Source organism: Diceros bicornis, chromosome 28, assembly GCF_020826845.1.
Source record: "Diceros bicornis minor isolate mBicDic1 chromosome 28, mDicBic1.mat.cur, whole genome shotgun sequence".
Taxonomy (NCBI): Eukaryota; Metazoa; Chordata; class Mammalia; order Perissodactyla; family Rhinocerotidae; genus Diceros; species Diceros bicornis.
The window spans coordinates 43,102,197-43,171,365 of NC_080767.1; the positions used below are offsets into that span (position 1 = coordinate 43,102,197).

At 53.5% G+C, this 69,169-nt stretch overlaps 4 protein-coding genes across 4 annotated transcripts; 1 reads left to right on the forward strand and 3 right to left on the reverse strand.

Annotated features, from left to right (window-relative positions):
- The first annotated feature begins 11,377 nt into the window (after positions 1-11,377).
- On the forward strand, positions 11,378-25,007 carry GLT6D1 (glycosyltransferase 6 domain containing 1). The gene is made up of 4 exons (XM_058524692.1): positions 11,378-11,454; positions 16,490-16,534; positions 23,759-23,896; positions 24,338-25,007. Exons 1-4 carry the CDS (start codon positions 11,378-11,380, stop codon positions 25,005-25,007), a joined length of 930 nt encoding a protein of 309 aa, XP_058380675.1.
- Positions 25,008-27,813: 2,806 nt separating this feature from the next.
- On the reverse strand, positions 27,814-32,505 carry LOC131393630 (uncharacterized). Its single transcript, XM_058524693.1, has 9 exons — positions 32,395-32,505; positions 31,387-31,520; positions 30,619-30,761; positions 30,431-30,506; positions 30,356-30,368; positions 30,218-30,314; positions 29,354-29,539; positions 28,515-28,571; positions 27,814-27,908 (listed from the first exon to the last, which is right to left on the reverse strand). Exons 1-9 carry the CDS (start codon positions 32,503-32,505, stop codon positions 27,814-27,816), a joined length of 912 nt encoding a protein of 303 aa, XP_058380676.1.
- A 1,688-nt stretch (positions 32,506-34,193) lies between these two features.
- Positions 34,194-44,670, reverse strand: PAEP (progestagen associated endometrial protein). The gene is made up of 6 exons (XM_058524694.1): positions 44,575-44,670; positions 43,623-43,762; positions 42,922-42,995; positions 41,666-41,779; positions 40,842-40,946; positions 34,194-34,375 (listed from the first exon to the last, which is right to left on the reverse strand). Exons 1-6 carry the CDS (start codon positions 44,668-44,670, stop codon positions 34,194-34,196), a joined length of 711 nt encoding a protein of 236 aa, XP_058380677.1.
- An 8,983-nt stretch (positions 44,671-53,653) lies between these two features.
- Positions 53,654-59,766, reverse strand: LOC131393632 (beta-lactoglobulin-2-like). Its single transcript, XM_058524696.1, is given in 10 exon segments — positions 53,654-53,793; positions 55,229-55,347; positions 55,476-55,520; positions 55,642-55,705; positions 55,790-55,894; positions 56,699-56,812; positions 58,387-58,459; positions 59,119-59,216; positions 59,219-59,261; positions 59,671-59,766. Coding segments are annotated over 10 exon segments (897 nt in total).
- Between the last annotated feature and the right edge of the window lie 9,403 nt (positions 59,767-69,169).

The following is a 69,169-nucleotide window of genomic DNA, read 5'->3' on the forward strand; positions in this document are numbered from 1 at the left end:
GTCATACATTGTAGCCTTTTGAGGTTGGCCGGTGCGCTCGACGTAGTTCTCTTGAGATCCATCCAGCTGGTTCCTCTTCACGCTGAGTTGTGCCCCGGGGCGTGTGTGACCAGCTTGTTCTTCTGTCTGGGGACATTGGGCTGTTTCCAGTTGGGCGATTGTGAATAGAGCTGCTATACACATTTGTGTGGAGGTTTTTGTGTGGACACGTCCTATCTCGGACGAATGCCCAAGGGGCCATCGCTTTCAATGCACGGAGTAACCATGGATTGGCTGGGCCCCTCATGCATTCACCAAAACTTGGGGAGGTCACTTGTCCTGGCTGCTGATCTATTAATAGTCTTCCTGGAGGGACGGCTGAGCCGCTGTTGGGGGGGCGGTCGTGGATGACCTCCTCACTCCCGCCTTCAAACCTCACGGGCCCTCATCAAAGGTTCTTAAGGTCCCAGCTCCTCAGATGAGACGACTCTGGAGGCCAGTCCCTGGGGAAGGGGGCGATCTTCACTGAGGCAGGGCTGGCTCCTGAGCAAGGAGGGCCGCTTGGAGGAGCCTCTGGTGGGCTGAATGGTGCCCCCCCAAATACGTCCACATTCAAATCCCAGTGCCCAGAACCTGTGAACGGGACGTTATTTGGAAAAAGGGTCTTTGCAGATGTGATTAAGGCAAAGATCTTGAGAAGGGATCATCCTGGATGACCTGGGGGCCCTAAATCCAATAACAAGTGTCCTTATAAGAGACAGAAGAGGAGATCCACAGGCACAGAGGAAAGACCGTGTGACCACGGAGGCAGAGATGGAGGGATGGGGCCACAAGCCCAGGGACGCCTGGAGCCCCCAGAAGCTGAAAGAGGCAGGAAGGACCCTCCCCTGGAGCCTCCAAAGGGAGCACGGCCCTGTGACGCCTTGATTTCAGACTTCTGGCCTCCAGCACTGCGAGAGAATGAATTTCTGTTGTAAGTCACCCAGTTTGTGGTCCTTTGTGACAGCAGCCCCAGGACACTGACACAGCGCACATCTCATGTCTGCTCAGCCCCACCACCCGTAAGGCTCCCCATGACTCCAGCAGGAAAACCCTGCAGGCAGAGTGAGGGGCGGGCTTGGGAAGGGTCCACCCACCGTCCACACCCAGCTCCCCCCGACCACCCCCAGGGCAGCCCCCGCCCGAGCTGAATCTCACGCACGGGAAGGCCTGGCCAACTCCTCTACCTCTCGTGCTTGAGACAGGGATCTGGGAAGACGGAGCGGGTTCTCAGACGGGCCTCGCTGGGGTCTCCACCCCGACCCCGTGAGCCCCTGGGGCCCTCTGTGCCAGGGCCGGGCTGAGCCGGAACGCTCTCTCAGAGCTCCGCTCTTGGCCGCGGCTGCTGGTGTGGACGGCGTGAGCCTACCTTTGTTGCTGAGGTTGATGATATTTTGTGGACCAAGTCCGTATTTTTTGCAAGTTTTTTCAAATCTGTTCAGGAAGCTGGGGCTCAGGTCCGGGATTCGTCCTGAGGACAGAAGGCCAGGGGCCGGGGGTCCCTCACTGGTCATTGGGGACGATGTGTGGGAGGGTCTCAGGGGTCTTGGGCAGTGCTGAGGCTGAGGGGTCTCGTGCTAGGTGGAGTGTGGACGAACTTCAGCCTGGAGCCCGGTGCACCCTCGCCCCACGATGTGACTTGACTGTGGGTAGACGGAGGTGGGAACCCTGGCGTGGGGAGATCGCAGCAGGATGGGGCCTGTCAGAAGAGGGGTCCCCAGGGCCCTGCCAGGCCCCCCGGAGACAGGAGGGTCGGGAGGCGGTACCGTAGAGCGCCAGCACTTGAGTGCCGTTCCTGAGGTTCCGCAGGTAGAAGGTGACGTACAGCCTGTAGTCCGTCTCCTCGAGGAGCACCCGGTTCTCTCCCTTGTCTGCGGGGACACTGGGCTCAGAGCAGCCCGCCCGCCACTGTCGCCCCGGCACCCCTGGGTTAGGCGCTGGGTGCGCCGTGTGGCCGTGGGCGTGGACGGTGGGCTGGGTGGCTGAGCACACTGTGCCCACTAGGTGGAGACCCCTGTGGCGTCGCTGGCGGCAGCAGCAGCAGGCTCCCCTCCTCATCGGCCTGCTGGCCCTGCTGGCCTCTCGCGTGCTCGCCCCCCGACCCCGAGCCCCAGGCTGGCCCACCTGCCTCCCCAGGGCCCTGGCCAGGGCCTTCCCAACAGGGGGCTGGTGGGGCGCGTGGGGTGTGTGCCAGTGGGTCCTCTCACTTCGGGGTCAAGCCGTCTAGAGGTCCCATAAAATCCCCTGAGTCAGAGCTCGCCTGGCCCTGAGGAGTGGGCACTCCCTGCCGTCGGCGCGGGAAGACCCGGCGTCTACTCACAGGCAACGCTGTACTCCCCGTCCTTCCCCGTTCTCTCACAGGCCGCGGCCGCCTCCACGCAGTCCCCCTGCAGCCTGCAGACCAGCTGGTGACGCCCCGAGTGGGGCTCCAGCCCCAGCAGCCGTGTGACGGGCACAGGGCCCCCGTGCCACCCGCACAGGTCCCTCTCCCTGACCTCCCACCTCAGGACCCTTGGCATTTCTATCGCTGCCCGCCCCCCCATCCCGGGGCCTCGCTTCTGACACCCCACCAAGGAATGGTCAGACGCTGATTCACACAGGGAAGGTGTGCAGGAGCGAGGGTCTGCTTTGGGGGTGGGGCGGGAGGGACACCCGTCTCCCCGGTTCCAGCTACTGTGGGCAGCACTCACATGAACTGGAAATGGAATTTTAGACCACCGTTCGCTAAGCTTTTGATATTCCGTATGAAGACCCTCAGGTCCCCGTCTTCTTTAATCCTCTTCATGTCGTCCGAGGCCATGGAAACAGAATACCAGTTTCCTGAAACCTGCAGGGGAGGCTCTGCTGGATGGGGAGACTGCGAGACAGCCCACGGCTTCTTGGTGCCTCCCTCCTGGGGCCAGACCCCTGGGCATATGCTCCCAACCAGGGTCTCCTCTGCCCTCACAGGACCTCCTCTGCCCTCCCAGGACTCCCTCTGCCCTCCCAGGAACCCCTGTGTCCTCCCAGGCCCCCACCCCAGGCCTCCGCTGCCCTCCCAGGACACCCTCTGCCCTCCCAGGACCCCCTCTGCCCTCCCAGAAACCCCTCTGTTCTCCCAGGACCCCCCCAGGCCCCCGCTGCCCTCCCAGGACCCCCTGTGTCCTCCCAGGAACCCCTCTGCCCTCCCAGGAACCCCTCTGTCCTCCCAGGAACCCCTCTGCCCTCCCAGGACCCCTCTGCCCTCCCAGGAACCCCTGTGTCCTCCCAGGAACACTTCTGCCCTCCCAGGGCCCCACTCTGTCCTCCCAGGCCCCCCTGTGCCCTCCCAGGACCCCCTCTGCCCTCCCAGGCTGCCGTCACAGCTGGGGGAAGAGAGATGGGCTCCCCTAGGAGCAGCACCCTTGTCACAGGTCAAAGACCCCAGGCTGAGGGAGGACAGTGCCCCAGCCTGGCTCTCTGGGGAAGGCCGGGACCCCAGACCCACCCTGGCGGTGTCGTAGTTCCTCCGCACAACGGTACGGAGGTTGAGCTCCTGGGCCGAGACCAGGCCCAGCTGCAGGCTCAGCAGAAGCAGTGCCATCCCCTCCAGTGGGCGCCTCGCCCGCAGCCCCCCCTTTATACCCCCTCCTGCACTGTGGTTTCCAGCCCCCGCGGCACTCCCGTCCTCCGCACACGTCCTCTCCCACTGGGAAAGCAGCCAAAGGCCACTGCAGCTGCCCCCGACTGCTCATGGTGGCAATGACAGAGGCTGAGTCCACGAGGTGACAGATGTGGAGAGACTGTGGTTTCCTGTGGGTGTTTCTGTCACACAGAGAATCTGGCCCTAAAAAGCCCCACTTTGGGGTGACAATCCCAGAATTTATCCCTCCTGGGGAGCAGGCTTACTTGCAGGGGCTCTGGGACGGCCTGGGGGCATCAGCGTCAACCTCAGCCAGGTGGACACCATGAGATGCTCCTTCATATTCACATTCTCATCACGATTGTGACTAGGCATCCACACAACGGTGACCCAGGCAGCACTGGTACCGGAATTGTCACATGGCCGGGAGGATCCGACCTTCTGGGAGATATGAAGGAGCCCAGGGAGCCACCCCCGGGCTGCCACTGCCCTCTGTGTCCTCGCTTTGGTGGACACGTGGTGTCCCACTGGCTCTTCCAACATGAAGCTACTTCTGCTCACCATCAGCTGGGGCCCGATCTGGGCCCAGAAACCCCCACACTGTGTCCCTACCTTGACCCATGTCCGGGGTCAGTGGGCTCCACTTCCCTGGTCCACGCTTTATCTTATTCACAGGTGAATGCTCCAAGAACTTGCAAATGCTTGAGTCATGCTTCCAGAGGGCTCTGAGCCTCCCTGCAGATCCTCCTTTCCCAGTGGGACCTGGTTCAGCTGCTCAGAATTGAGAGGATCCACTGATTTCCAGACATGCAGGTCTCAGAGTGGCTTCCTACTCCAAGGACAGAGCTGTTGTGACCCACGTAAAATCCTCTCTCCCCAACAGGAAGCAGGAGCCCTCTCCTCTGGGAGCAGGTATCCAAACAGATGCCTTCTCCCCTGGGAGCAGGTATCCCAGCAGACGTCCTGTCCCCTGGGTGCAGGTATCCACATAGGTGCCCTCTCACCTGGGAGCAGGTATCCAGCAGACACCCTCTCACCTGGGAGCAGGTATCCCAGCAGATGCCCTCTTCCCTGGGAGCAGGTATCCACACAGGTACCCTCTCCCCTGGGCTCCCTCTCTAGATCTTGGGGATGGTTCCCCAGCAGGGCAGCTCCAAGCTGACTACAGACGGCCTTGCCAGGTTGGTGGATGCAGTTGTTGAATGAGACTCGAGGACCTCCCTACGGGAACCTGGTGGTGAACCGTAGCCTGTGGATGATCATAGGGCTCCTCTGGGGGCTTCCTGCCAGGCCAGCACAGGCCAAATCACCTGACCCCCACGAGGCACAGGCTTTGGGCCAAAAGCACAGGTGGAGAGACGCCCTGGCCAAAAGAAAGACCCGGTAGACGTGCTTTTCTTCTGCTACTAACGAGCTGCGTGCCCCCCAACAAAAGTGCCCCTACACAGTAGGTTCGCAACATAGCTGCTGAAGGAACGTTCTTCACCAGGTGAGCAGAGAGCTCTGATGACCATTTGTCATGTCAAGAGGTCTTATTAGATGACTGCCAATGTCGCCTCCTGCGGGGACGTACTCATCCACAGGTCTGAGCCCCCAGGCAGTTCCGCAGCCCAAACGCGCTGCTCCCAGGGGGAGGGGCAGGGACGTGCGCTCTGAGGGACAGGACTGTTCCAACTCCCCCCCACCCTCCGGTGCTCTTGGGGACAGGGGAGGGAAGGAGCCCATCCCACCCCATCTTCCTGTACCCGCAAGCAAAAGCCCCCACTGTCCCCTCTCTGGGAGTGGATCTGGCTGACCCAGAGCAGGGACAGCGTCTCCCTCTGCACCTGCGATGGAATCCGATGGTGGTTGTGCTCCTGGAGTGTGGAATGTTCTTCTGATTCCCCCTCAATGTCCCCTCTGCAGCCCCTCCCCAGCACAGAGCCTCCAGGCCAATCATCCTAACTCCCATGACCCTCACCTCCTCTTTCCCTTGCAGGAGGAGGACACTGCAGACAGATGGGAGGCACACTGTCTGTGCCTGGGAGCCCAGCGTTCCTGGGGTTCTCCACGCGGACTGTGAGTTCCCTGGAGGGAGACTGAAGGGGGGTCACAGAAGGGGCCCCGGGGGGGGGTCTGTCCATGTCAGCGCTCTGCCCGCAGGGGACGCTGCTCCCGAGGGTGCTGTCAGGAAGCGGGCAGGAGAGCCTCCCCCAAGGTTGCTGCGGGAGAGGATGCTGTGAGCAGTAACGGGGTCTTGCCTTCTGCTGGATCCCCGTGTGTTGCAGGCTGAGGAGCCCCGCTGGAAGGACAGGTCCCCAGAGTCCTGAATTTGGTGTCGGAACTGGCTGGAAGCCTCAGAGAGGACTCGAGAGCGTCCAGAGGTGAGCCGAGGATCTGAGAGCCCCTGTGGGGAAGGGCCAGCTGGGGCCAGCGTGCCACCTTCGGGCTCTTTCATCTCGCCGATACCAAGGGATCCCGCGGACAATGAGGTCGGCTTGGCCTCAGAAGGTGACTCCCTGTCCCCTCAGCAGGCCGCATCCCTCTCTGATGTCAACCGAGGAACCTGAGCTGCTGCTGCCTGGCTTCTGACCCCGTCCCAGGAGGTCGCCTCTGAACTGGACAGCGGCAGGGCATGAGGGAGAGACCATGCCCCTGGTCACACCCTGTCTCATCCTGCTCGGAAAATGCATCCCAGATGGCCCGCAGGTGAGTGCAACGTCTCACATCTGCTGAGTCCCTTAAACACAGGGCTCCCCCCAACACTCCCCCGCCCAGGCCCTCCCCACGTTCTCGCCCTCCTGTCCTTCCAGCAAGATCCAGGTTCTGGGAAGCCTGACCCCTAGGGAAGTCACAGCCTGGGGGTGATCCTGGAGGGGCCGTGCTGGTGACCCACACCCCGCGTTCCCTCACAGGGCCCCAGGCTAGAAGGTGGACCACTGTCTGGAACCTTCTAGGATGGCGGAGGCGGCACCTCCCAGAGTGGCCGCTTCTCCCCGTATGCGCTCTGGGCTGGGATGGGTGCAGGCTGCAGTGTGAACTTCGTCTCCAGAGTGGCCACTTTGTGGAGTCAACGCAGGGAGGCGAGGCCTCAGGCGGCCTCAGGCAGCCGGGTATGTTCACTGTAGGGGCAGAGAGCTGGTCACCTGGCCAGGATCCAACTGAGGATCTTGTAGGTGCCATGGAACCACCTACCACCCACCTGAGGCCCCCTGGACAGGGCTCGCTCCATGAACCGGGCAGGAAACTCAGGTCACTGTCTGTCTCACTTGTTTCTATGGAGATAAAAGTTGTGTGCAGTGAAATGCACGCTTCCTAAATGTGCGATGTGCGTGGGTTTGGCACAGGAGGCACCTGGTAACCCATGCCTCAGTCAACATGGAGAACATATCCTTCATTCTAGAAAGTTCTCTCATGCCCCCTTCCAGGCAGGCACAATTTGATTCTTATCATTAGAGAACTTTGAGAAGTTTCCAGAACCACGAGGATTGAGGTGGCTTGTCTTAGTCCTCAGGCCTGCCTGGAAAAACCAGTGTCCAGGGCTCCATGGTCAATGGGGGTCCCTGGGACTGGGGGCCAGGGACCTGGCTTCTGGTGCTGTCTCTACACCAGAGGGGGATTTTGTGCATCATTTGACCTCGGGTTCTTGTGGGCATAGTGGAGTCACGGCACCCCATATGCCCAAGAGCCTGTGTCAGTGACCTGCGGTCTCTGTAACAAAGGACCACAAACAACAGGCTCAAAACAACAAAAATTCATCCTCTCCCAGTTCTGGGGGCCAGAAGTCCCCCAGAAGGTGTCGCAGGGCCGTGCTCCCTCCGGAGGCTCTGGAGGAGGATCCTTCCTTGCCTTCCAGCTCCTGGCAGCTCCAGCGTCCTCGGCTTGTGGCTGCATCACTCCCGTCTCTGCTCCGCCCTCACGTGGCTTCTCCTCTGTGTAACCTCTTCTTCCAAGAGCATCAGTCACTGGATTTAGGAATCATCGCAAATCCAGAATGGTCTCTTCTCAAGTTTTATCTTAACCACATCTGCAAAGACCTTTTTTCCAAATAAGGTCACATTCTGATGTTCTGAGTGGACATGAATTTTAGAGGGACCCTGTTCAACCTCCTCCAAGGCCCTGGGCAGGTTGCCCAGGGCAGTGTTTCATTCGTGACAGAGTGGACCCAGAGAGGTCGGTGGGGAGCTGAGCCCCTGGGGTCAGCAAATCCTGTCAGGTAGAAAAGCTGCAGGAAGGGTGGGCGCTTCTCCACTCACCTCTGGGTGCCCGCCGTCCTGCCTTGAGAGCATTCAAGGCGAGCCAGGAAAGACAAGTCAGGTCTGTCTTGCTCATGGACACAGATTCAAACATCGCAGTAAAATATTGGCAAACTGACCCTAGTTTTGTAGTAAAACGTTACACATCACACCCAAGTGTGGAAGAGTGACTAAATCTTGGAAGATGTTGCAGTGTGATTTGTCACTTTAGCAGTCGAGGAAAGAAAACTAAAATCACTTCCCAGATACCAAGATATTTTTATTAAATTCAGCCACCATACATGATAAAAACATCTAGCAAGCCACAATGCCAGTCTCAGTTTGATAAAGGGCGTCCACAAGAAGGCTCTGTTGCAGTGAGCACCCTTCCTAATGGTGAAACACTGGAAGCCGTCTTCCAAAGACAAGAATGAGACAAAAGGAGGACTAATTATTATGCATTTGAGGTGCTTCCACAATAAATACATGAAGAGAAACAGAAGAGAAGGGTACGTACTGGAAAAGAGGAGTCCCGTGGTCTCCACGTGCTGCAGACCTCCACCTCACCATGCGAGAAGGCTGGTGAGGTGGCTGGCTGTCTGCAGAGCAATTGCCTTCCTGTATGCACATGGTGGTCATTGGAAATGCAGTGAACAAGGTCTTATTCACGATGATAGTGGAAATAATGTGAAAATGAGCAAGATCCACACAAAGAAAATGATAATCTTTCCTGAAGAACTCCAAAGAAGCTTTGAAAACAATGGAGATGCGTGCCACATTCCTGAATGGAAAGACTCCATGTAATAAAAACATCAATTCTCTACAAATAAATCTGTGCCTTTGACACCATCACAGCCGCGATTCCAAAAGGATAGTTTATGAGACCAGGACAATCACTTAGGGATGCGGATGAACAATAAGTCATAAAGAATGTTTGAAAAGAACCTCGTGTGTTGTGGATATGTTGGTTTGCTTTGGCTTACTGGAAAAAGGAAGAAACTCTTAATACTCGCAACAACATGGCATAAATCTCAAAATAATTTTGCTGAGCAAAAAAGGCACACACAAGAGTACATTTATATAAAATTCCAGAAAATACACACAATCCATAGTGGCAGAAAGCAGATCAACGGCTCTTGGACTGGGACTGGGGTGCAGGGAGGGAGGGAAGGACTGTAGAGGGGCATGGGGAGGTTTGGGGGGTGATGGAAATGGGTTTACGTGTGTCCCATTGTGTACATGTCACAACTCGTCACATCTCATGCTTTAAATATGTGCAGCTTAGATTCGGTTATACCTCAATAAAGCATTAAGTACAGTATAAACTTACAGTAATTAAAACAGTGTAGTATATTTGCAGGAATAGATAAATAGATCAATGGGGCAGAGTCTACAGATGGGAATTTATTTCACGAGAAGGTTTGTATTTCCAATGGGCCGCTTGGGAGATGGTGCTGGGTGACTGGTTTTCCGCGTGTAAAAAAGGCATGGTGGCCCCGCCTCCGACAGAGTCGGGTCTCAGAGGGACCGGAGGACCATGGTAAAGCAGTCGCCAAAAGAAAACCCCCAAGTATCCAAACTGTTAGAGAATTAGAAGAAAATATCGAAGACTATTTTTATACTCTTAAAGTTGGGAAGGACTTTCTGAGCAGGACTCAGAAGCTGGAGAAGAAACATTGATTGTTTCAGCAAAATACATAAAGATGCACATTTCGATCACAAATTAAGGTGGTTACCCCAAGATGGCGGGTTCCACACGGTTATCATTTCATTGTGCTTTGTTGCATCTGACAGATCTCATAACACAAAAACGTTATTTCTATAATCAGAAAAAATGAGTACTTAAAAAAACCTCCTGAGACGCATAAGAAGAGACGTGCTCTCTTGCGGCGAATTGGACATTGCCCAGAGGACGAAGAGGGAAAGCTGCTGCCCTTTGCCCCGCCATAAACATAAACACACACGCCACGCAAGATAGCTCCCTGTGAGCCAGGATCAGGCATTAGCAAGCAAGGAGGGACAGCAGAGGAAGTGAAAAGCAACAGAGCAGTTAAAAATATCCTTTAATTTTTCCAACAGGACAAAGTCCCGTCGTCCGGCAACCATGAGAAGCCACTGCTGGCAGATGCATCATTGTGACTGTGACTTTCTGATGCTTGCATCATCAAAGGGTCTGCTGATATCACCACCTTCAGAAGGCTCCGGCCCACGAGAGTAGGGTACAGCACTGGGCTCATGATTGTACAAAGACCCAAGGACAGAACCCCTGGACAAAGTCTGTCCTCATAGGACGTCTTTGGCTGGCTTACCAAGGCACCAGGACCCATCAGCAGGGAGGTAGGAAAGTCTGCATGATGGTGGTAGAAGTGGCGCCTGCCTTGGGAATGATGCCACCAAGGGACACTGCTGAACAGACCCCTATCCTATCCCATCTAGGTGGCATTTCTAATGCCCTGGAATTTAAGAGGTGGTCAATGTCACAGTTTGGGGACATGAAACTGTGCCCAGTGGAAGCCAGCCCAGTGTGGTGTTGTCTAAAGAAGAACTCTCCAGTAGAAATATAATGTGAGCTGTGTTTCTTACGTCTAGTTTTCTAGTAGCCACATTACAAAAGGTAAAAAGAAACAAGTGAATTAAATTTCATAATATAGTTGTATTTAATGCAGTAGATCCAGACTATTATTGTTCCTGTATATGAGCAATATAAAATTATTGATGAGATTTTTTAATTCCTTTCTTTCGTACTACATTTGTCTCCAAAACCCAGTGTGTTTTGTACTCTCACAGCACATCTCAAGTCAGACCAGCCCCGTTTCACGTGCTCAACGGCCACATCTGGCCGGAGGCTACTGGATTGGCCGGTGTGGACCTAACGCGTCTTGCTCATTAAACGGATGCTCAGACGTGTAGTGTCAGAGACCTCTATTTGCTTCAACACGGGACCCTACAGGCTGTGAAAGAAATCCCATGTACAACTTCCAACATGAGCTTGGGGCGTTGGCTGAAGCCAGAACTTCTGTGTTAGAACCGAACACCTTTAGTTTAGACTTTATCTCTGTTTACAAACATCTGCCTCCCAGAGAGCTCATGTGGTTAGACAACTACAGTCTTGGAATAAAGGATCCCTCTTACTATTTCTGCGAGGAGAAAGAATAAAAAGTCAACTTTTGGGGCAGTTGACATCCTCCTAGTTCAGGAAGACTTCCTCATCGTGACCTCATTTCATTCCCACAGCTGTATAGTGGAGAGATTTGTTGCATTTCTTTTATGCAATCAAGGTGGACTTCAAGAGGAACACAGGCGTGTCTGAGGCCGTGGGCCCACGGGCCCCACAGGAGCGGGCGGCACCCCGGGGAGATTCCAGCCAACAGAGGTCTGCCCCAGTCAAGCTGCCTTCTCCCTAAGGCTGAGCGTTCCAGAAGCAGGCACTCAGGCTGGCGTCCCCATGTCTATAAATGAGTCCATTGATCTGCCGTTAGAAGCTGGCAAAGGTGTCACTTTTTACGGTTTAAAATCTACTTTCTTCTTTTTCCTCTAGGAGACAATGAATTCTAAAAGAAAAAAAATGCTGTTAATGATTTCATGTGTTGTATCACTCATACTGGTTGAGCGTCATTCCAGGTAAATCTAAAATATTGATGAATCATGACCTGTCGTATTGGCAGAGATGATCTAAACCACTGAGTTTTGTTCAAAGATATTAATAATACTCTCAAAATTGATCAGACACTACCTCATCTCTGTGGGACAAAGCAAAGGATACATACTTTAAGTCCTTCATTTTTTTAACGTTCAGCAGTTATTATTGAGTGCTGTCTGTCCAGGCTCTGTCCCAGGGGCTGAGGAAGCAGCACGGACCCAAAGTGCCCGCCCTCGTGGAGTTTTCCATTCCAGGTGGAGAAGGCAGACAATAAACATAAAACAGACCGTCAACAAGGTCGCATTTTACATAATAAATATCAGGAAGAAAAAATACAGCAAAGGAAGAGACGGCACTGGGTTGTGATTCCAGACAAACTGTAAACTCTCAGAGTTCCATCTTGTGTCTAATGTGAACAGGACTAAAAGCCACCTGCTATGGCAGCGTGTGTATGGGGGACACGTTTGTTGACCTGCTGAAATTCTCTCATGCATAAAAATTGCAGTTCTTACTTCCTCCATGCCCACGTCTCATGGTCTCCTTCACAAGCAATGCAATCTTCCCAGATGCTGTTTGAAAAGTAGTCCTGCTGTGAGAGACAATGTCTTTAAAGATGAAACCTTTACAAAACACATCTGATAAAAGCCTTCTATTCAAAATATGCGAAGAACTCCTAAAACTCAACAATAAGGAAACAACTTAACTAAAAAATGGGCAACAGCTGAATAAACATATCACCAGAGAAGATATACGGATAGCAAATAGGCATATAAAAAGACTCTTAACATCATATGTCATTAGATAATTGCAAATTAAAACAATGAGATACTGCTACACACCTATTAGAAGGACCTAAATCCAGAACACTCACAGCACCAGATGCTGGTGAGGATGTGGAGCCACAGGAACTCGCATACGCTGCTGGTGGGAATGCAAAATGGTACAGCCACTTTGGAAGACAGTTTGGCGGTTTCTTACAAAGCTAAACATAGTCTTCCCAATGACCCAGCAATCATGCTCCTGAGTATTTATCCAAGTGTTTTGAAAACTTATGTCCACAAACAACCCGCACAAAGTGTTTATAGCAGCCTTATTCATAATTGCTAAAAACTGGAAGCAACCAAGAGGTCCTTCAGTAGGTGGATGGGTAAACCAACTGAGGTCCATCCAGACAATGGAATATTATTCAGCACTAAAAAGAAATGAACTATCAAGCCATGAAAAGATAAGGAGGAACCTCAATTGCGTATGACTAAGGGAAAGAAACCAACCTGAAGAGGCTACACAGTGTCTGATTCCAACTATATGACATTCTGGAAAAGACAAAACTATGGAGATGGCAAAAGAACAGTGGTTGCCAGGAGTTTGGGGAGGTGGGGGTGGGGGAGAGGGGTGAATAGGTGAGGCACGGAGGATTTGGGGGGCAGTGGAGCTATTCTGTACGACACTGTGATGGTGGACACACGATGCTGCAGTTTTCAAAAACCATAGAACTTTGCAGCACAAAGAGTGAAGCTTAGCTTATATAAATTAAAAAATCATCTAGGAGGTTGAGAGGTTCCAGGAAGGAGTGCCGAATGTGACAAAATAATCTGTCTCAGAAACGCCCGAAACAAGCTCACTGAGAGGGTGGGGGAAGGTGCTGACCTGAGTGACCTTGGGAGTGAGTGGAGCGAGGGACCCGCACGCGGTGCCGTCTCCAGCTGAGACAGTCGTTGCCCACGGGGGTCCCGGCAGCGATTCTGGGTCCACGTGGTGATGGGTTAGAGCTGGAGACGTGGGCACACACTCATGTGCAGCTTCATACAACACAGAGCTACACGTGGACATATTTCTAGATCTGAGTGTACGCATGGGTTGGTGTACACACACGCATTTCCTTGCTCTCAGCTGCGAGGGCCTAGAAACAACGACCCCCAGCGGCAGCAAGCACACCCAGCCCCACATCTTGGTCTCTAATATTATTCTACAAAACCAGTTTGTAGAACGGCTGATTCTAGGGCTGGGGCAGGAAATATACAAGATATTCTTATAGTGCCAAAATATAAGGAAATTCTCAAAAAAGAAAATAAAAACCTCTGTGTTGAAGAGAGTATGTCAAAGGAGCACAGGCGCCACCTGGAAGAGTTCCCAATGGGTAAGGTGGGAAAGATTTGAACAAGAAAGCAAAGTAGTGTTGGATTATAACCCAAACTATAAAACAAATATCCATGAGTCCACACTGATATAAATAAATGGCTGAATAAACTAATAAATAAATGGGAGAGAAGAGACAAATCTACCATTCATAAGAATTCCAAACAGTTGGTGTAGATGCTCCCCTCAAGGATGTGGAGTAATGACCGCGCATAACCCCCACTCCTCCTGCGTGGGCGGCCACGGTATTTCTCATAAAGATTACGGTACAGAAAGGGGGAGAAAGAGAGGCCGTACAGTGGAGAAGCCTGAAAAACATGGCCTCAGCGGGTGGTCAAGTTCAGCATCAGCAGAGACAGGTCATGACACGGTCCAGGAAACTCCAGCTGAGAGGAGCCGAGGCAGACGTGAGGACCAAGCGTCCTGTGGGTCCTGCATGGGATCCCGGAGAGGAAAAAGGTGTTAGCCAGAAACTAAGGAAATCTGACAGAAGCGTGGACTTGAGTCAACAATGGTGTGTCCATATTGCTGTATTAATTGTAGGAATGTACCATACGAATGCAAGCTCTTGATGGTGGGGGAGTTGGGTGCAGGGGATTTCATCTTTACAGTTTTTTTCTGTAAAATTGCTCTAAATATAAAGTATTAAAAAAGAAGGGGAAATAAAAACAATTAATAATGCAAAATCAAAGAAGAAAAAATTAACCCCACCGTTTGGGTATCGTGGATTTTGTGTTGTATGTCTTCCTGCCGCATTTTACCTTGAGGAAAGGACTCCTGGCCAATGGTCGCATTGTTAAGGTCATCTCTTTGAAGACAGTAATGACGGGCTATCCTCTGCAGAAAGGACACAGCGGACCACACGCTAAGTCACAGCACAGATTTCGTCCTGTGCCCCAGAACCATGGCATCACGCCTGCATATAGTAGCATCAGCAATGATTTGGTTAAAAAGAGAATAAAAAAGAGACTAAATAACTCTGAATTCTAGAGTTTTTGGTATCCAAATTGCAATAGGTGTTTGTTCAAATTCAAAACTTAAATGATTTTTTTTTGTTTAAAGAATAAATCATTTACTGATAGGATTGACAAATTTAGCAAATAAAAATGCAAGATACTCAGTTACATTTGAATTTCCGATAAACAATGAATCACTTTTAGCAATGATTCCCCGCGCGATATTTTGGGACATACTTATACTAAAACGTTATTCGTTGCTTATCTTAAACTCAAATTGAATGGGCGTCCTCTAGTTTGTCTGGCAAACCTCCCCACAGGAGAGGCATCTCAGGTAGCAGGAATCTTTGTTGAATAAGGATTCTACAAACTGAAAAGCAAAACTGGTAGAAGCCAGGGGGGTTCCAATGGGGACAGAACCAGGAGGAACAGAAAACCAAAGGCTGAAGTCTCTGGAGGCAACCTCTGTTATCTTTCTTGCCTGTCACTTCAGAAATAGTCTACACGCATGCATATCTATGTGTGGATTAGCATGTATGTACTGCGTGTGCGTGTGTGTCCGAGGAGTTTGGTGTTGATCGAGGAAGAGGCAGGACACGAGGTGGCAGTATTGTGCAAGCTTCATGGGGCAGCAGAGCTTCTGGAGACAGTAGGGCGGGGCCGCCACCCAGAAGGGGAGTCAGGGAGGGGGCTATGTGTGTGGTTGAAGCCAGCAGCAAGGAAGGCTTTCCTGGGTCGGAGCTCCGAAGGGCAGCAGGGTCCCAGGTTTCTCCATGGTGAGCAGATGCTGGATGCCGTTTTGTGGGATTTGTAAAGCAGGCTGTAAACAGGCTTGCGTGGCCCACGTTGAAAGTGATCAGAGGTGTGAGAAGGTAGTTTGGGCTGATGGTCCCGGCCCGCTGTGAAGGAGTAAACGACATAGAGCCCAGGGCACCTCTGACCCATGATGTAAGAATCCGTCTCCGAGTCTCCCTGGCTCAGCCCCTCACCTGCTCCCCTGGACGAAGTTGACTTTGCTGCAGTACAAGCATCTCTCTCGAGGGTGATAGTTTCTTTACATCAGGATCCGCTCTCCAGCCAGCCACGTTTGCTACTTGTCGATCGTTTCCTAGGAATTCATAAGATCAGCATTCTAAAAGACGACTTTTTACTAAAGTTTCCATTTGTCACTTTTTGTCACTTCCTGTTTCTCGTGACGTTTGGCCCCGGCAATCCTGAGGAATCCTGTAACGCAGTACCTGTGGCAAAGTTCCCCTCTGATATTGTCAGGACAGTTGCCCTCTCAAAGTTATTTCTCTTCTTTACAAAATATCCCAGGGTTACAGAAGGAAGTTGCCTAATAAGCTAATTAATTGAATGATTGGCTTAAAAGCACCATGAAACTCTGGATGACTCGTGTCTAAATGAAAATTGAAGACGGACTCTTGACCTGCTCCAATTCTGTCCCTCCACACTTGACAAAGCCACTCCTGGGTGACGGACGGGTGGATTAAACCCACGTTTTGTCTGCATCCACATTGTCTAATCTGCTGTTAGTTTTGGTTTTTTAACCCTTCCTCCCGACATGACACTCTTTCTTGCCTTCCTCCCTCTGGCCGTCACCTCATCCCTCCACGCCTCTTTGCTGACCACCTGTTTCCCTCCAGACCTCGGTGAGAGATCTCCTCTCCAAGTGGCTTCCTCTGACCTCAAATTTGGGTTGAACATGGCACTTATGCTCCCACAGGGCCCTGCCACTCCCATCAGCACCCGCTACTGGGACTGTCGTGTCTGCTCAAGGCCGCCTTCTCTGCCGTAGTCTTTCCAAGGGCAGGGGCTGGGGCTGCGTTCCCAGTTGTAGAACCTGCTGTGCCACCGGGGCTCAGGAGATACTTGTTGAACGGACGGAATGCTCGTAATAACTCGGTTTTCCCTTGGCCCCCAGGAATCAAGTGGAAGAACTTCGGCTCTCAGACTGGTTTAATCCTAGGTAAGAACGAAATGTGTGCTCGCACACACAAAATAGAACTCAACTTGGAGTCGAAGGTTTGTTTTTCCAATCACCAAGTTACAGCTATCCTGGGGAGTGTCCAGGAGTTGGAGTTTTAATTTTTAAAGCTATTAGTAGTGACACAGTCTTCTTGGCTTACCCTTCCTGGTTTATTTAGTGCAAGAATCTCTTTGGAGGCAGCTTGAAAATGCCACTCATGGCTCTTGATTTCCCACCAGCAGTAGAGGAGGGGCCTGTCTCCTGCTTCCTGGTGATAAAGGGTCACTCCTGTGACCCATGCCCTCCTGGTTTAGGTTGTTTACAGTCTGGGGCTACTACAAGTAAGTTTATCCGTGGGGTAAATTCCCCAAATGGAGTCATTAGGTCAAAGAAGGCAGACGTTTAAAATTTTGGTGTAAGTTGCCAAATTTCCTTTTAATAATTGTACCATTTTATTTTCTTATCTGCAGTGGATAAACTGAAGTATCATAAAATCTTTTTTTCTTGGCAAAACTGCTAGTTAAAATATCCCAATTCAATTTGCATTTCTGTAATTATTGCATTTGAGCATATTCAATATGTTTATCATTCACTGTGTTTAATCTCCTGTGAATTCCTTTTACATATATATATATTTTTAATGGACTTCAGGTGCTCAGAATTAGGTTATCATAGTTTATGATTCACGACACGCTCTCATCATTTGTTCATGTAAAAGCTGCTTATATTCATTTATTTGTTAGTTTGCTTGCTTCATGAAACAAAAACGATAATCTTCAAAAACTTACATCCATCTTATGTTCTTTCTCATCCCTTTACCTTGCCCTCCCCACCTCCACCTATGAAATAATCAACATCCTGAACCCTGGTGGATTATACTCTTTCTTTCCTTTTTATATAATTTATCTCGTCTATATGCATTCTGAAAAAAAGCCTATTTTTGAATTTTAGTTGTTTGTAACTTTATGAGGCTATCAAGCTTATGTAATCTTCCAGGACTTACATTTTCCCTTGATACTGTATTTCTAAGATTCACTCAAATTTTGCATATCACTGTAATTCATTCTGGACAGCTGTATAATAATCCAATGTGGAAATATACCATTTTAGGGGCCGGCCCGGTGGCGCAAGTGGTTAAGTGCGCGCGCTCTGCTGTGGCGGCCAGGGGTTTGCCGGTTCAGATCCCGGGCGCACACTGACCCACCCCTTGGAAAGCCATGCTGTGGCGGTGTCCCATATAAAGTGGAGGAAGATGAGCACAGATGTTAGCCCAGGGCCAGTCTTCCTCAGCAAAAAAAAAAAAAAAGTGGAGGATTGGCAGATGTTAGCACAGGGCTGATTTTCCTCACAAAAAAAAATACCATTTTATTCATCCTGGCCCCTTGAATCATTTCTGTGCTTTGCTACTATGAAGAGTGCTGTTGTGACCATTACGTGTGTTTCCTGGTACATGCATACAAGAGCCTCACCTGGGCAGAAGTGGATCCACTGGGTGGCAGGCATTTGACTATCTGACCTAGAAGTGAGTGCTCATCATTTTCCAAAGCGGGTATCCCAATGTAAATTCCTAAAGGTCCCCTTGCTTTCTGAGGCTTGGTGCTGCCAATAGAATGGGAAAAAATTCTCTCTCGAGTTATGTTACCAAAAATGATAGAGTAATAACCTCCAATTTTTTCTCCTTCATAAAACCAATGAGAAAACTGGCAAAAATTGTTATAATCAACTCTTTCAGAGTTGCAAAACTCTGGAAATTAACCAAAGGCTTGCACCCATCTAGGGAGAATTTGCTCAAGAAAAACAGCTGACTCTCAGTAAGAAAAGTGAGCTTTGTGGCGTTGTAACTTGCCCTGCACTGATTGCCCCTCTCCAGCTCCACAATGGCCTCAAGTCAGATTCTCCCTCTCCAGATTTTGTTTTGCTGTTTGTTGTTACGTTTGTTTGCTTAATGACTTTTCTGAACTAATTTTATAAAGTCTGTATTCTTTGTCATTTTTGGCCACTGAAATCTCTGCTCAGTTAGGGAGAATCTGATTTACAGAGTTACCACGTTATATTGTATAAATTATCCATTTTTTCAACCAATAATTACCAAGCATGCCAAGAAATAAGACAGTATGGCCTGTACACAAGAAAGAAAAGCAATAGAAACTATCCCTGAAGAAGCCCAGGGGTTGGACTTACTAAACAAAGACTTTAAATCAGCTATTTTAAATAAAGTTCAAAGAACTAAAGGAAACCATGTGCAAAGAACTAACGGAGAGTATGAGGACAGTGTCTTACCAAAACGAGAATATCAGTAAAGATATAGAAATGATAAAAAAAAAAAAACCAAATAGAAATTCTGGAGTTGAAAAGTGCAAGGTCTGAAACAAAAAGCTCACTAGAGGAGCTCAACAGTAGATTTGAGCAGCAGAAGAAAGAATCAGTAATCCAAGGAGCTCAGCAAACTCCAGATGAGAAAACTCAAAGAGACCCACTACTAGACAGATCATAATCAGACCATCAGAAACCAAAGACAGAGAAAGGATCTTGAAAGCCGCAGGAGAGAACTGATCCGATAAGATTAACAGGTGATTTTTAATCCGACGTCATGAAGGCTGGAAGACAGTGTGATGAAATATAAAAAATGCTGAAGGACAAAACCTGTCAACTAAGACTTCTGCTTCTACATACAGAAAAACTAAGAAGAAGGAGAACGAGAAGGGGAAGAAGAAGAAGAAATCCATATATTCCCAGAAAACAAAAGCTGAGAAAATTTGTCACTAGCAGAACAGATATACAAGAAATACTAAAGGGAGTCCTTCAGGCTGAAATAATGGGACCTAGACAGTAACTTGAGTCCACATAAAGAAATACAGAACACGAGTAAAGGTAACTACATAGGTAAATATGAAAGACAGGTTAAATGTATTTTTGTTTGTAATTCTCTTCTTCTCTAATCTAATTTAAAAGACAGCTGCATAAAGCAATAATTATAAATCTGTATTGATGGTCACAAAGTGATAAAGATGTAATTAGTATGAGAATAACAACACAAAGACAGGAGACGGAATGGAGCTATATAGAAGCAAAGTTTTTGTATACTATTGAAATTACGTTGACATTAGTTGATTTAGATTGTTATAAATTAAGATATTGTGATTCCCAAGACAACCTCTAAGGAAATAACTAAATTACAAATAGTAAAAGAAACTAGAAGTGAATTAAATGGTACTCTAGAAAATATCTATTTAACACAATAGAAGGCATTAATGGAAGACTAGAAGAATGAAAAGGACATAAGACATATAGAAAACAAATAGCAAAATGGCCACTGTGCTATTACGCTTTGTGAATGGATTAAACACTCCAATTAAAAGGCAGAGATTGTTAGAATGGATTAAAAATGATCCCACTATATGCTCTCTACAAAAGGCACTTTAGATTCAAAGACACACAAACCTAATTTACGTTGAACTAAAACAACTGAAAAAGATATACCATGCAAACAGTAACCAGAAGGGAGCTGGCAGGGATATACTAATATCAGACAAAATAGACAAAGATAAAAATTGTTCCTATAGGCAAAATAGGACATTTTATAATGATAAAAGAATCAATGCATCAAGAAGCTATAACAATTAGAAACATATATGCACCTAACAACAGAGTCCAAATCATGGGCAAAAATGTACAGAATTGAAGGGAGAAGTAGACAGTTCAATAATAATAGTTTGAAACTTCAAAACCTCACTTTCAGTAATGGGCAGAGCAACTAGACAGAAAATCAACAAGGAAATGGAAGGCTTGAAGAACACTACAAACTGGACCTAAGAGGCATCTATAGAACATTCTTCCAATCACAGAAGAATAGTCATTCTTCTTGAATGCACATGGAACATTCTCCAGGGTAGACCATTTTGTTATTACATGATAAAATAAGTCTCAATAAATTCAAAAGGATTTGGATCACACAAAGTTTTTCTCTGACCAAAATGAAATAAAATTAGAAATCAATAACAAAGAGAAATTTGGGAAATTCACAAATATGAGGACATTAAACAACACACTCCTAAATAACCAATGGGTCAAAGAAGAAACAAGGGAAATTATAAAATACTTTGAGATGATTGGAAATAAAAACACAATATACCAAAACTTATGGGATGCAGTGACAGCAGTGTTTACAATGAAATTTACAGCTGTAAATGCCTACATTAAAAAATAAGAAAGATCTCAAGTTCATAACCTAACTTTACACATTAAGGAAACAGAAAATGAAGAACAAATTAAACTAAAGCAAGCAGAGGGAAAAAATGACAAAAATTAAAGAGTAAATAAATGAAATAGAAAGATAGAGAAAATCAATGAAACCAAAATTTGTTCTTTGAAAATAACAACAAAATTGACAAACCTCTAACTAGATTGACCAAGTAAAAAGAAGACTCAAATTACTAACATGACGAGTTACAAACTTCAGAAGTAATCATGATGATAAGGGAATACTGTGAGAAGTTGTATGTCAGCAAATTAGATAACCTAGATGAAAAGGACAAATTCCTAGACTCAAGAATAAAGGGAAATTTGAATAGATCCTTAGCAAGTAAAGAGATTGAATTAGTAATGAAAAATTTTCCATGAAGAGAAGCCCAGGACCAGACGACTTCCTTGGTAAATTCAACCAAACATTTCAAGAAGAATTAATACCAATCCTTCACAAACTCTCCCCAAAATTAGAAGAGAATTCATTCTAGGAGACCAGTATTACTGTGATCCCAAAACTAGACAAAGACGTTACGTGAAACTACAGATCAGGATCCTGTATGAATAGAGATGCAAACATTTCCAACAAAATGCTAGAAAATCAAATCGGGTAACATATAAATAGGATTATGCACCACAAACTAGTGGAATTTATCCCAGGAATGTAAGATTGATTCAACATACAAAAATCAACCAAAGTAATACACTATATTAATAGAATAAAAAAAAAAGCATGATCATCTCAATATATGCAGAAAAATAGTTTGACAAAATTCAACATCCTTCATAATATAAACATTCAATAAACTAAGAATGGAAAGGAATTTCCTCAACCTGATAAGCCAAAAACACAACAAAAAAGAAAAAATAGGTTAAATGGACTTCATCAAAATTAAAAACTTTTGTAAATCAAAGGACACTATCAACAAAGTGAAAAGACAACCCACAGAGTGGGAAAAATATTCCCAAATCATGTATCTGATCAGGGTCTAATATCCAGAATATATAAAGAATTCTTATAACTAAACAACAAAAAGACAAATAGCAATAAAAAAGAATGGGCAAAGGATCTGAATAAACATTTCTCCAAGGAACTTATACAAATAGCTAATAAGCCCACGAAAATATCCTTGATATCACTAGTTATCAGGGAAATGCAAATCAAGATCACAATAACATACCACTTCATACTCTACGATGTATAAAGATCGTAGGGCGACTAGAATCAAAAAGTTAGACCACAAAAAGTGTTGGGGAGGATGTAGAGAAATTTGAACTCTCGTAAACTGCTGGCGGGAATGTAAAATGGCGCAGCTGCTGTGGAAAACAGTTTGGCAGTTCCTCAAAAAGTTAACCACGGAATTACAATATGACGCAGAAATTCCACTTCTAGGTGTATATCCCAGAGAATTCAAAACATATGTTCACAGAAAAACTGTATGTAAATGTTCATAGCAGTATTATTCATAATAGCTGAAAATGCAAGCAACTAAAATGTCCGTCAACTGATGAGTGGATAAACACTATCCATACAGTGGAATATTATTCATCCGTAAAAGGAATGAAGTACTGATTCATGCTACCACATAGATAACCCTTGAAAACATGCTAAGTGAAAGAAGCCAGACACAAAAGACCACACAGGATATGATTCCATTTATATGAAATTTCCAGGATAGGCAAATGTACAGAGACAGAAAGTATATCAGTTCCTGTCAGGGGCTGCAGGGAGGAGGGTGGAGAGCGGCTGCTAATGGGCACAGAGGTATATCAAAGCCTTTCATTTTCTTGGGAGCAACTGTAAGTAGCATTGTGTTTTTAAATTCAGTGTCTGCTTGTTCATTGCTAGTATATCAAAATGAGATTAATTTTTTCTGTGTGCTGATCTTGTGTCCTGTAACTTTGCTGAATTCACTTATTAGTTCTAGGAGATTTTTTTGTAAATTCCTTAGGATTTTCTACGTAGACAATCAAATTATCTACAAACAGGGACAGGATTAATTTTTCCTTTCCAGTCTGATGCATGTATTTTCTTTTCTCACCTTATTTCGGTGGCTAGAACTTGCGTTGCTCTGTTGAATAAGAGTTGGTGAGAGTGGCCGTCCTTTCCTTGTTCCCATTGTAGGGAGAGAAAGCGTTCAGTCTTTCATCGTTGAGTATGACGTTAGCTGTGAGATTTTTGTAGATGCTCTTTATCAAGTTCAGGTAATTCCCCTCTGTTCTTGTTTTTCTGAGCTTTTATTTTTCTATCTTGAATGGGTGTTGGACCTTGTATAACAATTTTTTCTGTGTCAGTTGATTGTTCTTTTGTAGTTTCTTGCTACAGAAATGATTTTCAAATGTTGAACCAGGTTTGCATATCTTAATATAAATAAACACTGTTGTTAGTTTGTTGTTATTGAAAGCAAATCTAATGTCTCTCTCCCTTTTCTGCTGGATTATACTGATGGACTTAAGGCACGAGAGAGAAGGTAAAAAAAAGCCTCCTCTAGATCTCTTAGGGAAAGGGGAGGGAGAGGAAGAAGAAGGAGGCAGGAGAGCACAGGACACTCGGGAGGCAGTGGTGCTGTGCGCACAGCACTGGCTTCAGGGGATAGACGATGTTCTGCGTCTGGGTGCCCACGTCTAAGCGCAGTCAGAGCTCAGAGAAGGTGGGCCCCTGGGCTCAAAAGGCAGGCGGTGTGACGACGAAAGCGGAAACTGGCTGGGTCTCGCATCTTGACTCACATGGGTCAGCTCTGTGGTGTTGGGCAGCTCACCCAACCAATCTGAGCCTCTGTTTCCCCTCGTGAAGAACAGGGATCCTAAAGGCGCTCCCTGCAGAGGGCACTGCAAGGACGAAACAAGCGACAATGCGCTTGAACGCTGTGCCCGGCGCGTGGCTGGTGCCCTACGAGCATTGGCCGCTGTCGCTCCGGCAGCCTTTGCGGCTGTCACGGCAAAGGCCGCACCTGCTTCACTTGCTTCTTGTTTGTTGAACAGGAGACGCCCCGAGGTCATCACGACCACGGATTGGCTGGCTCCCGTCATATGGGAAGGCACCTTCAACAGACAGGTCCTAGAAAAATACTACAGAAAGCAGAACCTCACCACGGGCTTGGCTGTCTTTGCCATTGGCAGGTAAGGGCCACTAACCTTTGTCCTTTTTTATTTGGGAAAATGCGATGAGCCCCATGGATCTTCTGCCTCCAAAGGGCTGCTCATTGTTACCGTAACCACTGCTTCTGGCTGTCCTGTACAAAAATGTAGTGTGGTTATTTTCTCCTTCCTCAGCTGCGCCGTCTTTTTACTAATATCCATTTAGTGCTCTTTCTTTCTTCCCAACGGTGTTGCAAAACTTTAAGGCTTTTCTCAGCGCCCCCCCGCCACCCCCGTTTATGACATCCTCTTTCACTAACCTGTGCAGTTGACACTGCAGACCTGACCCCTCTCCCCTTATCTACCGGTAGTTCTGTAGCATCAATGGCTCACACGTTAGATAACACGTTTGGTGACGTGTATTCTCCCGGAAGTGTCTGGGAACTAGGCGTCTGCCTCGCTGTGTGCATGTGTGTTTTGCAGCATTGCAGACCAGTACCTGGAGCAGTTCTTACGATCAGCAATAAAGCATTTCATGACCGGCTACCGAGTTGTCTTTTACATCACGGTGGATAACTTAAACAGGGTGCCTGACCTGGAGCCGGGGCCTCTTCAGACATTCAAAGTATTTACCATCAAAGAAGAGAGCTGGTGGCACGACTTCCATGTCATGCGCATGAGCAGCCTCAGTGAGCAGATCACACAGCACATCCAGGACGAGGTCGACTTCCTCCTCAGCATGGCCGTCAGCCAGATCTTCCAGAATGACGTCGGGGTGGAGACCCTGGGCACGTCTGTGGCTCAGCTCCATGCCTGGTGGTACTTTAAAGACACCAAGAATTTCCCTTACGAGAGGAGGCGCAAATCAGCGGCTTGCATCCCGTTCGGTCAGGGGGATTTCTATTACGACAGCGCGTTCGTTGGGGGCACGCCCCTGGAGGTTTTACACCTCATCGAAGAATGTCTGAAAGGGATTGCTCAGGACAACAAGAAAGGGCTGGACAGCACCTACGAAAGCCACCTGAACAAATACTTTTTCCTCAATAAACCCACCAAGCTGCTGTCACCAGAATACAACTGGGACGCTACGTTTTACCCGCCTCCGCAGGTTCAGTACGTCAAGGTGGCCCAGCTCTCCAAAGAGAAATGGTGACTGGCCGGCGCCTTATGCCTGACGGGCGAGCCACAACCATCCTTTGTCATAAAGGGCATCTTAACACTTTCCAGTTTCGAGAGAAATAAAAATTTACACCCGTCCAAAAGAGTTTTTTCTCTGTGCCATTTTGAACCATCCAGTTTGGCCAATGCCAGATAAAGAATAAAAGGATGCTATTAATGTTTAATACACAGTGGTGTTAGTATCTATGTATTGTAGATCACCTGGAGATAATTTTGGAGGCATGAATGAAAATTTTTTTAAATGGAGAAAGACTCTAGTTCAGAAAAAATATTATACAAAAGAGGGCCAAGGATTATACACACAGGAAAAACAAAACACTCCTCAGCGCACTCCCAAGGGGTCAAGTGTGTTCCTTGGTGTTGGGGTGTGTGTTGCTGCATCTGACCCCTCGAATAGCCTCCGTCTGTCCAGTGTGTGATCAGACGTGGGTGAACTAGAGACTTTCTACCAAATACTTACCTTTCTTCTATTGTTACAAGGAGGGATGTCAAGTTCATTTGTTTCAAGCTATAGGCATTTAATTTGCTTTTAAAAAGACATGTACCGAGCTCTGCAGTGGAGGCATTCTGCCAGGCGCAGTGAGGAGAGAAAAGAGTTGAAAACAGAATCGTGTCCTCAAGCTGCCTGAGGTGTGGCAGGGAGGCGGGACTGCTCAGGCCATTTTCTTTCGCAAGTTCAAAAGTGCTCAGAGTGACGAGGAAGACGTGGGCAGCTGGGAGACGTGGGGCTCCTGGAGGTCCAGGAGAGGGGCTGTCCCCCAGGGAGGTTGTCTGTCACATGGAGGGAGGGTGCAGGACCGTTTGTTCATGACAGTGACGGGTTACAGAGTCATATGGGGTGGAGGGTTTGAAGTCACAATAAGGATCTCCTCTTATCCCTCTTTTATGGGAGAAAAAGCAGGGTTAGTCAGTGTTATGGCCTGAATTGTGTTCCCCCCTCAAATTCATATGTTGAAGTCCTGACCCAGAGGACCTCAGAATGTGACTGCCTTTGGAGATGGGGCCTTGAAAGAGGTGATTAAGGTAAAACGAGGTCAGTAGGGTGGGCCCTGATCCAATAGGCCTGGTGACATTATGGGAGAGGAGATCAGGACACAGACACGCACAGAGGGACGACCACGTGAGGAAACAGGGAGAAGACGGCCGTCCAAACGCCCAGGAGAGAGGCCTCGGGAGGAAACTGCACCTCGACCTCGGATATCCAGCCCCCAGGGCCTCGGGAAGTAAGCCTCTGTTGTTTCTGCCTCCTGCCCGCTGTGCTTTGTCACGGCAGCCCCAGCAAACCAGCGCAGCACGAAACCCAAAATCATGGGAATTCAAACTCTAACACCCTAAGAAGCATTGACAGGCACTTCATGGGAAAGAGTGGACAGAATTCAGTTAAAAACGTCTATACAAGTTTCAAGAAAATAAACATTCCATTAGCCACAGGCCCTACGCAGACAGTAATTGGTCTCAGTTATCTTGGGTCAGACCCGGAGAGAGAGGGCAAGTAGGACTCCCACACTGAGCTAAGAGAGACACACATGATTTTCCTGCCAGTTATGGGTACGCCTGGGAGATCTATCAAGAGGGGTCCTGAGATTCTGCTTTAAAAAAGCCACAGGATCAATATTAGAGCACAGTAAATTCCTGGCTTTCTTGGGGAGGAAAGCAGGTAAACTTGCTCACGTCTAGAAGTTCCAGGTCCAAGAACAAACCTGTTTAAAAGGCCTGTGAAACCGGGTGACGCCAGGATGGTCTGTCCTGTTTCCATCCCTCCTCACAGGAGCGTGCTCCCCACCCGGTGGGCACTAATTGAGGTTTAAAATTTTTTTCATTTTGCCAAAAATTTGATAAGCAAAAATAGCACCTCTTTTTCTTGTATTACTTATGAAGTGGAACCTTCTTTTGACCTATAAGTATCAGCCCTTGGACTGGTGTCCGTCTCTTGCTCTTGTTCTGATACGGTGTCCTGCCTCCTTGGCTGAGCTGTGATGTATGTAATAGATCCACGGATGTGATGTGGGCCCTTGGTCACAGTTGTTGAAAACATTAATTTCAGGCTGTCGTACGTATTTTAATTTTGTTGATGGTGCGTTTGATGGACCAAAGTTCAAGGTTTCCACAATTACCATCTTTTCCCTTGACGTTTATATCCGTAGTGTCGGCACCCCATCCCCAAGTTACAGACACTATAGAACTTTCAAAGTTTCTTTTCATTCTGAATTAATCAGGAATTAATTCTAAGATAATGTGCAGAGTTAGAGATCTAACCTTATTTTTTTTCCTCCAAATATCTTGGCCGTTTCCCCTAACATGATTTCTGGATTAAACAATGCTTTGTAAGGTGGATTATTTGTGTGATATGTTAAGTGGTACTTCCTGTGTTCATTTCTTAACTTTACATCCAGTTCCACTGACCCCTCCTTCTGTCCCTGAGCCGTGCCACATGATTTTAACCGCTGTACTTTCATATTAGTTATGGTAGAATGGTAGGTCAATTTGCATTACTCTTCTCTCTCAAAGATTTCAAAATTTTTGTTCTTTCATGTGGATTTTAGATTCAGTTTTGCAGCTGGGAGAAAATATCCCATTGGAATATTGATTGATTGCTTGAAACATATAGGTTAGTTTGAGGATTATTAAATATTTATGATGTCGAAGATCATGCAGGAATATCACTTATTTGTTTATTCAGGTCAGTTTTTCAGTGACCCGGGGTAAGGATACACTTTTAAAAATTTCTCCATATAAATTCTTGCAGTTTCTTCCTAAATGCACGAGCGTGTGCTTTCTGGTTACGGTGTGTCTGTTATGCTTTTCTGGTTGGGTTTGCTGGTGCGTAGGAAGCTTTTGCGCTCCGAGCGCCTGTCCTCACCGGCTTGTGCCTGAGCTGCAGGGCGAAGCCGCACAGGCAGCCAGTGGTCCACTCCACCGTGCTGACCTCACGTGTTGGCCGTGGTGGAAGTCACCTGGCTGAGGTGTGGCCTGCCGGGAGGCTTGTCCTTGCTGAGGGCATTTCTGGGGCAGGATCTGGTCACACTTGTCTCTGGCGTTTCTAGACAGTGAGTGTTGAGGCCTCCAACCCCGTTTACTAAGAGCCTGTCCTGCCGCGGGTGGCGCCTGGCTTGCCCAGGGAAGAGGAGGGCACCTTCTGTCCAGGCACCACCCTCACCTTGACTGAGGAGAGCCGGTGACTTGTCTCAGCTCACCTGTCACGCAGGTACACAGGCCTGTGTCTACCTGGCTCTTCTGGGGAGCATGGGCTGGCACTGTGGTCACTCAGTGTCCCTCTGACCTGGGCGGGGACATGCTGCGTTGGCTCAAGGAGCCCAGAGCACCTCTCTGGAGCCACCCAGAGCAGGAAGAAGGTGGGGGCAGGTCAGAGGGGTGCCCGCCCAGCCCCTTGCAGGGTCACCATCCCTGAAGGACACCGAGGTGGCTCCCTCCACCGGACTGCAACACTGTGCTCACTGTGGCCAGGAGCTTGGGTGACCACCTGTCCCCTCCTCGCCATCCAGAGTGTCCTTGAGCCCATGGGTCAGGCTGGGAGAGGCTGGGAAGGGGGCAAGGAGAGGGAGGGTCCGGGCCCAGGCTGGAGGGCTTCCTCGGGTGGCAAGCTGAGGGGAAGGGAAGGAGGCGAGGGGAGCAGGGCTGGAGGGGACACGGCAGGAAGACTCAGGCGGTGGCCTCACTAGACTTGAGAGGGTGGACACAGGGCTGTGGAGGGAAGAGAGCAAGGTGGGGATTTGAAACCAATCAATCAGTCAGTCGGTCAATCACAGCACATGAGCATTGTCTGTCCCTGGATCACCCTGCCCTCCGCCATCCAGCACCCCGACGGCGGCTCATGTCCTGCCATGGCCCTAGTGCCCTCACGATGACCCTCAAGATCTCCGCGACCCCAGCTCTCCTACCCTCCTCGGTTCCCTCCTCCGCAGCCCTTAACTCTAACAATTTGGTGACTGAACTGCAATGTCCCGTGTGAGCTGCACACGGGACCAGGTCTGTCTTGTTCCACATCCAAATTCCAGGAGCAGGGCCTGGCCCACGTGTTTGTTGATCGACTGAATGATGCACAGGGGAGGGGTACAGGGGAGAGGCCCATGCCTCCCAGCTCCTCCTCCCGCCTCTGTGACCTTGGCCTTGTTTCTGAACCTCTCTGAGCCTCAGTGTCCACCTCCATAGCATGGAGATGGCGATTGTGCCCATATCACCACATTACACTGGCTCCGTGAGACCTGGCAGGTGAGGTGCCCAGCACAGGCCTGACCATTTCTGGCGTCCTGTGGAGGCTGGCCCTGGATTTGATTGCTCTGGTCTCCTGGTTATTATTACCAGTGGGGGTTCCAGGCCCGAAAGACGAGGCTCCAGACCTCGGTCCAGCTTGCCTGGGAGCCAGGGGAAATGGCTGAGGGCAGCGCTTACCATCGAGGTTGAAGACGGGGGCTTTTTGCAGCTGGAATTCTGCAACGTCCTCAAGGTATTTCTCCAGCCCTTCGGGGTCCCTGAGCATTCTTCTGGCTGGAGTCAGATTGCTGGTGGTGAGGGGCTGAGAGCGCAGAGGCCCTGACTGTCCTCAGACGGGCCCCTCCACCCGGCTCCCTGCCAGCTGGAGCGGCGCTGCCTGGTTGCTGCAGTGGCTGCAGCTCTCGTCGCCTCACTGCCTCGTCTCCTCTGAAAGCCGGCACTCCTTGAAGGGGTGAGTCAGGGCCTCTCCCCTTGGCCGAGGACCCCCAGAGGGTACCCACTTCACTCACAGTCACCTGCTGCCGTGTCACCAGGCCCCCCAACACTGATGACCTCAGCCGCCGGGGCTCTGGCTCTGTCGGTCCCCGTCTCCGGGATGCCCCTGGCCCCACCCTCACCTCCGTCTAGTTTTCAGGACGCTGTGACCCCCCACTGCCTGGCACAGCCACCCTCGGTTCCCTCTCCGGTACCCGGGGCTCTTCTGCTTTCTGAAGCCCACCAGGACTCATGGCCACATTGGCCATGCCCCCCAGGGGTAAATGAGGGAGGGGTTTTCTGATCTGTCACCAGGTGTCCAGGCTCCCAGGACACGCCGAGCACGGGGCAGGCAGGAGACTGGTTCAGTGTGTGAGTGTGTGAGTGGGGGCGCCCCACCTGAGGGCGGGGGGAGGAGGCACCCGCACCCTCAGAGCGGCAGGCAGGCCCGGCCAGCTCTGGGGACACCCCACCTACCCAGCAGTGCCCACAGGCTGGTGGTCTCGCCGCCGTCCTGGAAGCGGACGTAGAGGATGAGGCTGCTGCAGTTGGTGCTGACGAGCGGACGTGTATGCTGCTGCCTCCCTCAACCGTGGGAGACCCCGCGCCGGTGACGGGTGACGCCCCTCTCCTCTGGCCCCAGTCCCGCCCCGTGGACAGTGCAGGACCCGGGCCGGAGGGCTGGGCTACTCACAGGAGCCTTGGTACTGGCCTTGGGGCCCAGCCAGATGGACGGTGACGTTTACCCCTCTGCACACCCCTTCTCCTCCGGGAAAAGAGAAAGGAGCTGACACTTGCTCACCTGTCCCCCTGCCTCCTGGCCCCTGCGTCGTGCCGGCACAGGCCCCAGGGGGACGTCAGAGGCGCCCCCAGCTGACGTCCCTGGTGTCCACACAAGGATCTCAGCTCCCCGGGCTCAGCAGGGTCACCCAGCCGGAGGGAGGAGGGCAGGCCCACGGGGTGCCGGGATGTGGCTGGAGGGGCTAGAGGGTGGGAGCCAGGAATGGGGGGTTTCTTATTTCTGGGACAGAGCTAACCCCCCCCAGAAGGGGTTGGAGCTTGTCCTTGGCTCGGAGCTTCAGGTCTCGGGTGGGGACCCGATCCTGGCTATCTCGGTCATGTGGGCTCTGAGCATAGACCAAGCCTTTTGCTCCCCCACCCCACCTTTTCAGAAGAAAAGGTCTTCAGTTTTTCACCTGGTGGGGAGGGTGGGCTATGTGCCGACAGACCCTGGGACTGCACGGGCCACTGCAGTGGTGTTTGTGGCTGAGCATCGGCAAGGCCGTGGCCATAACTGCCTTCAGCGCAGGGCGCAGACTGTCCTGAGCCTTGCCGAGCTCAGCACAGCTCACATTGCAGATTTTCCTGACTGGCCCCCAGCGCTGGAAGCACAGCCCCACCCAGGACTCTGCAGCTTTCAAGGCAGGGAGGGCGTGCGCCCCCAGGACCCGGCTGTGTGCGCCTGCCCCGCCGGCCCCTCGTCGTAAAGCTTCGGAGCCTCCAGAGTTACACCTGAGAACTCTCAGGCAGGGTCTGGAGCCCCCAGCTCAGTGCCGTGTGTCCCTCTGGTTCTAACCGCTGGCGCTGTCCCTGGGGAGAGCCCTGAATATGAGAACCCTGCGAGGAGCCGCAGGGGCCATGCTTACGTCCAGAATAAGACAAACTGCAGGTCCCCGTCCCAGGTCCAAATGGAGTGGAGAGCGAGCCTCAGGGGGTCGGCTGGGGAGACCAGGTGTGCGTGGCTGGCGGCCAGCTGGATGGTCAACCAGCGTCCCTGCACCTGCAGGGCTGCAGGGTGCCAGGTAGGTGAGGGTCCCTGGCTGTGTGGCACCTGGAGCCCCCAGTCTTGGCTCTCAGGCCCCAGCACCAGCACTGAGCACTGCCGGGGGATGTGTTGGCGAGTGCCCGTGGGCCCCAGGCCAGAGGACAAGTGGTCTACTTCCTTCTTGTAAACATTTTTTCTCTCTCAGGCTGCCCTCCTCTACCCCCAGTCCCCATCCTCACTGCCCTCTCTCCCTCTCCCACCTCCTTCAGCTCCTCCTGTGTCTCCCTGTCCGGTTCTTCATCCCCTGGTGGAGTCCAGGGAGGGTGAGGGATGCCCTGGAATGGCCACAGAGTCCTGGAACTGCTCTCGCTGCCCCCTGCCCAGCACCGTCCTCACTCCCCAGTGGTGGGTGATGGGCAGGCGGGTCAAGCAGGGCAGAAGTGACTCTGGGCCCCTCCCAGCCCCCAGGACTGGCCCCTTCCTATCGTCCCAGTGGTGACACTACCAATGCTCGGCCAGGTGCCTGGGGACCCCTCTTCCGGGCCTGGCCCCACCCCCAGGGTCTGAGCGCTTTGCCTTGACCGCTGTAAACTGTGCTGCAGCTTCTCCCAGGAAGTTTACTCCCACCCCGCCCCCGCTCCCCTGGCAGCCCAGAGCCAGCTGTGCAGGAACACGAGACCTGCTCCTGCACAGGCGGGACAGACGCCCCGAGGACCGGCTGACCCTCCAGGGAGGCGGCACCTGGGCCTGAAACACCCCTCACCCAGCCTCTGTCCCTTCGTGTCCTGCCCCCCGCTGCTGCCCACCTGATACCCGGGCACCGCCTCCTGCAACACCTGCCCCATGTCCTCGTCCCAGGGCTGAGCCTGGGACCTGACCACTTGGTTACCTTCTGGGCATCAAAGCCTGGCTGCACCGGCAGTTCTTCTAGAGTCTTCTGGGCACTGGCTAGGCCCAGGCTCAGGGTCAGCAGCAGGAGGGGCCCTCTCTCCAGGGCCATGACTGCAGGGGCCCAGAGGGAGGAAAGGCCGGGCAGCCGGTGCCCCCGCTTCATGTGTGTCTTCCAGCGGCCCACAGAGATGCCTGGGCCAACCCAGCTGGCCCAGCCGGACTCCCTGGAAGTTCTGGAATCTTTCCCACAGATGTGACACGGCCTCCTTGCTGCCCTGCCTCGTGTCTGAAGGACGTGAAGGGTGTCATTTGGCCAGGGGCTGATGCTGTCTGGGCAGCTCCACCACATTGCCTGGGAGCAGTGGGAGGCGGGGGGAGGAGGAGCGTCTGCTCCTCCCACAGGGCTCAGCTCCCTCCTCCTGGGCGTCCGTCCATCCATCCGCCAGAGCCAAGAAGGCAAGGACCACTCTCCTCCCTCTCTCCTCTGCTGTCTTGCGGGGTGTGGTGGGAGCAAGGGCCTCAACGCCCTCAGCACGTGCTTGGTACACAGCAGGAAACCAGCCCCCGGGGTAGTCTGTTCTATTTACTGCAAGCATCTCTCACACCCAGCTCCCCTATCCCCGTGGGCACCCGGACCAGGCTGCAGCCTCTGTCTCTATCCCACCACCCTCTGCCCGAGACCCTCTGAGTGCTGGTCAAGGTGCAGATGAGAGCCCAGAGCAGATGCATGGGCTTTATTGCATGGGGCGGGGGGGGGGGGAGTTGGGCAGGGAGGTCAGAACAGTAGTGGATGGGGTGTGGGCAGGGAGGTCAGGACGCATCCAGGTGGGAACATAGGGACAGGACAATGGCCCTGGGAGGCACCTTCAGGATCTGGGGACGCAGCCCAGCAGGGACGCTCCCTCTTGTGCGGGGGCACTTGGCTCTGGGGCGGGCATCCTACACTGTTCCCTGTGTCTGTCCCCTCCTCCTGGGGTCCTGCCCTTCCCCTGCACCCTCCCTGCTCCCTGTCCTCCAGGCCCTGCGTGCGCAGTGTCCAGGCAGGCAGCCAAGGTCTTGGACCTGGAGCCTCATGGGGCCAGTGCTCTGAGTCCCTGCAAGGCCGTGGTCCTCAGGGTCACCAGCCCCTGGACTCTGCTGCTTGGCCTCCCTCCAGGGTGGACCCACCTGTCAGTCTCATCCACAGTGTGGAATTCTTTTATGCGCTTTCTGCTTTGTCTAAAAGGAAAGCAGCCTTCTTAGTGAGATGTGCCCACGGGAGCCAGGCCCTATTTGGGTCACCCCGGGAGGAGAACCAGTGGGCCTGGGTTCACCCAGTGGAGCTGCAGGCTCCTGTCCTGCCTGCCTCCAGGGGAGCAGTAGCCACCCAGATGCCCCTCCCCGGGCTGTGAGGGGAACCCCATGAGCAGCAGGAAAGCCGGGGGAGGGGGTCGGGACACGCGGTCAGCCCTGGGCTCTCTGAGGACACGGCCAGGCTGAGCCAGGGACAGGTGGAGACCCAGGCCAGGGCATGTGTGTGTGTGAGCTAGGACGCATGTACCTAGTGCTGTATCTGTGTGTGTACACCTGTGTGTGCTGTTATATGTTCCTTGTCAATAGCTTTTGCCACACTTCCAAGGGGGTGCATGACCCTATGGACTGGTCAATCTCTTCTGGCCAGGTCAACCCAGGGATGTGACACCCTGAGGTCACCTCTGTCAACCCAGGGCCTGGCAACCCCTGAGTCTGGGGCTATGCCTGCTCCTTCCCTCGGCCCCTGATCTGGGCACTCCAGGAACAGAGAATTTAAGAGGAAATTCAAGGTTCTTGGGACATGTGGAAATGCCCAGAATCACACGGGAAAGCCGCAAACTCTTGTTCCCAGAAATCGTCGTTGACCACGTCCATGGAAGTGCAAGCAGGGGCCTGGCAGAGAGCTGCGGTGGAGGTGGCTCCGGGGCCAGCAGCGAGCAGTGGGAGGCTGAGCTGGATCCCGTGGGCTGGGAGACACAGAGTGGAGAGACAGGACACAGCCTCTGAGCCTCTGATCTCACGAAGGGGCTGAAGACAGACTTGACCATCGATCCTGGACTCCAAAGCCAGGGAGGCTTCTGGAGCAGCAGGAGGTCTGCAGGTAAGTGATCACGTTCATCTGGAGAAATGGGAGAACAGCCCAGAAACCCCGATCACGGAGGGCGCTGGGGGAGCTGCAGACGACAGCCTATCCGAGACACCGCGTGGGCCTCCACCACGTGGTGGGCACCACGAGAGAGGTGGCACGAGGAGAGAGCGCCGGGTGAGGTCCATAGAGCCTTCTGGAACTTACAGCCCGCCTGGGGGCTCCACACGGAGCCACACAAGTGAGAGCATCACACAGCACCCACCTCTCGGAGGCGGTGGCCACTAAGCCGCGTGCTGGGAGGTGGGGCTTTGCGAAGGGAGGAGGGACAGTATTCCAGAGGTGGAATAGCGTGCACAAGAGCCCCGAGGAGAACCTGGGAAGGCTGGCTGAGTGAGCCTCTCTGTGGTGGGTCCAAGAGGCATGGGAACGTGGGGGGCTTGGTGAAGGTGCTGCCGCTCCATTAGGTCACCGAGGCCAGGTCACAGGAGCCCCTGGACCAGCTGCAGCGTGTAGATTTCACCATATGTGACAGGAGCTGCTGGGAGAGGGCATGACTGGCAGGGTCCCTTGGCTGAGAGGCTGTTGGGGGCACTCGCTTCCCCCTCGGCGGCCACTCTCACCAAGGCCAGGCTGGCCGGGCGAGAGCAAGGCCGTGCCGGGGGGCAGCCAGGGGCCCGGGCTGGCCACGCCCCCAGAGGGCCAGAGGGCCGTGGTCAGAGAGGCACTGGGTGTTGGGCGGGGCCTGAACGCTGCAGAGTCTTCCTCAAGGAGTTTGCTGAAAGCCGCGTGTGTGGTTCTGGAAACTGTTCTGGTGGTGGGCATGGGTATGCTCCAGGCACTCGCTCTTTGATAGAAAGTGGCACCCAAGCCTTAAATCCTTTTCGGAAAAAAGCCGAAAAACACACACGAGCTGAAAATGACAAGAACTCTGCACAAACTGCCAGCGTACCACCATAGGACGGCCTCCTTGAAGGACACAGGGAAAGTGGGAGGAATAGGGATTTTCATCTGGGGAGACATGCACAGTGCTCACCCACTCCTTCCCTCCTTCCCCCCTCCCTGCCTCTCCCTGATCACACGAGTCACCACGTGTCCTCTGAGAGCTCCGGGCCTGCTCAGACTCTGCCCTGAGGGCGCCCTTGCCTGCGGCCACCACTTCTCTGCCCCTGGGACAGTCAGCCCCCGCCAGGCCAGGCTCCTGGCTGTTAGCGTCATGACGCCCCCTGTGTCCGTGGGTGAGGTGCCCGTGGCCTGCCTCTCTGGGACCCACCATCACCCATGGACACAGGGAGACCAGCTCCCGGCTGCATTGCCCACTGTCAGCCGGGCCCCAGAGAGGTCACTAGAGCCCCTCACCAAGGGAATGTCCCTGCGGGCAGCTGGGGTGGGCTCTGGGATCTCAGGTGAAGGCCCCCACTGCACCTCTCTGTCTTCCTCAGCCCTGGGAGGGGTCCGGCGTCTGCGTTCTTGGGGGTGGGCCTGGTGAGAGGTCAGGTGTGGTGGGCGCCTGGGCCTGGGCCGTGTGATTCTGAGCCGGGCTCCGCCTGCATTGCTCTCAGGCGATGGTCGCTGTGCTCACCCGGCCTCGGCAGACCCAGGGCGTGTCCTCGCAGACTGGAGACCAAGCACGACCACGCTGCTGGTGTCCCCGAAGGACACTAACGAGACTCATTTGTGGAAATCTAGCTGGCCCTTTAGGAGGGTGTCTGAGTCCTGCCCGAATTCGCAGTCTGCTGTTAAGATGCAGACAGGTAGAAGCAGGACGGCTGAGCCCCTTGGGTAAAGTTTCCCCGCCATTTCTGTCCAGTTTGGGCCCCTTCGACCCTGGTGCGCTCTTGTGATAAGAGGACTCGGGCACCAGCAAGCGGCTGTCCTGGGGACAGCGGAGCCTGTGGCTGCACGGGAGCAGCTGGTATCTTTTCCTTCTCTAGGAACAAACATTTCTACTTGAGTCAAATCCTCAGGTTCAAAGTGGGAAAACCCACGAGAGCTGCCTGTCTGCTCAGCGGTCAGCTCGAGCTTTCCCTGCAGCTTCAAAGGTGTCAGCTCTGTGTTTGCTTTGTCTCAGCAACTCCAGCCTCCTGCAGATGTCCGATTGCTGCTACGTCATCGTTGATTTCTTCCTCTTTGATAGGGATGCCAGGAAAGTGAGGGATCCCTTTACAGCCTGACGAGACTGCGAAAACCCAGGAGGTCCATCTGTCGCCAGTGTGCTGGTGACTCCATGGGTGAGGCCCAGCCACGCGACCACTGAGGCCTGGGCAAGAGGCAGCCCCCACTCAGGGTGTTCAGAGTTGCAGCATGTAAGGCACAAAATAGACCTCAGGTTTTTAAAGATAGGAGCGAGTGGTGAAAAGCACTATAGCAGGGCTGTCTGGGGGAGAATGGGTCACAGGGACAGGTGTTCTGGAACGGAATGGGCCTTGTGCAGTCATGGCTTCCCCTGCACGCCGGGAAGCTCTGCTGCAGGTTTTCTATGGGAGCAGCTTTGATAATTGGGTGGGAAGCAGACAGTAACAGAACCTCCAAGGTGCAGTGGTGGCTAGCCGAGCAATGCTGGGCGTGATTTGGAGAAATGAGGCTCCTTCCTATGAGGGACCCACAGAGAGAGAGGCAAGGAGAGGCCTCTGTTTGCCGGGAGCCTTGCCAGGGCACGGAGGGACCAGTGAAGGTGGCGCCAAGCTTGTGAGGAGCACACTGTCGTCTTGTACGCAAATCAGGACAGGTTTAGATGGTTTTAGGGATGTCCCAGTCCAGAGGGCTGCATGTCAGTTAGGCGTATTTGTGCGAGTCTATTTCTGGGTTCTCTGTCACTGATCCACGAGTTTATGCCTCTGCAAAGACCATAGGGACTTCATTACTGTAGGTACGTAATAAGATTTGAAATTCGACAGACTGATTCCTCACATTTTACTTTTTTTTCAAAATTATTTTAGCTATTTTAGTTCCTTTGCGTTTCCATATAAATCTTAGAATAATCTTATCTATGTCTACAAAAACCCTTGCTGGGATTTCGGTAGGAATTGCATTAAACCTGTCTATCAATTTGAGAAGAATTGACGTCTTTACTATGTTGAGTCTTCCAGTCCGTGGACTGTAAGTCTCTCCATTTATTTAGATCGTCCTTGATTTCTTTTGTCGGCATTGTGTTGTTCTCAACATGCAGATCCTGCACATGTTTCATTAGATTTACACCTAAGTATTCTACTTTTTTTTTTTTGGAGTGATTATAAATGGTGTTGTATTTTTAACTTTGGTGTCCACATGTCCATTGCTAGTATGTAGAAATAAAATCGATTTTTGTATGTTTATCTTGTATCCTGCCACCTTGGTGAACTCACTTATTAGTTCTAGGAGTTTTATTTTTAGATTCCTTGAGATTTTCTGCAAATAGAGATGCTGTTGTTTCTTCCTTTCAGATCCATATGCCTTTTGTTATCTTTTCTTGCCTTATTGCCCTGGTTAGATCTCCCTGCACTATGATGAACAGGAGGGGTGAGAGCAGACATCCTTGCATGTTCCTAATCCTTCATCACTGATGAAGGCATTCGTCATTCCCCATTAAGTACAATGTTAATTCTAAGTTTTTTGCAGATGCCTTTATCAAACTGAGGAAGCTCCCTTCATTCTTATTCTCTGAGGCTTTTTTTTTTTCATCATGAATAGGTGTTGAATTTTGTCAAATGCTGTTTCTACATTGATATGATCATATGATTTTTCTTTGTCAGCCTGATAAGACAGTGAGCTACATTGATTGATTTCCAAGTGTTGAACCATCCTTGCATCCCTGGCATAAAACTTACTTGGTTATTTTGTATAATTCTTTTTATATATTGCTGAAATCTATTTGCTAGTATTTTATTAAGGATCGTTGCATCTATATTGATGAGAAACATCAGTCTGTAGTTTTCCTTTTTAAAAAAAAACGTGTCTTTGTATGGTTTTGGTATCAGAGCAATATTAGCTTCATAAAATGAATTGAGGAGTGTTCCCTCCTCTTCTATTTCCTGCAAGAGATTGTGCAGCATTCATGCTCATTCTTCTTTAATCATTTGGTGTAGTTTTCCTGTGAAATCTTCAGGGCCTGGAAATGTCTTTTTGGGGAGGTTTTAAATTAGGAATTCAATTTTCTTCATAGTTGTAGGGCTATTCGAATTACCTAGTTTGTATTGGATGAGTCGTGGTAGTTTGTATTTTTTGAGGAATTGGTCCATTTCCTGTCAGTTGTCAAATTTATGTCTGCAGAGTTGTTCACAGTGTTCCCTTACCATCCTTTGACATCTGCAGGGTCTGCAGGGACCCCCTCCTTCATTCCTGATGTTAGTCTTTTGTGTCTTCTCTCTATTTTGCTTTGTCAGTTGTGCAAGAGGTTTCCTTTCCAATGTTTATGCTTTTCCTTTCTTCTCACTGTCCTATCGCACTGAGGCATTCAGTGTGATGATGAAGAGGAATGTGGGGAGAGGTCGTCCGTGCCTTGTTCTCAGTCTTGGAGGAAAGCATCCATCTCTTACCATTAAGTACATGTCAGCTGTTGTTTTTTTTTTTTTTAAATTTATCATCAGTTTAAGGATGTTTCCTTCTATTTCTTGGGAGGAGTGTACTTCCTGGTTCCCTTCTAGTCAAGTGACAACTTCTGGTTGAGCAGGAAGGTGATGTGTGTACCTGTCAGGACAGGAGCACTGACTGGCCGGTTGGCCAGTTATTATTCTCTTAAAGCTTCCTTTTTAAGCCAATATTGGTAACTGATATTTTTCTAGAAATGTATCCATCCCATCTATGTTTTAAAACTTTCATTTTATACTTATATTGTTATGGATATAAAATATATATTTATATATATAACTATACACATATATACAGGAAAATATGGGTATATATTGTTATATGTAAATTGTTCTTATTATTTAAAAATCACTGTTTCTGTTGTTATACACCCCTTTTCCCTTTGTGACACTCCAAAGTTTGTGACAACAAGCTTCCTTTCCACCTCTGGCCTCTTCTGCCCAGTTACTCTAGCCAGCGGAAATCTCTTTATTCTGCATTAGCCCAGAAAAGATCAGTGCATTTATGGGCATACGAAGTTTGGTACCAAGTGTTCCTAGTCACAATTACCCTTATGTTCCTGAAAGAGAACCTTGAGGGTCGTGGGGGCTGCATTTTTAAGAGTGCAGAATTCGATTTGCACGTAACTTAAGTGTTTATACCAATATTTATTAGGTTAAGTGACCGGGAATTTTCATTGCTCGTCCTCCGTGAGGTTTTGGTGTTAAGTGGGGAGCTGCCTCTGGAGCACTTCTATCTAGTTCCTGAAAGTTTAAGAGCCCCTCATGATGTGTGCTGACCCCCAAATGCCCCGAGGCCTACGACGCAGAAGCCCTGAATCCCAGCCCTGCTCTTCATCCCCTGAGCCGCCCCCTCAGCTCCATCCCGCCCGTGTCAGCCAGGAAGGACTCAGACAGAGAGAGAGCTCAGGCTTATTTCTTTACTGCTGTAGGAGGAGTGGCTCAGGGCAGGAGATCGAGGCTGGGATCCGACATGCCAGGGTCCCAGGGGGAGCGACGTCCACCTTGGTCTCGTCCCTCCTGACTCCTCTGACAGGGGAGGGGTGACATTGTCTCTGCAGGGGGTCCCGAGGCTCCCAGGCCCTGTAATGGATGACGGGCTCCTCTGGGATTCCTGGGGAACCTGCCAGACCCTCGCCAGCCCCTCCCCGACTGGGGGTATGGGACAACCCCTCCTTGGAAGAGGGAGCCCCTGCCTCACCCCCTCAAGCTGAGTGGCTGTCACCCTATGCCTTGCTTCCCAGCCCTCCATCCCCCACCCAGAAGGAGTGGTGGGGCCGTCAGCGTGAGTGTGGTCGGGACACAGGAGACGATATCCCAGAAAGGCCATTTGAGAGCGGGCATGTGGCCAGCCTGGCTTCTGCAATGACGAGGAGAGACCCCGGTTCCAGCCATTCCCACAGGGGCGCCCAGGCTGATAGAGGGGAGTCTGGCCCCACTGAGACCCCCCGCATGTGCCCGGGACATGGGGCCCAGCCGGTACGTTACCCCAGGAGGCGGACGGGCAGGAGCACACCTAGACGCGGCACCGCTCTGTGGGAGGAGGGAGAGCCGCGGGGAAGGGATGCAGGTCAGACACGGCAGCCCCGGTCCCAGGGTGTGGTGGGGGGAGGACCCCACCTCAGGGACCCTGTACCCCCTCCTGCCCACCCACCTGCCTCCTGGGGGGCCTGGGGGGAATGGGGGACCACTGCGGGAGAAGACATTCCCAGTGCTCATGGCTTTCTGGTTGAGGAGCCACAAGCCGGGGGAAAGCCCTGTCATGGGTCAGGAGGTGGTCACCTTCCATCTGGGTCTGGTCCGGGATGATCTGGAAGTTCCCAGGCAGAGGCTTGAGGGCTCTGTCGAATTTCTCCATGACCTCCTCATCGACCTTCAGGGTCCTAGCTGTGGGGGAGGAGGAGTCAGTCCCCGGGCTGTGGGGGCTTTGACGAGACCTCGGGGGGCTGAGGGGCCCCACCCAGGGGGCATGGAAAGGACAAGCCAACATCCTGGGGTCGGCAGAGCCTGGTCCACCCCAGCTTCCCAGGGTGGTCTCCAGGGCTCAGCCCACCTGCCCTCTAGGGTCCCTTCCTACCCCCACCCCGGCCCAGTCCCCTCTCCTCCCAGGGTAGTGCTGGGGGGTCACCCGGTCACAGAGGAATAGGGGCCCCCTTGGGCTCTGGGGTCTCCTCCACCACCCTGGCTGGCCAATTTATGGACCAGAGAGCCCTCTGCAGCCCAGCGCTGTGGTCAACTCGGACCCTGGGACATGCAACGGCACTGCTTCTGTGACAGTAAAGTCACCCTACGTTTGTTTTCCGGACGTTACAGTTTAAGGACGTTTTTATGTCTGACTTCCTATTTGGTGAAATAATTGAAACTCTCCCTTAACAAAGGCTGTTGGATTCATAGTAACCCATGGGCCTTGTCGAGACTGTCAAACCAACCACAAGGGCTTGCAGCCCACCTGCGTGTCTGCCCCTCGTCACCAGCCACCCACAGTCCCAGGAGACACCACCTTTCCAGCATCCGACCACCGTCTCCCTCGCCCCGCCCCCTCCTACTTCACAGCTAGGCCTGACCAGCAGGGTCTCAGTCCGGAAACCTGGGGGCGTGGTGCGTACCCAGGTACTGGCAGGCCAGGCTCTGCGCGGGGGCAGCGGCGTCGTCCTGCATGCAGAGGAGCAGGTAGTTTTCATAGTCGGTGTCGAGCACGAAGAGCTTGTTCTCGTCCAGGTCTGGAGGAGAGACCAGGATGGCGGCAGACGTGAGATTCGGGTTCTTGTCTCCGGCAGGAGGGGATGCTGGTCAGCAACCTCTCTGCATGACCAGCAGGATCCTCCGGGCAGAGTACAGGGCGGGAGCTGCCTGCACCCCGACATGTGTCGGCCTTTCCCTGCAGCTGGCCCAGGCACAGAGGCCGAGAAGCCCTCGAGCTAACCACAGATCTCACCAGAGGTGTTCTGCCGCCTCCTGGACTCGGGCTCACCTGTCACTCAATCCAAGACCCCCCACCAGGTCCTGAGACCCACAGTGGTTGAGAAGTGGGGTTTCCACACTGATCTCGGGGGAGACCGGGCACAGCCGGGTGAGGGAGGAGAAGAGGATGGTCCTGTGACAGGGTCACATTTGAGGGGGCGGAGCAGCCCTGGAGCCTTGGGAGCCGGAGGAGCTAGAGTGGGGCCGCCTGACTGAGGCCAGTGGGTGCCACCATCTGCCCAGCAGAGTGTCCTGGGCAGCTTCAAAGGAAGTACCGGTGTCCCGACCCTGCTGCGGCAGATGGCGCCGGGGCCCCGGGGGCGGGTGCCCTGGCATCGGTGTCCGTGGTTGTCGTGAGCAGCCTTGGGTCAAAATCAGTCTTGAGGGCCAGCCAGGGGTGGGGAAAGCAAGACGCGGCCCAGGCTGCCTGGAGGGGGGACAGCCCTGGTGGAAAGTGCCCCCCACACCCGTCGCGCGTTCTCCTCTTGGATTTAGTGAGGAACGAGGGGATGAGGATATGAATCCTGGGTCCAGGAGATGGAGGGTGTGGCAGGCTGGGGCGCCAGGGGCTGCCCTGACACTTGCGGAGCGGGCAGTGGCTCCTAGCTCCCCGAAGGCAGCCTGGGAAGGCAGTGACCGCACGGATGCTTCCTGAGCTCAGCCCGAGGGACTCGAGGACCCGCCCCGTGTAGAGAGCTCTGTCACCTTGGGAGTTAGACCAGCCCAGCCGGGACCTGCCCGTGGCCACTGGCTCCACAGCACCAGAGGGAGGGGCAGGCAGGGCAGCGGAAGCTGGCGTTCATGACCGCGTCGGCACCGTCCCCACCTGCACCTGAGCATCCTCAGGCCAGAGCCTGGCCCCCTGCGCCTGCCCCCAGAGCCCGGGGCCTCCGGCACTCACAGTTGATCTTGAACTCAGCAGGGCTCTTCGTCTTTTCCGCGAAGATCTTCCTCTCAGCACACCCTTTGCTCTCCCTGAAAGGCAGTCGATTCTGTGAGCCGCCTGCACAGACGGCATTTCTATAAGGTCAAACCGTGGGGCAGGGAGCAGAAACCGAGCTCCAGGAGGGGCTCTGAGGGGAGAGCCTGGTCACTGGGGTGTAGGCTGCACCCGTTGTCACCTCTAACAGCAGGCCGGTGACCAGGTTGGGCAGGACTATGAGAAGTCAGATGGAGCCAGAGAGAAACCTGCTGGGAGTGCCCTCACCCTGCGGGGTCAATGACCCACATTTGGCAGGCTATCCCGGGGTTCCGGTCCTCGTCTCCACCCCCACATCCACCAGGCTCTCTCCTGTACCCTCCGCCCCACTCTGGGGGCAGACAGGGCTCATGGCAGGAACGGCCCAGGCCCTGAGGGCCCCAGCCTGCAGCTGACCAGCCGGCATCCACGCGGGCCTCTCCCCACACTGACCTGGGGCCGCTCTGTGGTTGGCCTGTTGGTCCAGAGCCCTGGTTGGGGCCCCTAGGGGATGGGGATCTTCCCAGCCCTGATTCTCGCCCCTGGGGCACTGTGCCCTCCCATAGTGGAGCCAGGTCCCATCGGGAGCCCACCCGTCCCGGAGCCAGGCCCTGGCCGGCCCGCAGCCCAGGGGGCACACCCACCCTTCTCGCAGGATGATCTCCAGGTTGTCCTCGGGGGTGGGCTTCAGCTCCTGGATGTACACTCTCAGAGGGGCACTCTCGGAGTCCGGGAGGGGTAGGTCACTGGCCGCCATGGCCACAGAGTGCCACGTCCCTGCCACCTGAAGGGGGACCCTGAGCTGCACTCTGGGGGCGGGAAAGGGACCCCAGCCCCAACGTGGGCTCTCTGTCCCACCCTGTCCCTGCCAGCCTGAGTCTTGCCCTCAGGCTGGCCTAGGAAGGAATTGGGCTGTGGTTCTCGGAGCACTCAATGACCCCCGACCTGGGAAGACCTGGGACCCCCCTCCTCTGCTGACCTGAGGAATGTTCTAACCTAACTCATTCCAAGCCCAAAGAAGGACCTAGATGAGCCCATCAGCATGAGTGAGTGGAGAAAGTTTGGATCTTGGGGAGATGTGGCTGGAGATGGAAAAAGGTTGGGGGCAGAGAGGCCTTGTTATGGGCTGAATTATGTCCCCCCCAAAATTCTTATGTTGAAGCCCTGACCCCCAGGACCTCAGAACATGACTATATTTGGAGATGGGGTCTTTAAAGAGGTGATTAAGTTAAAATGAGGTCATTAGGCTGAGCCCTGATCCAATCTGACTGTGACCTTATGAGAAGAGGAGATCAGGAGACAGACACACAGAGGGATGACCATGTGAGGACACAGGGAGGGAACACCATCTATAAGCCCAGGAGAGAGGACTCAGGAGGAACCAGCCCTGCCCACGCCTTGATCTCGGACTCCCAGCCTCAGGACGTGACAGTTTCTGATGTTTAAGCTGCTTGGACTGTGATAATTTTTAGGGCGGCCCGGGCAGACCAGTGCAGGCTCCTGACAGAACAGTCTCCTCTGTCTCTGCTTGTCTTTCTGAGGCCCAGCTTCCCTGCCCACCCTGCAGCTCACCACCCACCCCAGCCATCCGCAAACCTTCTGGAGGTCCAGGTCCTCCATGGTCTGGGGGATGCTGGTGGCCTGGGTGCCACACACAAGGGCCAGGCCTAAGGCAAGCAGGAGGCACTTCATGGCTGCAGCTGCGGTTGCACTCTGAGCTCCGGAGACCGAGGAGGCTGAAGCGGAGCAAGGAGGCCAAGGTGGAGGGAGGAGGCTGAGGCACGGGCTCGGGGGCTCATATAGGAGAGGGCTGGAGAGGGCCCACCAGCCAGCACCATCTGGGCCCCCTGCCATGCGGTTCCCCGAATCCCCCTGACTCACCCTCTGCCCTCAGTGGCTTCCTCGACTGGGACAATAGGAGGCCTTCTTCCCTCTGAGTCCCCGGGGCCTGGACAATTCCTGGTAGGGCCCCAGAAGGGAAGGGTCTGGGGTGCAGGTCCAGGCTGACCGCCAGCATCGGGACACTTCCTGGGTCGGGCTCTGGGACAATGACAGCTCAGAGCCAGCAGTGAGGACAGCTGAGCCCCGGAGGGTGGGCCCTGTGGGTCAGCCAAGGGCTGGAGAGCCCCATGCCAGCCCCAGCATCCATGGACGTTGTGCCAGTGGGTGGCCATCTGTCCCACACAAGGGACATCACCAGCGCCCCTTCACCCCTGTCCTGCCCGCTGCCCTTCCTGCGGGCTCCCACCAGCTCCAGGTGTCGCCCACCCCTCCCGGCTGGGTAAGGCCTCCTTGAAAGGCTGTGGTCTGTTCCTGGTCTTCATCCTGTTTCTGTGTCACTCTCCCGCCTCAGGCATTGGCTCCTCCAAAGCCTGGGACCATGGCCTTGAGCAGATGGGTTCGCCTTTGTGGCCCCTACCCACCGAGGGAGGGGGCAAGGGTGAAGTGGGGTTCAGACAGAGCTCCAAGGGTGGGCCCGGCCTGTGGTGAGCATTGTGTGAGCGTTTGCTGCTCAGTAAGACTAATAAGAAAGACAATAGGACAACGGTGACAGTCACAGTGATCACCAGGGTCACCCAGAGGACGGGTGGTCCAGGTGGGAAAGGGACCTCACCTTTGAGGGGTGCGTGACGGGGGCAGCGTGGGCGTGTTCCACGTGGGCAAGTGTGATGGAGAGTCTGCAGTATCAGAGTCTTCACTCTACCGAATCTGGACTTGTAAATCTTCCGCAGCTCTCCTGTGCCGCTCGACATTGCAGCAAGCCACCATCAACAACTGGGGACTGCAGGGGTGCTGGCGCCGAGCGTGTCCCTGTTGAGTTTGGAGGGGATGCAAAATTCACAGAAGAGCATGTCTTGCTCGTTCTACAATGACAAACAACACCCGTGGGGGCATGTGCATGCCCTGGGCCCCGCGCGAAGGGGCTGCAGAGGCCATTGCTCGACTGTCCAAGAGGCTAACTGGCTCATCTCTGGGGAGGCGTGGGCACTGGGGAGGGGGGCGGGAGCAAGGAGAGGGGACAGCTGCCTCCAAGGCGTCCAGCCCCCCCGAGTGGAGAGGGGCCTTGGAGGGTCGGCCCCTGTCCACCCTCCCCCAGGTGTGTAGGTCCTTTCCACGTGCTACCATCAGCGTCTCAGACGGAGGCTGAGGAGTCTCCTAGGCGAGTTCTGGTGTCTTTTCCCTAGAGGATGTTTGTCACTGCACCAGGAAAGAGCCCACCCGCCAGGCAGACTGCAGATCCCAGGCTGCCCCCCAACTCCCTGTTGTAGGGGTGTAGGGTGAGAGAAAGGGCGGCTCAGGTGGCCCCAGGCCACGCCAGTCGGCCCACTCGGGCTGCTCCTCCTGTGGCAGCTGTGTGGTGACCGAGGCCCACGGGCTCTGCTTCTCACTGGGGCAGGTGCTGGTCAGCATGGGCCCCACTCCAGCTCAGGGCAGCTCTGTGTCCCGGAACCTTGAGACGTGGACCGCAGACCCTGTGTCTGCCGAAACTCTGTGGGAAGTTGAAGCAACATGGGGCAGGGTGGGCGAGGGAACGATGCTGTTTGCCGCCCACCGTTGGATCTGAAATGATCGAATGAAACAGACTCCCAGCCTCTGTGTTTCTCGAGCACGTGCTGTCCACAACGTCCCTTCCGGGTCCCTTTTCTGCTTTAATTCTTGCAACGGTCCTCTAAGTTCAGTGTTTCCAGTTTTCATGTTTTATCACAAGCAAAAGGCAGCATGCTGGTCTGAATGGTGTCACCCAAAAACTCATGTCCACCCAGAACCAGAATGTGACTTTATTTGGAAACAGGGTCTTTACAGATGTAATTAGTTCAGACGAGGCAGACTGGAATGGGGGTGGGGGGTAGTCTAATATCTAGTGTCCTTATAAGAGAAAACAGGGGCACAGAGGGGGCCCAGGGAGAAGGCTGTGTGACGACAGAGGCAGAGACTGGAGTGATGCTTCTACAAGACAAGGGATGCCAAGGATCGTGGGCACCACTGGAGCTAGAAGAGGCAAGAATCCTCCCCAGAGCCCTTGGAGGGATCGTGGCCCTGCGACACCCTAACTGTGGACTTCTGGCCTCAGGGCTGGGAGAGGATATGCTTCCGTAGAAGCCCCTCATCATGGGTAGTCCCAGGACACTAGCTGGGCAGCTTAGACAGGCGTCCACGGTGGCCCAGGTGCTAGATTCAAGAGGCCATCTCTCAAATACTGCCTAGCTTTCAGGACAGGGTCTGGCAGAGCAGAGGAGGTCAGCCAGCAGATGTCCTGTTTTCCGGTAAGCTTGGGAAATGCCGATGCCACCAACCATGGGGGCATCCTTCCTGCGGGCATTCTCAGAGGTTCTCATGCACTCCTGCAAATGGTGACTGCAAGGCTTGCTTCCAGGGCACACCTGTTCATAACTTCCAGGAATGAGGTTCCACAGAATACCACTGAAACACAAAAAAAGCAACCGCTGGCCTCGGGCATTGGTGTCAGGCAGCGGGAGGAAGAACTCGCTGCCCCGGGGAGTGGGACCTGGGAGGAGACCTGGGACCGACCAGCACTCGGCCCTCCCTGCCCACCAGGACCCCTCGTACTTTAGAACAAGGTGAGGGGTCAGGCCTGTAATTGCAGAAGCAGGACATTGCTTTTCTAGAATGAAATCCTGGGGCTGGGCAGGGTCAATGGGCTTTTATATAGCTGAGAATGCAATGCCGCTTGGATACCCAGCCCTGTCCCCTCAGGACGCCTTGCAGCCGGGCCTCAACGACACTGGGGAGCAGTGTGTTTATGAGTGCTAGTCTGAGTTTTGCTGGTCAGGACCGTGGTGGCCAGCACCAGGTGCCCCCAAGCACGCACAGTGGTGAGTTACCTTTCATCTGGAAGGCACACCTTTCCTGGCGGGTCCTCCGTCCTGCACAGGTCCTCGACAGACTCCTCCCCACCCCCACCCCACCCCATGCCTGCGGAACACCAGGCGCAGAGGAGGCTCTCGACGTGTTTGCACTTACTGTCATTACTAACATCACTGTCATAGCAAATAAAATGTAATATGACAACTACTGTCCACGTGTGCCACCAGATAGATGGCCTCTTGCAGGCCAAGTCACTGCTGCTGTGGAAGACAGGACAGCGGGTCCTCAAAAAGTAAACACCATGACCGTTTGACCCAGCAATCCCACTCTGGGCAGAGACCCCAAAGAACGGACAGCAGGGTCTTGACGAGATATCTGTACGCTCGTGTTCACAGCAGCGTTACTTACAACAGCCAAAAGGTGGAAACAACCCACATGTCCATGGACGGATGAATGGATAAACAAAACGTGGTGTGGAACACTATTCAGCCCTAAAAAGGAGGGAAATTCTGACACTTGCTGCAACATGGATGAGCTTTAAACACATTATGCTCAGTGAAATGAGCCCAACACAGAAGGACAATCCCGTAGGATTGCACTTACCTGAGGGCCCTTGAGGAGCCAAACCCATAGAGACAGGGGCTGCGGGAGGGGAGGGGGTGAGTGTTTAATGGGGACAGAGCTTCAGTTTTCGAAGATGCGAGAGTCCTGGAGATGGATGGCAGGGATGGCTACACAACATTGTGAATGTGCTGAATGTCACTGAGCTGTGCACTTAAAAGTGGCCAAGACGGTGAATGCTATGTTACATATATTCTACCACGGTTTTAAAAAATGTCACGTTGCCCCTGCAAACCCCCCACTCCAGCACACTTCCCATCCTTTCGTCCTCGAGGCTACCCTTCTTCTCACTTCTGCCAGGAGCATCCTTCCCAGGAGGTGGATTGTTGAGTCCCTGCAGGGTCTCACTCTCTCGTTTCCTCTGCTGGGGCCACCTGAGCTGCCCTGCTCTTCTGCAAAAAGCCAGCACGGCCCAGCCTGCTACCTTTATCTAGAACGTTCTTCCAGCAGATACCTTCATGGTTCATGCCTCCCACCATCCAAGTCTCAGCTACTCCACATAGAACGTCACTCTCCCTGTTTCCCTGGCCCCTACCCACTTTCTTCCTTTCTTTGTTGCTGTCTCCTGTCCTGGCATAAGCATGTCCCCTGACCACAGAGTGCGTCACAGAGCACGAGGGTCAGTCCTGCTCCCGCTGTGTCTGGTGCCACTGGGCGTGGAGGGCGCTGGAGACAAAGGTGGTCGACTAGTGAGGGCCAATGACAAATGCGCGTTGCTTTGGGTTCTGTTCAGCTGTGGGCTTATCACAGGACGTAGAAAAGCTCCTCTGTCACGCAGCTCAGTGCTCTGTCTTCGTGAAGGTGGGCTGTGAAGTGAGACAAGAGCGCACGGCACCAGCCAGGCCTGCGGACAGCGGGCCTCCCCCGCAAACAGCGCAGGTGAAGACAGGGGAGCCTGAAGAGGCACAGGTCGCCATACTGGCGTCCATATAAGCTTTTCTTTCAAACACTTTGGAAACACGGTCTGAAAGCAGGGAGATGAGGCACCAGAGCCGTCTGCAGGCTCCGGAAGCTTCTGTCACCCAGGCTTCGGTGGCCCAGGGGGCTGCTGCCCGAAGTGTGTCCCGCTCGGAGGCGCTCGGGACACATTCATGCCCAGGACCCACGGCACCCACAGAGCTGTTGGTGGAATGGCAGAAACTCCTCCAGAGGTACAAGGAGGAGTCAGGGGGGCCGGCCATTGGATGAGACATAGCTACCCCTGGAGGAAGGGAGTGAGCCCCAGCTGGAGAAGGGGCCTGGGTGCTCCGAAATCAGTGAAGCATATTCTGAGAGCCCTAGGTGGATGCTGGGTGTCAGGAGCCCCCAGACTCAACAACATGGACCCCCCTCGGTCCTGGGCGAACCTCGCCGAGCTTGATGGAGGACAAGGCGAAAGGCCACGCAAAACAACGGAATGAAAAAGGACACACCAGGGAGACAGCAGAGATGAAAAAGACAAGAGATCACTGTGAAAACATCATGCTAACAAATTTTTTAATGTGGATTGAAAACAAGTTTCTAGAAAAAAATGAGGGTTAGAAAGTATGGATAACTTTATAATTATTAAGACTATTCTATCAGTGATGGAAACTATCCCCACCCAGAAAGCAGAGCCCAGCTGGTCTAACAGGTGTGTTCTGCTGCACTCTGATGGCTGTGGGTATGTTTGAATACACTTTGACTCCAACGTTACGCAAACGCTTCCAGAGAACAGAAAGTGGGGGAGTATATCCCCCACCCCATCCTCTGAGATCATTTTCACCTCTGTACTGTAGCAAGACAGGATGGTAGGTACAAGGAGGCTTACCCCAGAAATAAACGCAAAACGTCCTGGACAAAACAGAAGAAATCAAATCGGTGGATACAGACAATCCGTTGTGGCTAACTGTTTTTTTCCAGCAATGCAGGGATCATATGACCTTATAAAATACCATGATGCAATTCACAGCCTCAATAGGTTAAAGCAGAAAATCTATTTGATCACCTAGATCAATGCAGATCACACGTGTGTTAAAGTGTAACAGTAGTTCCTGGTTCAAAACAAAACAAAATGAAACCTCTTAGCAACATAGAAACGGAAGGGACTTTCCTTAACCTAATAAGCGTATAAAGCGCAAGTTTCCAACAAAAATCCCTCTTAAAAAGGCTGTCATCCTTATCTTTTCTTTTCTCCATCGCCGGTTTTAAGCAGTGTGATTAAGTTGAGCCCTGGCGTCGTTTTCTTCATGTTTCTGTGTTGATATCAGCTGAGCTGCTTTAATCTGTGCATTTACAGTTTTCATCAGGTTTTGAAAATTTGGGGCCATTATCTCTCCAGGTAATTTTTGTGTCCTCCCTGTCCCTTGGGGATCCAATGACACATGTATTTGTCCACCGGAAGTTGTCCCCCAGCTCCCCGTTGCTCTGTCTTCTTTCAGTCTTTCTCCCCTCTGCACTTCATCTTGACCCGATTTATTCCTGTGTCTCTAAGCTCACTAATACTTTCTTTTGTGTTGTCTAGTCTGCTGTCAATCCCACCCAGTGTTGTTGGTTTTCTTCATCTCAGACATTGTAGTTTCCATCTCTAAAATCTGGGTTTGGGTCTTTTGCATCTTTTCCGCTCCTCCACTTCGCTCTTTGTGTATAGGGAATATAGTTGTAACAAACGTTTGGGAATTCTAACCTCTCTGTTGGTTCTGGTCTTCGATTGGTTGGTCTTTGTCCTCCTTGCCGGCTGCGTTTTCTTGGTTCTTTGCCTGCCTGGTAATTCTGATTGGATGCCAGACAAAGTGAATTTGCCTTGTTGGGTTCTGGATGACATTGTATCCCTATAAACACTTTTGGCCTTGTTCTGGGACACTGCTACCTCGGTTGGAAACAATTCATTTTCTTTTTTCTGGTCTTGTTTTTAAGATTGTCGCTGAAAGTAGCAGGCTGTGTAGGAGATCAATAGGGAAAACCCAGAGCACCGAGAGGGTGGTCCTAGTTGGGTAAGCAAAGATCAGCTGGCAATTTAACAGGCAGACTCATGAAACGAGAAAGCTGTAAAAGAGAAAGTGTGATATTGTGATTTATAATAGGAATATGCATTTGGGCTTCTTCCCATTCCTGGCTCATAGCTCCTAAAACCCTTGGAATTTCCTAAGTGATAAGAGGGATAAAGGTGTCTTGATATTCCTAACAAGCCCCTTTTCAATCACACCTGAGTTTATGGTAATGAGGTGATGTGGAAAGCACCTAAGGATGGGGCTGGTTGCCAGGGGAACCAACCACCAATAGAGGGGTGGAATTTTCAGTCCCACGCAGACCTCTGAGGAGGGGAGAGGGGTGGGAGATTGAATCAATCCCCAATGGCCAGTGATGTAATCAGTTGTGCCTGTGTAACGAAGCCTCCATAAAAACCTGAAAAGGTTGGACTTGGACAGCTTCCGAGTGGGTGAACACGTGCAGATTTGGGGAGAATGGTGCCCCTGCAGAGGCCATGGAAGCTCCCAACCCGTTCCCACATACCCTGCCTTACGCATCTCTTCCATGTGTCTGTTCCTTAGTTACACCCTTTATAAGAGACCGGTAATCTAGTAAGAAAATGTTTCTCTGAGTTCTGTGATCCACTCTAGCACAGCAAAGAGGGAGTCATTGGGACCTCTAATCTATAGCCGACTGGTCAGAAGCACAGGTGACAACCTGGACTCATGACTGGCGTCTGAAATGGGGCAGGGGGCAGTCTTTTAGGACTGAGCCTGAGCCTGCGGGATCTGGGATATGGGCTATCTTGGTGACTGTTCCTTGGGCACTGGGAAAAAATGTGTGTTCCAATGTCATGGGGTGGGGTCTTCTATACAAGCTAATTAAATCCTGTTGGCCGATTGTGCTGGCCACATCTTCTTGCCAACCTTATGTCTAGTGTTCTATCTCATCTGTCAGTTGCTCAGAGGGGTGTTCAAGTCCCAACTCCAATGGCAAATCTGTCATCTCTCCTTTCAGTCCTGTCAGTCTTTGCTTCGTGTGCTCTGAAGCTCTGATGTCTGTGGTGTACACACTTAGGATTGTTATGTGGTCCTGGTGGGCTGGCCCGTTTGTCATAGGTGCTGTCTCCTTTCGTAGTCGTTTTCTTTGCTCTGAGGCCTACTTCTTTGGATGTTAAAATAACCACTGCTGCTTTCTTTTTATTAACGTTTGCGTGGTGTATCTTTTTCCATCCTTTTACTTTCAACCTACCTACGTCTTTGAATCTGTCGTCTCCACTCTGCTACTGAGCCCATCCAGCGAACTTTTAACTTCCGTTGTTATATTTTTCAGTTCTGTAATTTCGATTTGGCTTTTACTTCTTTGCTGAGACTTGCTGTTTTCATTTGTTTCCAGTGTGTTTGTAATTACCTGTTGAAGCATTTTTATGAAGGCTGCTTTAAAACCCTTGTCAGATAATTCCAACATTTGACTCATCTTGTTGAGTCAGTTGATTGTCTTTTCTCATTAAAGTCTTGATTTTCCTGGTTCTGGGCACGACAGGTGATTTGGGGTTGTTTCCTGGTCGTTTTGCCTGTTACGTCAGGGGACTTGGTGCTGTTGGAACCTCTGGTTGTAGTGGGCCGTCTCCCTGGTTGGGGTCAGCAGGGCCTGGCCTACTTTTGTGGACTGATTCCAGTGACCGTCTAATATCCAGAGCCTGCGTGGTGCTGTTTTTCTGCCTGCTGGGGCTCCCACTGTCCCTGTTGGTGCTGCCTGAGGGGTGGGAGGAGTTTCTCCAGGCCGGACAGCCCCGTGTTTCCTCATGGGGCTTCGTAAGGAAAGGGAAGTGTGCCCTTTGGCTGATTACTGTTGGAGGGGCCCCTGTTGATCTCCCTCTGCCCTGGGCATTGGGCTCACCTGGTATCGTCCCCTCCACTTGATCCAGGCTGGGAATGATACACCCTGGGCTCCTTCTGCCACTGGGCAGGGGTCAGGATACCCAGGCCTGGGTCACCTTATTCTCTTGAATGGGGGGCATAGGGCAACGCTGTGCTGTTCCTCTGGTCCCGGGTTTGAACCAGTTCACCTTCCTTTACCACCTTCATAGTTCTCTCTCTGCTGGAGTGTGTGTTGTTTTCAGGGTTTCTAATTGTGCTTAGGAGGGAGAGATGAGTCTATACCACCTTGCCTGGATTGAAGTCCAACAGGCTGTGGCCTTTTAGGAAACCTCCTGACGATTAAACTCTGCCAGAGTTGCCTTTGCTTGCTTTCAAGTAACAGTGGTGTGGCGGGAGGGCCCCGGTAGGAAGGGTGGCTGTCACCACACCTCCCGGGGCTGGCCCTGGAGTCTGGGAGACTCGAGGTCAGTGAAGATGATGATGATGGTCATGGTCATGGTGATGGTGCTAGGGCAGGGGTGGTGGAGGACGTGTGCCGGCGGCTGGCGGTCACTGAGTACTTCCCATGGGCCGACGCTGCTCAGAGGGCAGGACAGCCATTTTTCTCCTTCCAGCCTCACCGACATCTCCCTGAGTTCATTCCTTCTGCGATCTCCGTTTTACAGATAAGAAAGAGATGCAAGGAGATGGAGCTTGCCCCGGGACACCCCACAAGCAGGTGACAGCAGAGCACTGGGCAGGCTGGCCTGCGGCCTGTGGTCTTGACCACAGCACTGACCGCCTCGCCAGCACGTGGCCAGGATGACCACTAACGGGTCTGGAACACCGACTCCGTGCTTGCGGAAATGAGCTCACTTCCTTCTCACCCCCCGTGGCCCAACCCTGTCCTGCTCTCTGCCCATCATTTTCGTCCCTGGAGCTGGACCTGGGTGTGTTCCCTTGGAGGGCGTTTGGTGTCAGGTTAGAGCAGGGACATGGAGCTGGTACAAGCGGGATACACGCTCAGCTGTGCCTCTGACGGCCGTGTGGACCTGGGGTACATGACGCTAGGCTGCTCTCCCTCTGTGTGCGTGGGGCTGCGTGAGGATGGACTGGAAGAGAACGTGTTCAACACTCACGCAGGGGCTCAGGAAGGTGAAACACGATGAACATTTGCCTGTTCCCAGTTCTCTCTTGGGAGCGCCAGTCAGCTGGGCAGCGGCTCCCCTGGTGCGGGTCCTGAGCTCTGACAGGCAGGGGCAGGTTCACCCTCCTCTTCCATGCTGGTCTCTGTGGACCTGTCCATCCACAGGGCAGGCGGGTCCCCCTCCCCGCCCTGGAGCTCCAACATCCCCACCTCCAGGGAGGGCAGCAGGGCAGGAGGTGCCAAGAAGACTCCTGAGACAGTTCTTTTTCAAGAAATGTCAATGAAAAACTATGATTTTCAGGTGTACTGCCTTACCAGCAAATAGGGTTTCTGTAGCCCTGAGATGACAGAGACGAGATCAACAGTAATGGATAAACAGATTGTCTCCCCACTCTGAGCTCAGGGTTGGTCTGGAGCTCAGACAGCACCTTTCCCAGACTCACTCTTCATCCCCTGAGCTGACCTCTCGGCTCCATCCCGCCCATGTCGCCCAGGAAGGACTCAGGCAGAGAGAGAGCTCAGGTTTATTTCTTTACTGCTGAAAGAGGAGTGGCTCAGGGCAGGAGATCGAGGCTGGGACGCGACGTGTACAGGTTCCAGGGGGAGTGACGTCCACCTTGGTCTCAGTCCCTCCTGACTCCTCTGACAGGGGGAGGGGTAACGTCTTCTCTGCAGAGGGGCCGACGCTCCTGGGCCCTGAAATGGATGAGGGGGGCTCCCCTGGGATTCCTGGGGAACCTGCCAGACCCTCGCCAGCCCCTCCCCAACTGGGTGTGCGGGATGACCCCTCCTTGGAAGAGGGAGCCCCTGCCTCACCCCCCTCAGGCTGAGTGGCTGTCACCCCATGCTGTCCTTCCCAGCCCTCTACCTTCGCCCACCTCCCCACCCAGAAAGAGCGGTGGGGCCGTCAGCGTGAGTGTGGCCAGGACACAGGAGACGATGTCCCGGAAAGGCCATTGGAGAGCGGGCACGCGGCCAGCCTGGCTTCTGAAATGGCCAGGAGAGACCCTGGTTCCAGCCATTCTCTCAGGGGCACCCAGGCTAATGGAGGGGAGTCTGGCCCCACTGAGACCCCCTGCATGTGCCCGGGACGTGGGGCCCGGCCGGTACGTTACCCCAGGAGGCGGACGGGCAGGAGCACACCTAGACGCGGCAGCGCTCTGCGGGAGGAGGGAGAGCCGCGGGGAAGGGACGCAGGTCAGACACGGCAGCCCCTGGCCCAGGGTGCGGTTGGGGGAGGACCCCACCTCAGGGACTCTGCACCCCCTCCTGCCCACCCACCTGCCTCCTGGGGGGTCTGGGGGGAATGGGGGGCTGCTGTGGGAGAAAGATGCTGTCCTGGTTCCTACAGAACCAGTGGTGGGGACTCAGAGCCGGGACAGCTGCTGCTTCTCCTCAAACTGAGGGGCCTCCGTGGGCCAGAGCTCACCTTGCCCCTGGGTCTGGTCCGGGATGATCTGGATGTGCTCAGGCAGAGACTTGAGGGCTCTGTTGAATTTCTCCACGACCTCCTCGTCGACCTTCAGGGTCCTGGCTGTGGGGGTGAGGAGGTCAGTCCCTGGGCTGTGGGGTTTGACGAGACCTCAGGGGGACTGAGGGGCCCTGACAGGCGAGTGTGGGAGGATGAGCCGATGTGCTGAGGTCGGTAGAGCTTGGTCCAGCCCAGCTTCCCAGGGTGGTCTCCAGGGCTCAGTCCACCTGCCCCCAAGGTCCCTGCCTCCCCTCTGGGTCCAGTCCCCCCTCCTTCTCCCAGGGCAGCGCTGGGGGTCGCCTGGTCATGGGAGGAAAAGGCCCAGCCCCTGGGCTGTGGGGTCTTCTCCACCATTCAGGCTGGCTGATTTATGGACGAGGAGCCCTCCGCAGCCCAATGCTGCGGTCAGCTCGGACCCTGGGATGCCCCGAGAACAACAGCAGCATCACCAAGATGTTTACTGCTGTCAAAATATCACCCTTTAAAGTTGCTTTCACATCTGAATTTTCTTGAAGTCATTGAAAATCTCCTTCTATAAGATCGTTGGATCAATATAACCTGTTCTACCCACTGGTAAGTGTGGCTTCTCCACCCCCGACAAACCCTTCGTCTCTGTAAACCTCTCAGCCTGTCCGGGACATCGACACCAGCCCCTGCCCCTCGTCCCAAAGTCACCCACATGGGAACACCACCGGTCCCACCTCCACTTCGCTAATGTGACCCGCAGAGGCCAGCAAGGCAGCCCCCGCTTCCTCCCGCCTGGGACCGGGGGTGCCGTACATGCTCGATATTCAAAGACGACCAAGGGCCACATCTTGGTGGAGGAGTGGCCCCCCCAGACACCCCCGCGCTGACTCGGCTACGTACCCAGGTACTGGCACATGGTGCTGTGCTCAGCGCTGGGCAGGGGGGCCCCCAAGCAGAAGAACACGTAGTGGGTGTAGTCTGTGTCCAGGACGGAAACCGTTCTCTCCCCCTGATCTGGAAAAGAGGCCGAAACAGAGACCTGGAGTCTCGTCTGAGCACTGTCCCCCCCCGACCTCCATCCCGACAGCAGGCCGCCCGCGTGGAGCACCCTCCCAGACACTGTGAGGACGCCCCCTCCTCCGGGGCCTCTCCTTCCCCGAGGTTCATTCCCACGGTTCCGCTGACAGCCCAGGACTGGCAACCCCACAAGAAGTGTTATGGACCCCAGGGGGTGTCCCTGAGCGGCACTGCCCGGCGAGACCAGCCCCTCCCGCACTAGGGCTCTGGGGGTAAACAGTCCCTCTGACGTGTCGGCCGGCCCTCCAACGAAGCCTGCTCAGATTTACTGCCTGGTTGGCCAAACTCCACTCCCTCGTGTCCTGGACGTAGCATTAATTCATTCGGTCATTTGTCCACACTCAGGCACTAAGTCCCAGAGGACGCCCTCCAGAGGACAGGTGCCCAGGTCCCAGGAGCATCACAGGCTAGTCCAGGATGGGGGCCCACTGGAGTCGGGGGTTGTACGTGGACATCCAAGAGTGGAAGGAAGAAATGGAGAATTATCCGAGAGGTGGGGTAGCGATGACTCGTTCTTCAGAGGTGGGGAACCAAGGGGGACGGGTGGAGACCCCCTATCTTCCGGGGCCCACAGGCCTGGCTGGGTTTGGAGCAGGATGATGGCAGGGCGGACAAGCAGGTCCCCCTACCTCTTCAGAGACTCCCGCCACCTTCTCAGGTGGACCGGTGGTCCTGCAGGGGAGCCTGCGCCCAGGTGAGGAATGGGAGGCGCGGGGGCTGGGTTAAGCGGCTGCCCTGGGTTGCTGGGCACAGACGTGGCAGGGCCGGTTCCGGGGATGAAACTGTACCCGCCACACTCACCACTCTCAGAGGAAGAGGATGTGACAAGACAAGAGGGGGAGGCCCTGCTGAGGTGGGAGAGGGGCCCCGGATGTGAGAGGTGGAGTCAGGAGGTAGGCCTAGGGGCCTGTCCCAGATGAGGCTGAGGGTGGACAGGAGGCCGCCAGGACCAGGGGGCAGTGCTGGTGGGGTACAGAAGGACTGGGGCAAGGTGGGTGAGGCCTGAAACATTCCAGAAGCAGGTTCCAGGTTTGAGAGGCAAATCCACAGCGCGTTTGCCCACAGGCCTGGTTTATTTGGATACTTTTAAGGAGCCACAGGCCGCCGGGCCCTGAGCAGGGACATTGCCAGGTGCCTGTCCTTGGAACCTGCACTAACCCACACCTGCGTGGACAGTACGGATGTCGCAGTAAACAAGAGGCTGCCCTGCTCTCTTCCTACGCCGAGCAGGGAGTGTGGGAGCCAGGCAGGGGGGTAAGCCCTGGATGGAGTGGGGGTCCCCAGGCCTCGTCACCCCCGAGAGTGCCCGTGCAGCTGCAAGGGTGGGAGAAACAGGGCCTGGTGCACACGACGAGGCCACAGACTCCGGCCTGGCTCTTTCTGCTGTAGGACGTTGAGCGACTCAGAGCAGCTCAGAGAGGGCCCAGCATCAGGAGGGGTCACAGCCCTGCCCAGGGCCGCCCGAGGGTAGGCGCCAGATGGCCCTGTGGGCACAGGGTGGGGACACTTACAGTCGACCGTGAACACAGCTGGGTCCTCAGTCTTCTGGGCCACGATGTTCCTCTCAACGCAGGCCTGGTTGGCCTTGAAAAGCCCAACAGTGGTGAGGGTCACTCATGAACCCCTGTGGGGGCAGGAGCTGGGGTCCAGGAGGTGTCACAGGACACACGGACAGTCAGCCCAGCCTGGCCCTGGGCTGGCCGGTAGCAAGGACACGAGGCGCTGGCCTGAAGCTGAGCGTCCCTCGTGGCCCTGAGCAGGCGACTCAGGCAGGTTGACAATGGGGCAGGTGGGGCCAGCCAGGAAGCTCACCACAGGCAGGTGAGCTGGCCGGTGGCTGAGGGCTCGTGACAGCTCAAAACTGACCCAGTCCATGTGGGGCTTGGTTACAGCATTTCCAAGGATGTCATCATGGCTCACCCTTAGAATTCTTTGACCCTCCGGTCACCCACTCTGGGGACAGACAGGGCTCGTGGCAGGAACGGCCCAGGCCCTGAGGGCCCCAGCCTGCAGCTGACCAGCTGGCCTCCACGCAGGCCTCTCCCCATGCTGACCCGGAGCTGCTCTGTGTGGTTGGCCTGTTGGTCCAGAGCCCTGGCAGGGGTGCCTAGGGGACCAGAAACTTCCGATCCCTGAGCCTCATGCCTGGGGCACCGTGCCCACCCACAGCGCAGCCAGGTCCCATTGGGAGCCCGCCCATCCTGGAGCCAGGCCCTGGCCGGCCCGCAGCCCAGGGGGCACACCCACCCTTCTCACAGGATGATCTCCAGGTTGTCCTCAGGGGTGGGCCTCAGCTCCTTGAAGTATACTCTCAGAGGGGCGCTCTTGGAGTCCAGGAGGGGAGGTCGCTGGCTGCCATGGCCATGGAGTGCCATGTCCCTGCCACCTGAGGGGGGACCCCGAGCTGCACTCCGGGGGACAAGAAGGGGATCCCAGCCCCACAGTGGGGTCTCCGTCCCATCCTGTCCCAGCCAGGCCGAGTCTAACAGGATAGGAGTCACTGAGCACTGGCTGACCCTCTGCCAGACGCTGGGCTGCAGAGCTTCCCGCACTGGAAATAACCCTGTTGTGTTAACCCAGGTGGATTTCAAGTCCAAATCCTGAGCCACCTAGGACTACCTGGATCCTGGGAAACCAGGTGACAAGCCCCCTGAAGATAGAGAGCAAGGCCAAGGGTTCCCAAACATCCCGATTCCATTTGTGTGCCTTCAAATTTCTGAGGCCCAGCTTCCCTGCCCGCCCTGCGGCTCACCGCCCACCCCGCGGCTCACCGCCCACCCCAGCCATCTGCAAACCTTCTGGAGGTCCAGGTCCTCCATGGTCTGGGGGATGCTGGTGGCCTGGGTGCCACACACGAGGGCCACGCCCAGGGCAAGCAGGAGGCACTTCATGGCTGCAGCTGCGGTTGCACTCTGAGCTCCGGAGACTGAGGAGGCCGAGGCCGAGCGAGGAGGCCGAGGTATGGGCTCGGGGGCTTATATAGGAGAGGGCTGGAGAGGGCTCACCAGCCAGCACCCTCCGGGCCCCCTGCCATGCGGTTCCCCGACTCCCTGTGACTCACCCTCGGCCCTCGGTGCCTTCCTCAACTGGGACAATAGGAGGCCTTCTTCCCTCCGAGTCAGAACAGGAAGGTCCCCTCTGTCCCCGGGGCCTGGACAATTCCTGGTAGGGCCCCAGAAGGGAAGGGTCTGGGGTGCGGGTCCAGGCTGGCCGCCAGCATCGGGACACTTCCTGGGTCGGGCTCTTGGACACCGACGGCCTGACCTTGATTCTCCCCCACAGCCGACGCCCCTCTGATCCACAGCTCTGCCCATTTCGACACAGGAACCCGGCAGCACTGCCATCTGGAAAACCTGGGGTCCAGTGTGTCAAAATGGCTTTGACATTTTCACCTCAAAATAAGCTCCTAAATTCGCCTTCTCTTTTGTATTCCCAATAACATTTCCGTAGTTCTAGACCCCCTAAATATTAGTTTAATGGGCCAAATGGTTGAAAGACCATGTTACTTGATCTCCCTCCCCCCCATTCAGCTGCCAGAAAGAGGGTTCAAATGCAAATATGATCCCATTATTCTTCCCTATAAAACACAAGTGACTCTGTCTCGGGTCCCCATCGTTCAGGGAGTGGGTCTCACCTGGATAGTTCGTCGGAATCACCTGGGAACGTCTCAAGGATGCTGCTCATCAGGGCCCCCCAGGCCCACCCAGGCGGGGACTGGCCTGCTACGCTCGTGTGTAAGGTGATCCTCAGCGTGAACACGGGCGGAGAGGTTACTAAGAACCGTCCAGAACATTGACTACGTGTGACGGAGGCATGTGGCCTTGTTTGAAATGCCGCCCAGCAGAGCTGCCTGTTATTCTAATTACAGGAGGCGGGAGGAGGTGTCTACGTCTGCTAGAATGCTCCAACCACGCCCGGGGAAGGGAGACACAAGGGTCGTGGAGTGCTGAGTCCAGTGGGTTCATTCCGTCATCTCTCTTCTCTGAATACTCGAGGAGTTCCGTCACTTTGTTTAATTAAGGAAAAAACACCTGGAATCATGCACGCCTGCTGAGCGTTCACGGAGATGGAGGCCCAAACTCGACACAGCTGCAGGCCCTGCAGGGTCCAGTCACTTCTCACTGTTTCCAAAGCTCTGGCAGCTCCACACCTCCCCCTGCTTCCTACTGTGGTCAACCCACCACTGCAGAGCTCACGCTGGCACCCGTGCCCTGTACCCCACATTGGAGCCACCCTACACCCACACCCCTGTACCCCACATTGGAGCTGCCCCCGTGCCCATGCCCGTGTACCCCTCCTTGGAGCCACTGGACACCCATGTCCAGGCTCCTGCTACTGCTCAGTCTGCCCCGTGCCTTTTCCTGGCCTCCTCAGTGGGTGATTCGGCCGTTGTGGTTTGGGCAGAACTCTGAGCCTTCTGTGTGAGCGACCCCTGAGGTTCCCCCGGGGGGCTCTGAGCACAGTGGTAAAGGGCTTGTGTTTCCATAGCCCACCAGCAGCGCCAGGCCGCAAGACCTGTGCCCTGCTCATTCTTGGGCCTCTGGACTTTCGTCTCAAGAGGGACCACACCCACGGGTGCTTTAGGCTCTGCAGAGTCAGTCTCCAGCTCTAACTAAAGTGTGACTGACTGATTCAAAGAGGGCCAGCGTGGCTTGCACAGGGAGTCCCAGAAAGGCCCTCTGACGCTTAGGGGTACTGGGTTGTCCTTTAGGGAGGAGGACGGGAATTAAGGAGCCCCACACTCTGAGGGGGAGTGTGCTGGGGAAGTACAATTAAACACAAAATCTTCTCCCAGCCCAGAAATCCTGTCCACCAAGGGGAGTGGAGAAAGAAGACAATTTCAGTTTTGAATAAGCATTGAGCCAGGGTGGGACCCGCCTCACAGGTAGTCCTCAGAGACTACAGAGAGAGAGAGACCTCACCTGTTCCCACAGCCGCGCAGACATGACCCACCCGCACACATGCTCTCGAGATCGACAGTGACTGGCTCTCCAGTAAGAGGACTCAATGCGCCAATGTCACACACAGTCCAACGCAGATTCACTGGGAGCTGGGGTGACCGTGTGTTAGCTCACTGGCTTTATCCAGAGGAAAATCGAAATGCAAGGCTGGTAAAAGGCCTATCTAGTTTGCAAAGGATTTATACATACTTCACAGAGAGGAGAGAGTTCTTACAAGTTCTCTGAGGAAAATCTCAAAGATCAGGAGGGGATGGAAGTCTCTTCCCTTATTTTCAACAGGGAAATTGGAATTTATTCTTATTTTTAACGCGTGCTCATCCTTATGAAGGTGCTGCCCTGGGAGAATGAGGCAGGACCCAGCAGGGGCGGGGGTCTGAGGGGCTCTGCGGGGCCTATGGCCCCATCTATTCCCGCTCCTCCCTCTTCTGTGCTCACTTGCCGGGTATCCAAAGCCCTCCGTGAGACTGCCGTCTCCCTAGGGGTTCCCACTGTTTTGAGTCCTGTTTGTCATGCAAACATTAGCCCACCTCGATCCCTGTGTCCCAACCAGGGACGGCAGACACGACCTGCTCTTCCTACGCTTTATAAGTTGAGAAACCTGATGTGTCGTCGTGAGCGCTGAGATGGGGGGGCCATTCCCACAGCAAGTGAGCCCGTCCGGGTGGAACGATTTGTTCCTATTTCAGATATATGCCTTCTATATACTCACATGTGTGCACATGTGCGTGCATGTGTGTACATACTGCAGAGCATTGCTCTCTCTGACGAGAAATGCCCACGTAACGAAGACTAGACTCCCATTACTGTGTCAGGTCTGCGTCTGGACGCTCCCTGCTCGGCCTGTCCCCGCAGCGCCACTCGGTCTCCCCTGATCTCAAGTCTGGTGTCCAGTGGTCAAGCCCCTGACTGTTGTCTCTTTCAAAAGAGTCTGGCATTCTTACACAGTTACCCGCCCATACGAATATGAAAATGCCTTGTTACTTTTCGTAAACAACCATGGAATTTACTTGTGTTTGGGGTACATTTACGTACTTATTTTGTGACGTTGTGGTCACACCCAGGATACTGTAGCTCATGCTGACTCAGGTCTTATAGATTTCTCCATCGTGGTCATGCACACTTTCTGAGGTTTGTTCCTTGGTACTTAATTATTTTTGCTAATGCAAACCTCGTATCTTTACTTGTGTAAAATACCTGGTTGGGTATTGGTGTTTTGGAAAAAAAATCTCCCATATAGCCATCTTGCTAAAATCTTGTATTAGATTCAATGGCTTCCTAGTTGATTTTCTTTGTTTTTTCTCATAGAGGATCACACATTCGGGGGTTAACCCTCTGAGTTCTCCTCACATTCTGATCTTCATAAATCTCTCTTCTTCTCATCTCATTGTTGGCAATGACCTCCAGCACACTGGGGCCCAGCGGAAATGAAAATGGGCATTCCTGACTCATCGCCAAGCTCGCGGGCACACTTCTGATGTTTCACAGTTCAGGATGACGTTAACTTGGGTTTCTGTGAAACAGACTTGACAAGGTTGAGGAAACAGTCGATTCGTCCTTTGCTAAGAGGCTTCGGTGCTGTGCTCCTGTGATGGTCTTTATCAAATGCTTTTTTAGCATCTTTTGAGATTATCATATAGTTTTCCTCTTTCAATCTGTGCATGTGGTGGATTCTGTTGACAGATGTTCTAAATTTCAGGAACAATAAGTAAAAGTGTACCTATTAGGGGCTGGCCCTGTGGCTTAGCAGTTAAGTGCGTGCGCTCCGCGACTGGTGGCCCGGGTTCGGTTCCGGGCGCATACCAACGCACCGCTTATCCGCCCATGCTGAGGCCGCATCCCACATACAGCAACTAGAAGGATGTGCAACTATGACATACAACTATCTACTAGGGCTTTGGGGAGAGAAAGGGGGAAAAAAAAAAGGAGGAGGATTGGCAATAGATGTTAACTCAGAGCCGGTCTTCCTCAGCAAAAAGAGGAGGATTAGCATGGATGTTAGCTCAGGGCTGATCTTCCTCACAAAAAAAAAATAAATTAATTAAATAAAATAAAATTTACTCTTTAAAAAAAAAAAAGTATACCTACTAAAACTATTACTGCCTAACGGTATACTGGCCACAGTAGTTAGTACAAATTTACAAGAGAAAAAAAAAATGTAGGGGGCCGGCCTGGTGGCGTAGTGGTTAAGTTCACACGCTTCACTTTGGCAGCCTGGGGTTTGTGGGTTCGGATCCCAGGTCTGGACCTGCCCACCACTTGTCAAGCCATGCTGTGGCAGCGTCTTGCATATAAAGTAGAGGAAGATGGGCACGGATGTTAGCTCAGGGCCAATCTTCCTCACCAAAAAAAAAAAAAACAACACTGTAAAAATGGGAAAGAGGAAAGTAAAATGACCGTGCAGTGGAGGACGTGATTGTGTATCTAGAAAGCCCGAGAAAACAAACTAAAAATCAACTGTGAAGAATAGAAATTCAGCGAGTTATAACAATACAAACAAATTATTAAATGAAACATTATCTTTCATACATAGGTGAGCAACAAACAGTTTTAAGTTAGAACGAAAGTAAAAGTCTCATTTGAAATAGCAACAAAAATAATAAAACATCTAGGAACAACATAAAAAATAAATGCAGGAACTTTGTCAGGAAAACTTTAAAATACTTTTGGAGAATCCACAAACAACTTGAACGCATGAAGATACACTCTGAGACTTTGTATAAGAAAACCCCAATATAAAAATGTCAATTTTCCCAATAAAAAATTATCAATGGAATATTTTTTGAAATTTTTTTATCGTGGGAAAATATGCATAACATAAAATTTACCATCTTAACCATTTTTAAGTGCACAGGTCAGTGGTATTAAGCTCATTCTCATTGTTGTACAACCATCACCACCATCCGTCTCCAGGACTCTCATCTTCCCAAACCGAAACTCTGTCCCCATGAAACATTCGCCCCCAGTTCCTCCCCCAGCCCGACACCATCATCCCACTTCCTGTCTCTGTGTTGACTCCTCTCGTCCCTCCCACGAGTGGAGTCCTACAGGATTTGTCCTTTTAGGTACCAGGGCAGGGGTGGGGTGAGGGAATGGGGGTGGAGTGAGGGGATCTGTGTGGGGGAGGGCCGTCCTGGGGAAGCCTCATGTTTCCAGGAGAAAGGTCCATGTCACGGTCCCACTGGGCGTCGGTTTTGGAGACCGTTGCATCAGCCCCCCTGAGTGTGGCGTTGGCTGGACGAGGACGAGGTGGCTCCCCCCCCCCAGTCCAAAGCTCGTGGCCCGCGGTGACATCCTGTGGGTCCCCTTACTAAGCACTCGCTAAAACACAGACACCTGTGCAAACAGATGCAGCCCTGAGGCCGTTGCCCCCGATGGCACAGAACAAGGTGGGACCACCTCCCCCAGGGCTGAGCCTCTGGATCCAACCAGCAGCGAAAGACAAGGAAGGGAGTGAACCCATCCTCCTTACCAGCCTGCGGAGGGTTGATGATTTCTGTTTTGTTTATCCCTTTGCTCTCCACAAACTCCTGGAGGATGCTCAGGGCCGCTGGGCTCTCATCCAGGGAGCGGCCTGCAGGCAAGATGGAAGGTGGGTCTGGGGAGTCCAGGCAGGAGGCCAAGACCACGTCAGGGGGCCCCTCTCTCCAGGCAGGGGCCTCTGGGCATGGAGAGGACCCCCGCCTGCTGTTCCCAGGGGCGCCCAGGGATGGGGCATCCTCCGCCCAGACAAACGGAGAAGGAGCCAAACCATGGAGACGTGTGAAATGCTGCTTTGAGCGGAGTCAGTGAGGTGACCTGTGGACCCCTGGAGGGTGTGGGCAGCCCTGAGGGCTCTTGTGGTCTGCGGTCACGGTGTGAGGGGGGCCCCTGGGCCCCTGGGGGGTGTTTCTCTGTCTGTGTCTCCTGCTCCAGCCTCCACCTGGCCAGGCTGGGACCTTGTGGGCGCACAGCCTACTCGGGGCTGGGGGCGTGTGCAAGGGCTGTTTGTGCACATCGGTGGCGTGGGGGAGGTGCTGGAAGGACCAGAGTGACGGGGGCAGTTGACGGGGTGCAATCCAGAGTGGACACAATGCAGAACTTTGGGAGGAATTTAAAAACGGGTTGTTAGAGCATCGTGGTCTCAAAATGGAGACGTGGCTCTGACGGGGTTGCCGGTGTGCCAAGATCTGGGGGAGGGATTCTCAACCTCAGCAGGACCGACGTTTGGGGTGGGGCCATCCTGTGTGCTGCAGCATGTTGAGCAGCAGCCTGGCCTCCACCCACCAGGTGACAGGACATCCTCCCCCCTGGTCAGGACAACCACAGGTGTCTCCAGACGTTGCCCAGGGGCCCCGGGGGCCCTCTTTAGACCCCCCGGGTCTAGGGCGTGACCACACCAATGGCCAACCGGTGGAGGGAAGGGCAGAGGGTCACTGGAGTGGGGGGCTGGGCAGGTCCTGCGTGGACGTGGGCGCTGGGCAGCAGGAATGGTAACGTGAAATGGTGGACGAGACGGTGGGGAGCTTGCAGGTCCCTCTCCCCCAGGCCAGGCTCGAGCAGTGGGGACCGGAGGAGCGGGCAGGAGACCAGCGCCCCCAAGCGGGCCCTCCAAAGGTCTACGCCCAGGTTCCAGCTCTCTGCCGGCCCCTGGACCTCAGTGCTGGACACACCGACGAGCATCATCATGTGGAATTTGGCCCCGTCCATCCGGCCCGTGGAGTACACGATGGCGTGCTCCTTTCCCGGCAGGAAGTGGACGGAGATGATCTGCCTCCATCCTGAGGGCAACACAAGGACGTCAGGGCCACAGGCCTCCTCGGCCCCAGCTGCCCAGAGAGAGAATGGGCGTCGCCACTCACAGGTGCTGAAGTCGCCGGGGTCACGCCCCTGGTAGAGGGGCAGTTTGTACTGGATGCATCTGATGGGCTTCCTGGAACACAGAGCAGCAGACATGTTCCCGGGACACAAGCCCAGCCCTTCCTGCTCCATCCTCGGGGTGCCCCCCCACCCCACCACTGCCCCGGGACAGCCCCTCCCAGGACCTCCCGCCGAGGCCCTGGAGTGAGGGGGCTGCCACAGGGACGCAGGGGGTTGTGTTGTCAGGCGTCTGGTTCCTGGACAGGTGAAGCCTGTCCATGGAGGGGGCTGGGCAGGATCCCAAGTCCTGACCTGGACCCCACATGGCTCAGCCAGGGCTCTCGGCCAGCCCCCAGAAGGCCTGTGGCCGCCTGGCACGTCTTCCCAAGATGGCCAGACAAGGCCCCCAGGACCCAGCTTCTCGGGGACCCTACGTCCCCCTCCCTGTGTGCTCGGGATGACACCAGCCAGGAGAGAAGCCGGGCAGCGTGGGGCCCGGGGCCAGCCCGCACTTGGCCTTCAGGATGACCTGGGCGATTTCCCGCCACGCTGAGGAGCTTCAGGCGCTGCTGTCGCGGCCACAGCCCTGGGGCGTCCTGGGCAAGGTCGTGTCTCAGATCTTCAAGCTCTTCAAATGCACCTCCCGAGTTAGATGAACATGTAGCCCCTCAACCCTGGGCCTGCCCTGCTCCTGCCTGGTCCTCTCACTGACCATGCAGCCATGGGCAGTCCTCCTCTGCTCCTCCACAGAAACGAGAACAGCGCCTAGGCCGTCGGCTTTCCCGGGAGCCAGGGCAGGAGGCCCAGCCCAGAGCGCACAGATGGGCGCTCAGGTCGTGCTCCCCTCAGCATTAGGCTGGTGTTCCCACCATCACCACCCAGGTGGCGGGAGCACGGCCACAGACACCAGCAAGTGGCCAAAACACTTTAGAGGGTGTGCTGTCGGCGCAGAGCGACTGACCCTGAGCCAAGGGCCCCTAGGGGCTTCAGGGCTGGAGACCCACACACGGGCCGTGGCGAAGGGGCGTGTCGTGAGCAGGGTGCTTACGTGAGGTTCATCCTGAACTCTATTTTGCCGAGAGCATTCACCCCAAACGCAAAGGGGGGCAGCGGGTGGAACCTCTTCTTCTTGGGAATCGGCATGGTCCCTGCCCAGCGCTTGATGAACCAGTTTCCTAGAAGCTGGGGGGACGGGGCCCTGGGCATGGGTGGGGTTAACCAGGGAGGGGCTGGGCCTGGGAGAAGGCCAAGTGCAGGCTTGAGGGGCCAGAGCCCGGCCACATAGCCGCTCTGTGTATGGCAGCAGAAGGGGCAGCCAGGCTCCTGGGAGGGGCACAGACAGGGGACTGAGTGGACTCTGCCGCCGTGGAAAGAGCCAGGGAGAGTCACCCAAAGGACCAGGCCAAACCTCTGTGTCAGGGGACCTGACAGGAGGAGGGGTGGCCGAGAGTGGACAGAGCTCAGGGCGTCGACCCGTCAGGGGCACCACCTGAGCCCCGGCTGGCCCGACGACCCCCATCACGGCTGCTTGCAGGGGGTGGCCCAGGGTCAGCCGCTGCCTCCTTCCCCTGCCGTCCCCACACCCAGCCTCGGCGCCAGCCCCTGCCTGGCCCTGGGCTCCTGGCTCCACACCCTTTGACCTCACCTGTCCCCTCTGTTCAGGGAACCCCAGGGCCTCTCAGCTGTGGGGGGCGCCTGGGCTTGGCTGACTCCAGACCCTTTTCCCAGGGTCGGGGGGGGAGGGAGGATCCGGGACAGGAGTCTGCTGGGGAACGGGCAGAGGGCGCTCGGGCCCCCAGCCCAGGGGGACGAGAGCGTGGCCGGCAAACTGACCAGCTCCCAGAGAGGGAAGAGGGGCGTAGGGGCACAGAGGATGGGGAGCGGACAGGTGCCCTGTGGTCGGCGGGGACGGGCCAGATGCTGGACTGACCACTAGAGGGAGCGGGGGTGGGGGTGGCGTGCCTGGACCACTGGCCTTGACCCCCGAGACATGCCCGGGACCAGGCCCCTTGAGCTTCCAGGGCGAGGACAGCAAGGGAAAGGGAAGCTGGGCCCAGGAGCTTTCACACTGGGTGACAGGCCCTGGGTTACGGCTGGTCATTTCCTGGGCCCTAAATCTTGCCATAAATCATACCCCGAGTTTTTAAAAGTCAAACATTATTGGGAAATATGTGGTTTTTATGTAGACCTCGTGCATTAGCCTGTCCTTGAAAAATGGAAACTCTGGACAGAGTCCTCTCTGAGGAAGGGAGAGAGGCTTCGAGTCGACCAGCTTCTGCGATCCTCAGCCTGACGGGAGAGGCATGAGTCGGGGGCTGACTTGCCCTCTTAGGGGCCTGGGCAGGACCTCGTCAGTACTCCGGGTCTGAGGCCTCACTGCTCCTCTGCCTGGAGACGTCACCGAAGACACAAGAGAGGGGACTCTGGCTCAAGTCCACCTGGGCCGGGAGCAGCAGACTGAGACCCTCCCAGTGCAGGTGGCCAACCCGGGACACCC

Coding starts and splice junctions, on each gene's coding strand:
- GLT6D1 (XM_058524692.1), top strand. CDS start 11,378: ATGAATTCTAAAAGAAAAAAAATGCTGTTAATGATTTCATGTGTTGTA. Junction 16,535..23,758: donor TCAGACTGGTTTAATCCTAG/GTAAGAACGAAA, acceptor TTTGTTGAACAG/GAGACGCCCCGAGGTCATCA. Junction 23,897..24,337: donor GCTGTCTTTGCCATTGGCAG/GTAAGGGCCACT, acceptor TGTGTTTTGCAG/CATTGCAGACCAGTACCTGG.
- LOC131393630 (XM_058524693.1), bottom strand. CDS start 32,505: ATGGCCCTGGAGAGAGGGCCCCTCCTGCTGCTGACCCTGAGCCTGGGC. Junction 31,521..32,394: donor CAGGCTTTGATGCCCAGAAG/GTAACCAAGTGG, acceptor GCAGCCCTGCAG/GTGCAGGGACGCTGGTTGAC. Junction 27,909..28,514: donor GGATGGCGAGGAGGGGACAG/GTGGTCACCCAA, acceptor TTCGCCCTGCAG/CTCAGGCACAAGCCGGTGAG.
- PAEP (XM_058524694.1), bottom strand. CDS start 44,670: ATGAAGTGCCTCCTGCTTGCCTTAGGCCTGGCCCTTGTGTGTGGCACC. Junction 43,763..44,574: donor AGGACCTGGACCTCCAGAAG/GTTTGCGGATGG, acceptor GTCCCCCTTCAG/GTGGCAGGGACGTGGCACTC. Junction 42,996..43,622: donor GAGATCATCCTGCGAGAAGG/GTGGGTGTGCCC, acceptor ACTGCCTTTCAG/GGAGAGCAAAGGGTGTGCTG.